This window comes from Thalassophryne amazonica, chromosome 3, assembly GCF_902500255.1.
Source record: "Thalassophryne amazonica chromosome 3, fThaAma1.1, whole genome shotgun sequence".
NCBI classification, from domain to species: domain Eukaryota; kingdom Metazoa; phylum Chordata; class Actinopteri; order Batrachoidiformes; family Batrachoididae; genus Thalassophryne; species Thalassophryne amazonica.
In genome coordinates this window covers 94,173,952-94,246,040 of record NC_047105.1, presented here as the reverse complement: position 1 = coordinate 94,246,040, position 72,089 = coordinate 94,173,952, and the positions used below count along the sequence as shown (strand labels likewise).

Sequence of the window (72,089 nt, the reverse complement as noted above, 5' to 3'; positions counted from 1 at the left end):
ACCCGCAGTTTGCATCTGGAACTTTCGCTGTTCTGCACCTGCCAGTGAAGTGTTTGATCTTAAACTCAGCCTGGAAGTATTTGCTGTGTAAATCTGACTGTGAACACTCTTAAAATAACGGTCTGCGTTATAAATTGTTTGGACTCACCTCAACCTCTCCTCCTCCTCAGAAACTCAGCTCCGTTGCGGCCACCTGGTGCCGGCTCCCCTCCTGGTCCAGTTCTCGCTGTGGCTTCCAGCTGTTCTACCGCCTGGAGCGGGCATGTCCTCCACTCTACAGACCGCTTTATTTATAATTTGTTCTGTTTAAATTGTGTGTAATTAAATATCAGTTATTCATTCCCTCCTTCTCTGCTCTTGCGTTTGGGTCCGGTTCAAACTCTGAGTCTGGCTTCAATCCCGCACCCAATCTGTAACAGGAGGTTGTCTATCTAAATTTTACATTACACAATTAAAAATGATAAAAATTACCGACCTCTCTCATCTTTCTAAGTAGGAGAACTTGCACAATCAGGGACTGACATAAATATTTTTTACCCCACTGTATAGGGCCACAAGTAGCCAGGAACCCGGAACCTTCTGGTTTGGAGTACTTACACCATTGTGCTGCTATCACAAATGTTTTTTTTTTTCCTTTCAGTCATTCATTTTTTCACGGGTCCAGGTCATGGGTTGGGTTGTGGTGGCAGCAGCTTATCCCACACTTCCCTATACTCGGACAGGCCCAGGCCTTTAACTCCCGCTGAGGAATCAAGAGGCGTCTCCAAGTCAGCTGGGAGATAGAGGTCTGTCAAAGTATAGGTCCTTTTATTTTTTTCAAAAACTATATGGATTTAATTCATATGTTTTTACATCAGAACATGCTTGAACCCTCGTGCGCATGCGTGAGTTTTTCCACGCCTGTCGGTGATGTCATTCGCCTGTGAGCACTCCTTGTGGGAGGAGTCGTCCAGCCCCTCGTCGAAATTCCTTTGTCTGAGAAGTTGCTGAGAGATTGGTGCTTTGTTTGATCAAAATTTTTTCTAAACCTGTGAGGCACATCGAAGTGGACACGGTTCGAAAAATTAAGCTGGTTTTCAGTGAAAATTTTAACGGCTGATGAGAGATTTTGAGGTGATACTGTCGCTTTAAGGACTTCCCACGCAGTGGGACGTCGCGCAGCGCTCCCAGGCGCCGTTGTCAGCCTGTTTCAAGCTGAAAACCTTCACATTTCAGGCTCTATTGATCCAGGACGTCGTGAGAGAACAGAGAAGTTTCAGAAGAAGTCGGTTTCAGCATTTATTATCCGGATATTCCACTGTTAAAGGAGATTTTTTTTAATGAAAGACGTGCGGACGGATTGCAGCGTGGGCTCGCAGCCGCCGCGACGCTCCGCCACAGGAAAAACACCTCTGTTGGAAGCCTTAAGGACAAGTTGGAACATGCCCAACTGTTAAACAATTTCTCAGGTACTCACTCCACTGAAAGCCATCAAAAGCCGCCTGGATTTTACAAATGGTTATCAACACGGAGGTGTTTTTCCTGTGCCGCCGCACCGCGCCGGCTGTGTCCTGACGCGTGGACCCGTCCCGGTTGGTAAGGTTAGTCCTTACTGGCGTAAAGTGCCTTGATTCGACTTTCTTATGATCTGGTACTATATAAATATAATTATAAGTGAATAGTATATTGATGTGTATGTCTGTGTGTCGACATGTAGTAGTGAATTTATATTTATGTAAATATGACTGATTAGAATTGTTGGACTTGTACTAGCAGGGGTGGCGCTATAAGCTTTGCTTCAGCCCACACCCTTTCGGACTCACTAGTTTTGTCTGTGTTTGTTTGTGGAATTGTTCAATTTTTTTTCTATTTGAATATTTTGTGTGCCAAATTAAAAACTTTGTCACTTTGAATATCCAGATAAAATGCTGAAACCGACTTCTTCTGAAACTTCTCTGTTCTCTCACGACGTCCTGGATCAATAGAGCCTGAAATGTGGAGGTTTTCAGCTTGAAACAGGCTGACGACAGCGCCTGGGAGCGCTGCGCGACATCCCACTGCGTGGGAAGTCCTGAAAGTGACAGTATCACCTCAAAATCTCTCATCAGCCGTTAAAATTTTCACCAAAAACCAGCTTAATTTTCGAACTGTGTCCACTTTGATGTGCCTCACAGGTTTAGAAAAGATTTTGATCAAACAAAGCGCCAGTCTCTCAGCAACTTCTCAGACAAAGGAATTCCGACGAGGGGCTGGACGACTCCTCCCACAAGGAGTGCTCACAGGCGGATGACGTCACCGACAGGCGTGGAAAAACTCATGCATGCGCACGAGGGTTCAAGCATGTCTGACGTAAAAACATATGAATGAAATCCATATAGTTTTTGAAAAAAATAAAAAGGACCTATACTTTATTGACAGCCCTTGTAGTCTCCCCAGCATGTCCTGGGTGGTCCCTGGGCCTCCTCCCAGTTGACTGTGCCTGATAGTAATTTCTTCCTAGATATTCAAACTTCTCAACCTATCCCTGACCATAAGCTTGGAGACCCTATGGAGGAACTTAATTTCTGCTGCAGCTATCTGTGATTTAAAAAAAAACATTGTTTTAATGTAAAAAAAATACAATAATCGAACTATATTCAGTAAAGTGAATGGTCAGTTGATATATATATTTAAGAAAATGCACACAATTAGCACATTACATGTGGAGTTTCGTCAGGAAGGGCATTCGTCATAAAACTTGTGCCAATTCAACATGCAGATCCACCTCAGATTTGCTCTGGCGACCCAGAGTGCAAACAAGGGAGCAGCCGAAGGGACTGACTTAGTACAAAACATTACATACAAAACATACAGCAGCTCAACAGACCTACAAAATTGGGACAGTGCAAAGTATTTTAGATTAGGAAAGGAAGCATAATCGGCCTCCAGTTGCTTAACAATACATCTAAATGCCCTGAGTGAGGTCAGCTCTTGGACTTGTGATGTACTCTGCAAGAGTTTCCAAGCAGCAGGGGGCAAAAAACTTAAAAACTAGTTTACTAAGTTTGATGCGATCATTTGGAACAGACACTCATACAAAGTCTTTTACAGTTTTTTTCAATTGCTAACAAGCATTTGTTGAAACTGAAATCACATGTTCAAAGTTCTTAGTTTGCAAAACAGAAGTCCATGTGGACCAAACTGTGAATCACTTTTCACTGCTTTCACACAAAATGCATTCAGTGACCACAGTCACCAAATTTTATGAACTCTTTTCTCAGTTACAAGTTCACCACCTGCAAACGCTGTCCTTTGAAAGCACGTTTTTCAAATGCTAACACACTTTGTTCAAAACAGTTAAAACACAATCAAAACAGAATTCTAATCCAAATACATTTTTTTCCCTGAAATCTGATTGGGTAATCATGTGAGATTGGACTGCGGTGACAAATCTGACTGGTGGCAAAATATTAAAAGCATTTCACATTTAATGTGTTACCCCGCGCACTGTCCACACGTGTTGCTATGCAGATGACTTCAGTTTTGACAATGCTTGTTGGCAAAAAACTAAGTGCAAGCTATAACTAACATCTGCAAAGTGAAACATACTGTACTTGTAGATGTAAAAGGGGAGAAGGCCAAGGATGGACTTATAATTGGACCAATGTGTGAGTACGTTTAATGAGAGAAGGTCACTGAACTCTGGCGTACAGCATATAACAATGAGTCAAAGCTTTGCATCGAGTAATAAACCTCAGAGCGCCGTGGTACACAGTGTCGAGTTGGTGCAAACATTGCGCAGATCACTGTAATCAAGAAGTGTGAGGAATGTTGTCTCAAACATTTTTTTCAAGAGTCGTTGTTAAAACAAGACATGTTTCTAAAATTAAAACCTAGCTCAAGTCTCAACTTATAAGGTTCTCAATATGAGGGGTAAAAGATAAGCACTCATCAATCAAAATGCCCAAATACTTGTACTCTGACACAATTTCAGTCTGTTTGCCTTGTAGAGTATTGATGTTTGGGACTGGTGTGTTTTCTTTATATTACAAAATAACAATAGTTTAGTTTTGTTAGGATTCAGGACAATTTTCACCTTGAACAATTGAAATTGTAGAACGTCAAAGCCAGACTGCAAACTTTCAAGAGACTGAGCAAGAGTTGCACAGCAACAACAAATGACAGTGTCATTAACATAAAACATGATAGTGTGTAAGTTAATATAAATACAGTAGTAATAAAATTGGACCCAAGATGGAACCCTGAGGGACCCCTGATGTAACACGTAATTCACAAGAAAGCTGCCGTCAATTTTAACGTGTTGAGTTCTCTCAGAGAGATAGTTTCCAAACCAGTCAACAGCTTGCTTGGACAACCCAACTTTAGCCAACTGTTACTTCCAAATGTGGTGGTAAGTAGTATTAAAGACTTTTGAAAGATCGGTGAACAGCTGCACAGGTGTTTGACAAACTCTCACTTATAGCATTGACAACCTTTATACCATGCCACAGAAGAGCATGAACTGCATGAATGCTCCATGAATTGACATTCAACCGACATTCATGGAATTCGTGCTGCATTCACACTGCACTGTCTCTGTGATGCGTTGACGTACACTGCGGCTGTGTGGACGGGGTCTAACAGCTGTGATAATATGATAATTCAAATGAATCCTCTGACACAGGTGGACTGACAGTGGATGTGTGACTACATGCTCAATCAAGACATATACCATGATCACAGGCGCAGCAAGTAAGTGCGTCTCAGAGCTGTGCCACACCATGCATGGCTGTATGAGCTGTTACAGCTGTATTACACATCATACAACTGTTACAACATCTGACCCATATGGAGGACTGACATCACAACTGTATTATGAAGCCATCACAGTATGAATACGATAAATAATCTCCTTTGGAACGGCGCCGGATGGAATCACTCGGCATACGCCAGCCAACCTGCAACCAGGCTGGTGAGCAAACACTCAGTCATCTGAATACCTATATTTAATCCCCCTTTTCACAGATATGTGTTAGAAATCATTACATATAGATCAGTCACGTAATACAACAACGGAGTTAGCACCATGGCCCCATCCATGCTCCAGTGGGGGCCACCAGCACTTTGTTACAGGCAACCGATCACATGGACTCCTGCTCCTGTCACTCCGGCCAGGATAACAGCTGATTGCAACACTGTGCATGTATGTCCCTACTTCATCCACACATCTCACCTGTTCGCCTCATGGTACGTGCATGAGCCCACCTGGCCAGCACGGCAGCTGCCATACACAGCTGATCCGGCGGGGAGAGAGACAGAGAAAAAGTGCAAGACAGAGAAAAGGAGCAAGGTGTTGTTCTGGTGTCACAGGTCAGTCACTGCATGCTCACCTGTCACACAAGACTGTGTTTAAACTACAACCCCAATTCCAATGAAGCTGAGACATTGTGTAAATGTAAATAAAACAGAACACGATGATTTGCAAATCCTCTTCAACCTGTATTCAATTGACCACACCACAAAGACAAGATATTTAATGTTCAAACTGATAAACTTTATTGTTTTTGTGCAAATATTGTTCATTTTGAAATGGATGCCCGCAACACATTTCAAAAAGTGGGACAGTCGTATGTTTACCACTGTGTTAACAACACTCAATTGTGTGGGCCACTGAAGAGGAGGTACTGCTGGCCCACCACCACAAGATGGCGCCCTGCTTGAAGTGCGGGCTTCAAGCACGAGAGGGCGTCGGAGCGACCAGGAGTGACAGCTGTCACTCATCATCCTTACCAGCTGTCACTCATCCACTACTCATCACCACCACCATAAAGGCCGGACTGCAACTCCACCTCCCCGCCGAGAAATCAGCTACCATTCAGGTAATATTCTCTGCTGTACTTAACACTGACTAATAGTCTCAACTTTTTTGCAGGGTTAGGGTTAGGGTTAGGGTTAGGCACCTGGGGCGCAGGGCTTGGCGGCTCCGGTGTTCTTCAGCTCCGTTGGTGGTGGAAGCTGTGTGGGATCCGGCTCTTCTCTCGCCAGGCGTCTTCTATCGTCGAGCCTGCCCACACGTCACCTGGTGTATAATTGACAGTCCACTATATTGTTATTGTCTGTACGTCGTTGTGCGATTCACAACATTAAATTGTTACTTTTGGCTTATCCATTGTCTGTTCATTAATGCCCCCTGTTGTGGGTCCGTGTCACAACACTTTCACAACAGGATTTCTCGGCCAGCGTCATGGATCCCGAGGGGCGTCAACCATTGCTTGAACAGCCAATGGAAGAGCGAGGTGCACAGGCGCCAGCAGGAGGCGTGTTGGGTGAGCTGCAGCACATCCTAACCGCCTTTACCGCTCGGTGGACTTAGTTACCGAGCAGAGCAGTGTTCTCAATCGTAGGATGGAGGCTCTCACCGCCCAGGTGGAAGCGCATGCTCAGGGCACTGCTGCGGCACCTCCTCCTGCTGACCGTGTGCCAGAAACAGACATTCCGTTGGTCATTCAACGAACCCCCCCCACCTTCTCCTGAAACATACATAAGCCCTCCGGAGCCGTACGGAGGCTGTGTGGAGACTGTGCGCGGACCTCTTGATGCAGTGCTCGCTCATCTTTTCACAGCGTCCCGTCATGTATGCGTCAGACGCTAGCCGGGTGGCTTACGTTATAAATTTGCTTCGAGGAGAGGCACGCACCTGCACTACGGTGCTTTGGGAGCAGAATTCACGGCTCCTAACAGTTTACACTGAGTTTGTGAGGGAGTTCCGACAGGTGTTCGACCACCCTCATAGAGGCGGAGACCGCTTCAAGTGTGCTGCTGTCGATACGGCAGGGGCGTCGGAGCGCAGCGAAGTATGCAGTCGACATCCACATCGCGACAGCGCGAACCGGCTGGAATGCTGTTGCGCTCCGCGCCGCCTTTGTAAACGGACTGTCTCTGGTCCTTAAGGAGCACCTGGTGGCGAAGGACGAGCCGCGGGATTTAGATGGGCTTATCGACCTGATTATACGGTTAGACAACCGATTAACAGAACACCGACGGGAGAGAGACGAAGGGCGTGGTCAGGCACAAGCCGTCCCTCTTCCTCCCGGGTCCGAAAGGGAGCCGACTTCCCCACGCTCCGCTGCCAGGGCTCTCCACGTGACGACAGCTCCCCCTGCTGACGTTGCTAGGGAAACGAGCAGGGCCAAAAAGCGATCAGATCAGAGACAAAGGAGGCTGATCCGTGGAGAGTGTTTTCTCTGCAGCTCAACCGCAGGCACACACAGAGAGAATGCCCCCAAATGGTCAAAACAGCAGCACTCGTCCTTAGAGGACTGGGCTAAGGGTGGGTCACAACACCCACGTGGGAGACCCCGACGATCTGCACGTATCCCAGTCATGATCCTGAGTGGGGATCTAACCCTTCACGCCCCAGCACTGGTGGACACGGGGTCTGGAGGGGAATCTGCTGGATAGCAGATGGGCAAAGGAGGTTGGGCTCCCTCTAGTGGCCTTACCGTCACCATTGTCGGTACGGGCCCTAGATGGCACCCTTCTTCCACTAATCACACACCAGACACAGCCCCATGACTTTGGTTGTATCTGGGAATCACAGGAGGATATTGTGTTTTATGTAACACCTTCTACCTCCCGAGTGAATTTGGGTTTTCATGGGTGTTAAAACACAATCCCCGGATTGATTGGTCGTCTTGGGGTTGTGGTTAGTGGAGCGAAACCTGCCACCGGGAGTGTTTAGGATCCTCGGTTCCACCCGGTGTGACAGCTAAGGAGGAGGTTTTAGTCCCCCCCAATCTGGCGGCGGTGCCAGCCGAGTACCACGACCTTGCTGACGTCTTCAGCAAGGATCTGGCACTCACACTGCCCCCGCACCATCCGTACGATTGTGCAATTGATTTGATACCGGGCGCTGAGTACCTGTCCAGCAGGCTGTACAACCTCTAACGTCCGGAACGCAAATCAATGGAGACCTACATCCGGGACTCGTTAGCTGCCGGGTTGATCCGGAACTCCACCTCCCCGATGGTGCTGGTTTCTTTTTTGTGGGCAAGAAGGACGGCGGACTCCGTCCATGCATTGATTACAGAGGGCTGAACGAGATCACGGTTCGCAACCGATACCCGTTACCTCTGTTGGATTCAGTGTTCACGCCTCTGCATGGAGCCCAAATTTTCACGAAATTGGATCTTAGGAATGCTTATCACCTGGTTCGGATCCGGGAGGGAGACGAGTGGAAGACGGCATTTAACACCCCGTTAGGTCACTTGAGTACCTGGTCATGCCGGTCGGCCTCACCAATGCACCCGCGACGTTCCAAGCATTGGTTAATGACGTCTTGCGGGACTTCCTGCATCGGTTTGTCCTTCGTATATCTAGACGATATACTCATCTTTTCTCCGGATCCTGAGACCCATTCAAGCATGTACCAGGTCCTACAGCGGTTTGTTGGAGAACCGGCTGTTTGTGAAGGGCGAGAAGTATGAGTTCCACCGCACTTCTTTGTCTTTCCTGGGGTTCATAATCTCCTCCAACTCCGTCGCCCCTGATCCGGCCAAGGTTGCGGCGGTGAGAGATTGGCCCAACCAACGAACCGTAGGAAACCACAACCGTTCCTCGGTTTTGCAAATTTCTACTGGAGGTTCATCAAGGGCTACAGTCAGGTAGTTAGCCCCCTGACAGCCCTGACCTCCACAAAAGTCCCCTTCACCTGGTCAGATCGGTGTGAAGCCGCGTTTAGGAAGTTGAAACGCCGGTTCTCGACTGCACCGGTTCTGGTGCAGCCCGATCCCAAGCGCCAGTTCGTAGTTGAAGTGGACGCCTCTGACTCAGGGATAGGAGCCGTGCTATCCCAGAGCGGGGAGTCGACAAGGGTTCTCCATCCATGTGCCTACTTTTCCCGCAGGTTGACCTCAGCCGAACGAAACTATGACGTCGGCAATCGGAACTTCTTGCAGTGAAGGAGGCTCTTGAGGAGTGGAGACACCTGTTGGAGGGAACATCGTACCATTTACGGTTTTCACGGACCATCGGAACCTGGAGTACATCCGGACCACGAAGCGTCTGAACCCCAGGCAAGCCCGCTGGTCGCTGTTCTTCGGGCGTTTTGACTTCCGGATCACCTACCACCCCAGGACAACAAACCAACGATCTGACGCCCTGTCCCGGGTGCATGAAGAGGAGGTCAAGACCGAGCCATCAGACCCCCCTGACACCATCATCCCCGAGTCCACTGTCGTGGCCACCCTTACCTGGGACGTGGAGAAGACCGTCCGGGAGGCCCTGACACGGAGCCCGGACCCGGGGACAGGTCCGAAGGACACGTTGTATGTCCCACCAGAGGCCAGGGCTGCGGTCCTTGACTTCTGTCACGGTTCCAAGCTCTCCTGTCATCCAGGGGTGCGAAGGACCGTGGCAGTGGTCCGGCAGCGCTTCTGGTGGGCGTCTATGGAAGCCGACGTCCGGGAGTATGTCCAGGCCTGCACCACCTGTGCCAGGGGCAAAGCCGACCACCACAAGGCCCAAGGCCTCCTCCAGCCTCTGCCCGTGCCTCGTCACCCCTGGTCTCATATTGGCCTGGACTTTGTCACGGGCCTCCCGCCGTCCCAGGGCAACACCACCATCTTAACGATAGTGGACCGGTTCTCCAAGGCGGCCCACTTCGTGGCCCTCCCAAAGCTCCCGTTGGCCCAGGAGACTGCAGACCTCCTGGTCCACCACGTCGTGCGTCTGCATGGGATTCCATCAGACATTGTCTCGGCTCGTGGTCCTCAGTTCTCCTCCCAGGTCTGGAGGAGTTTCTGCAGGGAACTGGGGGCCACCGTCAGTCTCTCATCTGGGTACCACCCCCAGACGAATGGGCAGGCAGAGCGGACGAACCAGGAACTGGAGGCAGGCCCTCGCTGCGTGACCTCCACGCACCCGACGGCCTGGCGTGACCATCTGGCCTGGATCGAGTATGCTCATAATAGCCAAGTCTCATCCGCCACCGGCCTCTCCCCGTTTGAGGTGTGTTTGGGGTACCCGCCCCTATTGTTTCCGCTAGTGGAGGGAGAGGTCGGGGTGCCCTCGGTCCAGGCCCATCTGAGGAAGTGCCGTCGGGTGTGGCGTACCGCCCGCTCTGCCCTGCTCAGAGCCCGGACGAGGGCTAAGGCCCATGCAGACCGCCGGCGTTCCCCGGCCCCTGCATACCAGCCCGGGCAGGAGGTCTGGCTATCCACTAAGGACATCCCCCTGCAGGTGGAATCCCACAAACTAAAGGACAGGTACATCGGACCATTTCCCATACTCAAAGTCCTCAGTCCAGCCGCAGTGAAGCTGAAGCTGCCAGCTTCACTGCGGATACACCCCGTGTTTCATGTGTCAAGACTCAAGCCCTGCCATACCTCACCACTGTGTGCCCCGGGACCAGCGCCGCCTCCTGCCCGGATCATTGACGGGGAGCCCGCATGGACGGTACGCCGGCTCCTGGACGTTCATCGAAAGGGCCGAGGGTTCCAGTATCTAGTGGACTGGGAGGGTTATGGCCCCGAAGAGCGCTCCTGGGTGAAGAGCTTCATCCTGGACCCGGCCCTCCTGGCCGACTTCTACACCCGTCACCCGGACAAGGAGGCGCCCGTTGAGGGACGGGTCCTGTTGTGTGGGCCGCTGAAGAGGAGGTACTGCTGGCCCACCACCACAAGATGGCGCCCTGCTTGAAGTGCGGGCTTCAAGCACGAGAGGGCGTCGGAGTGACCAGGAGTGACAGCTGTCACTCATCATCCGTGACAGCTGTCACTCATCCACTACTCATCACCACCACCATAAAGGCCATAAAGGACTGCAACTCCACCTCCCCACCGAAAAATCAGCTACCATTCAGGTAATATTCTCTGCTGCACTGACTAATAGTCTGAACTTCTTTGCAGCCGTTTTCCTGTGGGTGTTGCCTTATCTGTGGGATTGGCGTTTGGTGTGATCAGCGACGGCTTCGCTTCACACCCCAACCAGATAAGTGGTTAGACAGGAGCTGCACGAGTGTGTGATTAGAGGTGGAGGTGCTCCCTCCTTACTGAATACAGACTGTGGGATTACTGAGTGTGCAAACTCACACTCATCAGGACTGTCTCTGTTCTCTGCCAGCAGTACCAGGTCTGACTGCTAAAGACAGCGGCCACCTGGGGCGCAGGGCTTGGCGGCTCTGGTGTTCTTCAGCTCCGTTGGTGGTGGAAGCTGTGTGGGATCCGGCTCTTCTCTCGCCAGGCGTCTTCTATCGTCGAGCCTGCCCACACGTCACCTGGTGTATAATTGACAGTCCACCATATTGTTATTGTCTGTACGTCGTTGTGCGATTCACAACATTAAATTGTTACTTTTGGCTTATCCATTGTCCGTTCATTAACGCCCCCTGTTGTGGGTCCGTGTCACGACACTTTCACAACACTCAATAATGTGTTGCTCCAAAACCTGGATGTACCTTTCAGCATTGATGATGCCATCACAGATTTGTAAGTTGCCCATGCCATGGGCACTGACACACCCATCACAGATGCTGGCTTTTGAACTTTGCACTGGTAACAATCTGGAAGATCTTTTTCCTTTTTTGTCCAGAGGACACGATGTCCATGATTTCCAAAAACAATATGAAATGTGGACTCATCAGACCACAGCACACGTTTCCACTTTGCATCTGTCCATTTCAAATGAGTTTGGGCCCAGCGAAGGCGGCAGCGTTTCTAGATGTTGTTGATGTATGGCTTTCGCTTTCCATTGTAGAGTTTTAACTTGCACTTGTAGATGTAGCGACAAACTGTGTTAACTGCCAATGGTTTTCTGAAGTGTTCCTAAGCCCACGCGGTAAGATCCTTTACACAATGATGTTGATTTTTAATGCAGTGCGGCCTGAGGGTTTGAAGATCACGGGCATTCAATCTTGGTTTTCGGCCTTGCCACTTACATGTAGAAAGTTCTCCAAATTCTCTGAATTTTCTGATTATATTATGGACTGTAGATGATGGAATCCCTAAATTCCTTACAATTGAACGTTGTGAAACATTGTTCTTAAACTGTTGGACTATTTTGGTGATCCTCGCCGCATCTTTGCTTGTGAATGGCTGAGACTTTTGGGGATGCTCCTTTTATACCCAATCATGAGTGTCCTCAGTTCCCAGACACTTAATGAGTGTTGTTAGAAGGACAGGTGATGTAACACATTGGTAAACATACCACTGTCCTAGCTTTTTTGAAACATGTTGCAGGCATCCATTTCAAAATGAGCAAATATTTGCACAAAAACAATAAAGTTTATCAGTTGAACATTAACTATCTTGTCTTTGTGGTGTATTTAATTGAATCTAGGTTGTAGAGGATTTGCAAATGATTATATTTGCAAATCCTCATCTCATCTCATCTCATCTCTAGGGATTGGTATCGAGAACCGGTTCCTTTCGGGTATCGTTAAGAAATGATTCGATCCACCGACATCAATAAGCTTTGTGCTTAACGATTCTGTTATCGGTCCTTCAGAGTGGCCGTTGTTTTGGCGGGTGTTTGTCAGGAAAATGATCATTTCTCTACACTGATTACATACCCTGCAGCGGGTCCTTAATCAACTTTTCTGCAGCGTGGCTTTGCTTTGAACCTTGAACCAATCGAAGCGTGGTTCGCAGATTGAAGCAATGCTTCGGTCGATTGCTTCGTTATTTCAATTTTTCAATTTAATTTATTAATTTATATAGCACCAAATCACGACAAAGTCGCACCAAGGCGCTTCACATAATTCACAACAACACAAATTAATCTAAATTCAAAAATTAAAAGCAAGAAAAGCACAGTTAAAAGATAAAACACAGTAGAATAAAAAGAAATTACAGAGCAAACACAAACAGATTAAAAAATTAATGATAAGACAGTCTAAAAAAGTGGGTCTTCAGTCTTGATTTAAAAATCTCCACCGTGTCAGACTGCCGAATAACAGCAGGTAGATCATTCCAAAGAGCCGGACCACGGTAGGAGAAGGCTCTATACCCCACCGACTTTTTGTTCATCCTTTGGAACACACAGAAGCCCTGCGCCCTGCGCCCTGCGAACGCAAAGGCCTCGCAGGTTCGTAGGGCTTAACCAAGTCCGCCAAGTAGGAAGGCGCCAGTCCATGAACAATTTTATAAACCAACAATAAAACTTTTAAATCCAATCTGGCAGAAACCGGTAGCCAATGAAGGGATGCCAGAATGGGAGTAATGTGGTCAAACCTACTTTGTGTCAAAATTCTGGCAGCAGCATTCTGCACCAACTGAAGTCCTCGAATGCTAGACTGCGGCAGACCAGAAAATAAAGCATTACAATAATCCAATCTAGAAGAGACAAATGCGTGAATCAGAGTCTCAGCATCAGCCATAGACAGGATGGGGCGAATCTTTGCTATATTTCTCAGATGAAAGAAAGCAGTCCTCGTAATGTCCCTAATGTGGAGGTCAAAGGACAACGTAGTATCAAAGATTACCCCAAGGTTCCTCACTTTGTCAGTATGATGTATAACACATGAACCTAGGCTAAGCGCCAGCTGATCAAATTGGTGCCGATGTCTTGCTGGGCCAAGAACCATCATTTCAGTCTTATCAGAGTTCAAAAGTAGAAAGTTGCTAGACATCCAACTTCTCACTGCTGCAAGACAGTCCTGTAAAGATTTTATGTGGACAGGATTTCCAGCAGCTATCGGCATATACAACTGAGTATCATCAGCATAACAATGAAAAGCAACCCAGAAACGCCGCAAAATGTTCCCAAGGGGTGCCATATACAGGGAAAAAAGCAAGGGACCCAGAACGGATCCCTGCGGAACCCCGAACTTCATGCCCTTAAAGTCAGAGGTAGTGTCACTGCACAAAACACAATGGGAACGACCAGACAGATAAGACGTCAGCCACACAAGAGCAGTTCCAGTAATCCCGAAACAGTTTTCTAGCCTATCAAGTAGAATATGATGATCAACTGTGTCAAACGCAGCACTGAGATCCAACAACACCAATGCTGTAGTAGTATCCGAGTCCATTGCTCGCAGAAGATCATTAACTACTTTAATAAGTGCTGTTTCTGTGGAGTGATGTCTTCTAAAAGCAGACTGCAGTGGCTCAAAAAGGTCATTCTCAGTAAGATAGTCCACAAGCTGCCGTGAAACCACCTTTTCCAGAATTTTAGAGCAGAATGACAGATTTGATATCGACCTATAATTTTTCAATTCACCAGGATCAAGATTAGATTTCTTGAGTAGTGGTTTAACCACTGCAGATTTAAAACAATTTGGAACAGATCCAGAGTTTAAAGAAAGGTTAACAATTTCCAGCACAATCAGCCCAAGAATGGGCCAAAGATCCTTAAACAATTTTGTTGATATAGGATCAAATAAACAAGTTGTGCTTCTAGTAGACATCACGAGTTTCATCAGCACACCTTGTGAGATACTGTTAAATTCCGTGAATCTAGGTAGCACCTCAGTAGTAGTCCCCAGCTCAGTAGCTGGATACAATGATTCAACCAAAGTATGCTGAGATGTGCTCAACCTAATATCTTCTATTTTCTTTTCGAAATAGTCCAGAAAGTCCTGTGCTGAAAAAGGAGAACGACCAACAGGTGGCTGTCCATGAATAAGAAATGCCACCGTATCAAACAAGAACTTTGAGTTATGCTTGTTTTTGTTGATCAATTCAGAATAATACGCCTGCTTCGTAGCCAATAAAGCATGCTTATAATCTAAAATAGCTTCACGCCACGCAAGGTGAAACACCTCTAGTTTGGAACTACGCCATTTCCGTTCCAACCCTCTAGCCTTCTTCCTAAGGTCATGCAAATAACTATTGAACCAGGGTGTCTGTGCTTTGGGAAGGCGTGGCTTTAATAGAGGAGGTGCAATCTTATCAAGTGTGGTTTTTAGCACTAAATTCAGGCTATCTGCAAGACTGTCTACTGACTGAAATTTCATCAAGCTTGAAGTTAGGATTTCAGGTAGTCTTGCTTCGAGTTCAGTCAAAGTTGAAGGTTTAATTTGTCGCCGCAATGATAGGCAAGGTTGTTGCTCCACTAAACGCGGCAGCGTAATTGTAAACCTAATAAGCGAGTGGTCAGAGGCCACTGATGCAAGAAGCAGGATGTCGATATTTGTGACAGCAAGGCCACGTGCAAGAACCAAATCCAGAGTATTACCACTGATATGCGTTGAACCATGAACGAACTGCTGAAATCCTAATGCATCCATGATTTCCATAAATGATTTACCGAGGGGATCAGAGGGCTTATTTATATGAATGTTAAAGTCACCAATAATCAAAATGTTGTCAACACTAGTTGAAAGACTAGAGATGAACGCCAAATTCATCTAAAAAATCAGAATATGGGCCAGGAGGCCTGTAGACAGTGACAATATAACATAGCTGATTTCCAGTTTTATGACCCTGACAGTACTTAGCATCATGGGCATAACGAGAATCAGATGCTCAAATGAATTATATTTCTGACCCCCAACAGTTACTAAAGTAAACCTATTTCTTTCTTTCGCTTAATTTTCCCCTGCTAAAACCCTAAAGAGCATACGTCTGTGAGTATTATTTACCTTTTCTATGTTAAACCGACCTGTTATGGTCTTCTGAAACAGTTGATAGATGTATTTTATAACTTAAAAACGGGAGCGATGCTAACACGTTAGCATGTCTATGGCATTTTCAATGTTAAAAGTTAGCATATAGCAATTGCAGCCGTCATCACGTTCGGGTGCATTTATTTTCTAATTGTAATATTCCTTAAATTCATTTTTGCTTATATATTAATAATCTAATGATTATTATATACAATTTTAGAGAAAGAGACAAAAATAACATGAATAGAAACACAACAGAAAATATATAATAGCAACTAACATAAATAAATAAATACATACAGAAATAAATGTTTCCTGTGAACACCTAGTGACTCTTACACTTCCATTTCATCCCTGTTTTATTTAAGTTTAATGACAGTTTGTTTCCGTCAAACCATATTTTCAGTTTGTTAATTTCTTCAGTGATTTCCTCCAGAACTATCTGCCAAACTAGAAACTGCTGCATCCTAGTAAGAGCAGAATACTACTGGAATGAATCCGAATAAGGAAAGTTGTATTTTTTTTTTCTCACCTAAATGGATTCAGCACTCACTCCAGTTTATTGTCTGGAATAGTCCCAGATTGCATTTCAGAGCTTCTAGAATTCAAAGATTTTCGTGCACGTGGTGTTGTGGGGTAATTTTGGGTTTCAGCTTTTTTTGTTTTTCACCACTTTTATCCCTGAATATGAGTTGTGATTCACTTTTGTGCAGATTAAAGTTACTAACTGGGACTCCTGTCTCGTTGCGAGAAAGAAACGAGAATCGTCCTCCGTTCTGTTCACACAGCTCCAAATGTTGCGCGGCTCTCTGATAAGTCAAGATAGAACGATAGAATTCAGTCTGAATTAATCATTTCAAAGCGAAACACAATTTTGTTTATTTTTATTTATGTCCAGAGATCAAGGATACAGTGACTAATTTCATATTTATTTACTTTAAGACTCAAGGAAATACATAGAAAACCTAGCCTACTTTTAGTACAAAATTCACGAAGAATCGATAAGGAATCGGATCTATAAGCAGAATCGATAATGGCATCGATATCGATAAAACCTTATCAATACCCATCCCTACTCATCTCATCCTCATCATTTGCAAATCCACAAAACATCTTGTAACTTTGGGAGAATTTAAAACAATCATAAAGGACAGAGAGTTAAGGACAGTTGGACTGTGTAATTGCGTTTTGTAACTATGTATTGCATTTCTGTTTTTCGAATGTGTGTGTTTTGTGTTTGATGGAACTACTTTGCTTTCGTGTTGCCATCTTGGCCAGGTCACTCTTGAAAAAGAGGTTTTAATCTCAATGAGTTTTTTACCTGGGTAAATGAAGGTAGAAAAAAATATTCTGTTTTTATCTGCATTTTACACAAAGTCCCAACTTCAATGGAATTGAGGTTGTAAATGTAAACATCCAAATAGTTGTGCTATTCCTGACCAGTGCGTCAAAAGACATATAGGCCAGGTAATCGAAACAATCAACCACATGAATCGCGTTATTAATGGTCTAAATGACGCGTTTCCCCCCCTCGAGACGGGAGGAGACACAGAAATGCAGCTCTTTTATACATGCATAATTCTCAATGTTTTGTGGGTGTGGGCGGGACTGGACAGGCCCATTGTGGGACCAGATGGGAGTGTAACACACGTTGCGGGTGTGGGCGGTAATGGTCCGACATTCAGTGGGACTGGGAAGGAGATATTAGTCCCGCACAGAGCTCTGGTGCTGCAGCGCTCGGTCTGCCGACCACCCCCCGATGAACAGCTGATTTCCAGAGAGGGAGAGAGAGTGCAGGACAGTGAGATATATATATATATATATATATATATATATATATATATATAATACAAATAATTAATGTCTATGAGTTCAATGGTACGAATATTTTATGAGGTGAAAGCTGGAACATACCATTCAATGAGGCAAAGCCAAGTTGAATAGTATGTTCCAGCTTTCACCGAATTAAATATTTGTTCCATTGAAAGAATGTAAAAGCATTCATTATTTATTTTATAGAAATGGCTAAAATAGATCATTGTCATTAGATATTTTATTAATTTATAAACAACAGAAAAGGGACTTACATTTTGGTGTTCCACTGCTGCTTAACTAACAACCTCTTAACACAAAAGCACCTTCGTGTTGGTCTCTCTTGCACCATTTGGAAGATTCAAATCAAATCAAATCAATTTTATTTATATAGTGCCAAATCATAACAAACAGTTGCCCCAAGGCGCGTTATATTGTAAGGCAAAAGCCATACAATAATTACAGAAAAACCCCAACGGTCAAAACGACCCCGTATGAGCAAGCACTTGGCGACAGTGGGAAGGAAAAACTCCCTTTTAACAGGAAGAAACCTCCAGCAGAACCAGGCTCAGGGAGGGGCAGTCTTCTGCTGGGACTGGTTGGGGCTGAGGGGAGAGAATCAGGAAAAAGACATGCTGTGGAAGAGAGCAGAGATCAATCACTAATGATTAAAAGCAGAGTGGTGCATACAGAGCAAAAAGAGGTGAATAAAAAGAAACACTCAGTGCATCATGGGAACCCCCCAGCAGTCTAAGTCTATAGCAGCATAACTAAGGGATGGTTCAGGGTCACCTGATCCAACCCTAACTATAAGCTTTAGCAAAAAGGAAAGTTTTAAGCATAATCTTAAAAGTAGAGAGGGTGTCTGTCTCCCTGATCTGAATTGGGAGCTGGTTCCACAGGAGAGGAGCCTGAAAGCTGAAGGCTCTGTCTCCCATTCTACTCTTACAAACCCTAGGAACTACAAGTAAGCCTGCAGTCTGAGAGCGAAGCGCTCTATTGGGGTGATATGGTACTATGAGGTCCCTAAGATAAGATGGGACCTGATTATTCAAAACCTTATAAGTAAGAAGAAGAATTTTAAATTCTATTCTGGAATTAACAGGGAGCCAATGAAGAGAAGCCAATATGGGTGAAATATGATCTCTCCTTCTAGTCCCCGTCAGTACTCTAGTTGCAGCATTTTGAATTAACTGAAGGCTTTTCAGGGAACTTTTAGGACAACCTGATAATAATGAATTACAACAGTCCAGCCTAGAAGAAATAAATGCATGAATTAGCTTTTCAGCATCACTCTGAGACAAGACCTTTCTAATTTTAGAGATATTGCGCAAATGCAAAAAAGCAGTCCTACATATTTGCTTAATATGCGCATTGAAGGACATATCCTGATCAAAAATGACTCCAAGATTTCTCACAGTATTACTGGAGATCAGGGTAATGCCATCCAGAGTAAGGATCTGGTTAGACACCATGTTTCTAAGATTTGTGGGGCCAAGTACAATAACTTCAGTTTTATCTGAATTTAAAAGCAGGAAATCAGAAGTCATCCATGTCTTTATGTCTGAAAGACATTCCTGCAGTTTAATTAATTTGTGTGTGTCCTCTGGCTTCATGGATAGATAAAGCTGGGTATCATCTGCGTAACAATGAAAATTTAAGCAATGCTTTCTAATAATACTGCCTAAGGGAAGCATGTATAAAGTGAATAAAATCGGTCCTAGCACAGAACCTTGTGGAACTCCATGATTAACCTTAGTCTGTGAAGAAGACTCCCCATTTACATGAACAAATTGTAATCTATTAGATAAATATGATTCAAACCACTGCAGCGCACTGCCTTTAATACCTATGGCATGCTCTAATCTCTGTAATAAAATTTTATGGTCAACAGTATCAAAAGCTGCACTGAGGTCTAACAGGACGAGGCCTGTTAGACCACTGTCACTGGCCACTTCTTATGGCCACTGTCTGAGGCCATAAGAAGATCATTTGTAACCTTCACTAATGCTGTTTCTGTACTATGATGAATTCTGAAACCTGACTGAAACTCTTCAAATAGACCATTCCTCTGCAGATGATCAGTTAACTGTTTTACAACTACCCTTTCAAGAATTTTGGAGAGAAAAGGAAGGTTGGAGATTGGCCTATAATTAGCTAAGATAGCTGGGTCAAGTGATGGCTTTTTAAGTAATGGTTTAATTACTGCCACCTTAAAAGCCTGTGGTACATAGCCAACTAATAAAGATAGATTGATCATATTTAATCCCTTAACGCCTATCGTCGCATATATGCTACAATATTTGACTCAAATATGCAACATACCAAACTGACCAGTATGCCTGTTGTCGCAAATTTGCAACATACCATTATTATTATTATAACATTATAACATAAAGTCATTACCAAAATACCAAAATTACTATTTATTTTTTGTGCAAAAGTGAAATTAATAATATCAACATTATTTACCATCTACTTAAAGGCAAAAACACACACAAAACATTTTTTTATATACAGCTGTATAAATTCAGGCGTTAAGGGGTTAAGATTGAAGCATTAATTAATGGTAGGGCTTCCTTGAGCAGCCTGGTAGGAATGGGTCTAATAGACATGTTGATGGTTTGGAGGAAGTGACTAATGAAAGTAACTCAGACAGAACAATTGGAGAGAAAGAGTCTTACCAAATACCAGCATTACTGAAAGCAGCTGAACATAAAGATATGTCTTTGGGATGATTATGAATAATTTAATTCTAAAAGTTAAAATTTTATTTGCAAAGAAAGTCATGTAGTCATTACTAGTTAAAGTTAAAGGAATACTCGGCTCAATAGAGCTCTGACTCTTTGTCAACCTGGCTACAGTGTTGAAAAGAAACCTGGGGTTGTTCTTATTTTCTTCAATTAGTGATGAATAGTAAGATATCCTAGCTTTACGGAGGGCTTTTTTATAGAGCAACACACTCTTTTTCCAGGCTAAATGAAGATCTTCTAAATTAGTGAGATGCCATTTCCTCTCCAGCTTACGGGTTATCTGCTTCAAGCTGCGGGTTTGTGGGTTATACCACGGAGTCAGGCACTCGGCACATTGAGACAGACGTGCGGAGGAATTCATGCGTTGGGACGGAGCCGCATGGTGCAGAACAAAAAGCAACGCCGTGATGAAGCCTCACAGGACATGTTGTGGTATGTCCAGCTCGTCCACAATTTCTCAGATAGTCACACGACTGAAAAGCCACCAAAAGCCGTCTGAATCTTCCGAATGGTGCAAGAGCTGGGCATGTTACAACATGTCCTGTGAGACCAACACGGAGGTGCTTTTGTCCCGCACCATTAGCGGCTCCGTGGCGAATTCCTCCGCTCCTCTTTCCATGACAAAAACTCCTGTAACAGTGGAATGTGCCAAAAAAGTGCTGTGTCCACCTCTTCTGCTATTTCTCTGGTAGTCAGATGATGTCCCGGATCAACACAGCGTTCACTTTGGAAATGATCTGGTCACTTCAGCCTGTCAATCGCCGCTCGGAGCGCAGTGCGCCCTCAGCCATTGTGCGCTGTCTTTAAACTGGATGTAACACTCCTTAATCTGTGTGATCCCCATAGAATCGTCCCTGAAAGCCGTCTGAATCTTCCGAATGGTTTCCACCTGGCTGTCTCTCACAGTTTCTGGAAAAATTTGATGCAGCAAAGCTCCAGATCGTTCAGACATTTTCCTCGCAATGAAAATCCGACGAGGGGGGAGGACCAGTATTCACTCAAAGCCTGCTCACAGGCGAATGACGCAACTGACAGGCGTGAAAAAAACTCACGCATGCGCACGAAGGTTCAAGCTTGGCTGTTGCAAGTACACATTATTCAAATCCATATGGTTTTTGAAAAAATAAAAAGGTCGGATACTTTTCTCACAGACCTCGTATATATATATATATATATATATATATATATATATATATATATATATATATATATATATATATATATATATATATATATGTATACATACGAGGTCTGTCAATAAAGTAACGGTCCTTTTTATTTTTTTCAAAAACTATATGGATTTCATTCATATGTTTTTACGTCAGACATGCTTGAACCCTCGTGCGCATGCGTGAGTTTTTCCACGCCTGTCGGTGACGTCATTCGCCTGTGAGCACGCCTTGGGAAGGAGTGGTCCCGCCCCCTCGTCGGATTTTCATTGTCTGGAAATGGGGGAATGAAAAGGACTTTTTTTCCATCAGAATTTTTTCAGAAGCTGTTAGAGACTGGCACCTGGAAACCATTCGAAAAATTTATCTGGCTTTCCCTGAAAATTTTACGGGCTTCACAGAGAACAAGGACTGTAACTACAGCTTTAAGGACCCCTTTAAGGACGCTCGGCGCGCCGCACTCTGAGCTGCGATGACGCGGCACAAGCCACCGGACCATTTCTAAACGGATGGCTCTGTGGATACGAGACCGTCGTGTGCTGTTTCTCTGGTTATCACAAGAGCTGGACATCAGCCATTTTCCGGCAGATTTCACTTTTAACAAGAGATTTTGTCATGGAAAGCCGCGCGGAGGCTTCGCGCGTAAAGACCGATTTGCTTTGGAAGCGAGACAAAGGAACACCTCCGTTTCGGCGTGTCAGAGGACAAGTTTGGACATGTCCAGCTCTCCACAATTTCACTGATACTTACTGGATTGGTAAGCATTGAAAGCCGAGATAGACATGTCCAAACTTGTCCTCTGACACGCCGAAACAGAGGTGTTCCTTTGTCTTGCTTCCAAAGCGAATCGGTCTTTACGCGCGAAGCCTCCGCGCGGCTTTCCATGACAAAATCTCTTGTTAAAAGTGAAATCTGCCGGAAAATGGCTGATGTCCAGCTCTTGTGATAACCAGAGAAAGAGCACACGACGGTCTCGTATCCACAGAGCCATCCGTTTAGAAATGGTCCGGTGGCTTGTGCCGCGTCATCGCAGCTCGGAGCGCTGCGCGCCGAGCGTCCTTAAAGGTGTCCTTAAAGCTGTAGTTACAGTCCTTATTCTCTGTGAAGCCCGTAAAATTTTCACCGAAAGCCAGATAAATTTTTCGAATGGTTTCCAGGTGCCAGTCTCTAACAGCTTCTGAAAAAGTTCTGATGGAAAAAAAGTCCTTTTCATTCCGCCATTTCCAGACAATGAAAATCCGACGAGGGGGCGGGACCACTCCTTCCCAAGGCGTGCTCACAGGCGAATGACGTCACCGACAGGCGTGGAAAAACTCACGCATGCGCACGAGGGTTCAAGCATGTCTGACGTAAAAACATATGAATGAAATCCATATAGTTTTTGAAAAAAATAAAAAGGACCGTTACGTTATTGACAGACCTCGTATATATATATATACAGATTTCTCAAGTCTCACTCATTTGGAGTGAGACTCATGCTTTAAATGGTCCTGTCAGTATGTTGTCACACTCTCATGCTACACCAAAATGACCTGCAAGACAAAATTTGGTGGAAAATAATTCCTTGAGTGTATCTCAACTTGAGCTCTGTATATAGTTCCAGATTATCTGGATCTGCAGATTTTTAGGGGTTGAAAGAAGAGCTCTGCCTACCTCTTCAACAAGGAAAGGCAGAAAGTGAAAAGACCCAGCATTACAAGTTTACATCTATGGAATTTAGTCAATATGAGGTTTTTAAAGGTGGGGACTGGTTAAACAGGGAGGCAATTAAATACTCACTGAAACAATCCAGCATTGTGGGCTTCTCAGAGATAACCACAGAGTCCCTAAGAATGCAAGAAGGCAGTTCATTGTGATTATCAGAAGCTGAAAATGATATAATAACATTACAAAATTCCTTGGGATTATTCAGATTGTCAGTTGTTGTTGACAAATAAAATTCAGACTCTGCCCGTCTTACAGTAGATGTGAAACAGTTGTGTAACTGTCTAAAATTATGCCATGCAGCCTCTGTCCCAGCTTTCCTAGCCCTCACCCAAGACAGATTTCTTTTATGAAGTAGCTTAAGCTAGTATGTCACTGGGCTGCTACAGCTAGCCTTCCAACAGCATCTGTGAGGAAATTTGTGCAGCTCGGTGCAGGGTTCACAGCTGTACACCGTCCCCTTGCCTCAGTCATGGGGTGGCACCCATGTGCTGCTTGATTTTTGAACAAACCAAAAAATTTGCCGTGATGAACTCCAATGCCAAATCATCAGGCGGGCACCTCGTACCCCTCACCACGTCATCTCTGTAACTCAGAACGTGTGCAACATGTGAAACAACTTGTGAGGGGTTGACACACACTTTTCCTTTTATATGATTGGACAAGAAAAAAAGTAGAGGTAGAGGTAGAGGAAATGTGACCTGGACCGGAAGAAGCCCGGGGCCCTCATCTGGAGCCAGGCCTGGATGAAGGGGCCGTCAGCGAGCGCCTGGTGGCTGGGCTTGCCGCAGAGCCCAGTCAGGCACAGCCCGAAAAGGCAATGTGGACCTTCCAACTGCACCCTGTTGGCTCACCACCTGCAGGAGGAACCGCTGGTGTCGGGTGCACTGTCCCTTGGGTGGCAGTGAAAGTCAAGGGCCTTGACGAACCAGACCTGGGTGGCAGGGGCTAGCTCTGGGGGTGTGGAACGTCACCTCGCTGTGGGGGAAGGAGCCGAAGCTTGTGCGGGAGGTGGAGCAATACCAGTTAGATCTGGTGGGCCTCGCCTCCATGCACAGCCTCGGCTCCGGGACCACTCTCCTTAATTGGGGTTGGACCTTATTCTTCTCTTGAGTTGCCCAGGGGGTGAGGCGCTGGGCAGGTCTGGGATACTCACGAGTCCCCAGCTGAGCGCTGCTACGTTGGAGTTTACTCCAGTAGATGAGAGGGTTGCCTCCCTGCGTCTTCGGGTGGCAGGGAGGAAAACTCTGACTGTTGTTTGTGCGTATGCACTGAACAGCATTTTGGAGTATTCGGCCTTCTTGGAGTCCCTGAATGGAGTCCTGTATGGGGCTCTGGTGGGGGACTCCATTGTTCTGCTGGGGGACTTCAACGCACACGTGGGCAAAGACAGAGACACATGGAGAGGTGTGACTGGGAGGAACGGCCTCCCTGATCTAAACCTGAATGGCCTTTTGTTATTGGACTTCTGTGCTAGTCACGGACTGTCCATAACGAACACCATGTTTTAACATAAGGATGCTCATAAGTGTACATGGTACCAAAGCACGTTAGGCTGAAGATTGATTATCGATTTTGTGATCGTATCATCTTATTTTAGGCTGCATGTTCTGGACACTTGGGTGAAGAGAGGGGCAGAGCTGTCAACTGATCACCATCTGGTGGTGAGTAGGCTCAGAGGGTGGGGGAGGACTTTGGACAGACCTGGTAAGCCCAAACAGATAGTGCAGGTAAACTGGGAATGTCTGGAGGAGCCCACTGTCCAACAGATCTTCATCTCACACCTCTGGCAGAGCTTCTCTAGCATCCCTGTGGAGGTTGGGGGCATTGAACCCGAATGGGCAATGTTCTAAGCTTCCATTGCTGAAGCTGCAGTGGGAGCTGTGGCCTGAAGGTCTTATGTGCCTCAAGTGGTGGCAACCCTCGAACACCATGGTGGACACCGGTGGAAAGGGAAGCCATCCGACTGAAGAAGGAGTTCCTCCGGGATATGTTATCTCGGAGGACTCCAGAGGCAATTGCAAGGTACCGATAGGCCTGAAGGGCAGCAGCCTCCACTGTGGGGGAGGCAAAGCAGCGGGTGTGGGAGGAGTTCGTAGCAACCATGGAGAAGGACCTTCGGTTGGCGCCAAGGCGGACCGTGAGGCACCTCAGGAGGGAAAAATGGGGAACCATCCAAGCTCTCTACAGTAAGGATGGGACTCTGTTGACCTCAACTGAGGATGTAATCCGGCGCTGGAAGGAACACTTTGAGGACCTCCTGCATCAGACCGGAGCGCCGTCTATAGTAGGGGCCGAGCTAGAAGCTGATGGAGGATTTTCATCAATTTCCCTGGTGGAGGTCACTGAGGTAGTCAAACAACTCCGCAGTGGCAAGACCCCAGGGGTTGATGAGATCCGTCCAGAAATGCTGAAGGCTCTGGGTGTGGAGGAATTGTCTTGGATGAGATGTCTCTTCAACATTGCGCTGAGGTCTGGGACAGTGCCGAAGGAGTGGAAAACTGGGGTGGTGGTCCCCATATTTAAAAAGGGAGACCAGAGAGTGTGTGCCAACTACAGGGGCATCACACTCCCTGGTAAAGTCTACTCCAGGGTGCTGGAAAGGAGAGTTCGGCCGATCGCCGAACCTCTGATTGAAGAGGAGCAATGTAGGTTCTGTCCTGGTCGTGGAACAACCAACCAGCTCTTTACTCTCACAAGGATCCTGGAGGGTGCCTGGGGGTATGCCCACCCAGTCTACATGTGTTTTGTAGACTTGGAGAAGGCGTATGATTGGGTACCCCGGGAAATACTGTGGGAGGTGCTGCGGGAGTATGGAGTGAGGGGGTCCCTTCCCAAGGCCATCCAATCTCTGTACTTGCAAAGCGAGAGCTGTGTTCGGGTGCTCAGCAGCAGTAAGTCAGACTCATTTCCAGTGGAGGTTGGCTTCCGCCAGGCTACGCCTTGTCACCAATCCTGTTTGTGATATTCATGGACAGGATATTGAGGCGTATTTGGGGGGGGGGAGGAGGGTTTCCGGTTTGGTGAGCTCAGGGTCTCATCACTGCTTTTTGCAGATGATGTGGTCCTGTTGGCTTCATTGGCCGGTGACCTCCAACAATCACTGGATCGGTTCGCAGCCGAGTGTAAAGCAACTGGGATGAGGATCAACACCTCTAAATCTTAGGCCACGGTTCTCAGCAGGAAACCGATGGATTGCCTGCTCTGGGTAGGGAATACGGCCTTGCTCCAAGTGAAGGAGTTCAAGTACCTCGGGGTCTTGTTCACGAGTGAGGGGATGATGGAGCATGAGATTGGGCGGGACTGCATTCGCTCTGCCGTACTGTTTTGACGAAAAGGGAGTTTAGCCAAAAGGCAAAGCTCTCGATCTACTGGTCAGTCTTCATTCCTACTCTCACCTATGGTCATGAGGGTTGGGTCATGACCAAAAGAACCAGATACAGTACAAGTGGCCGAAATAGGCTTCCTCAAGAGGGTGGCTGGTGTCTCCCTTAGAGATAGCGTAAGAAGTTCGGTCATCCGTGGGGAGCTCGGAGTAGAGTCGCTGCTCCTTCGTGTTGAAAGGAGCAAGCTGAGGTGGTTCGGGCATCTGGTAAGGATGCCTCCTGGGTGCCTCCCTAGGGAGGTGTTCCAGGCACGTCCATCTGGGAGGAAACCCCAGGGGAGACCCAGGACTAGGTGGAGAGATTATATCTCCACACTGATCTGGGAAGGACTTGGGAGCCAGTCAGAGGTGGTCAATGTGGCACAGGAAAAGGAAGTCTGGCGTCCCCTGCTAGAGCTGTTGCCCCTGCAACCCAAACCTGGAAAAGTGGTTGAAGATGAGTGAGTGAGTGAGTGAGTGATCGGAGAAGAACAGCATTTCTGGAAGCGACTGAACACTCCAGCAGCTTCCAGCCACCCCACTCTGCAGCTGGCCAACACCAACCCAACCTGCACGTGTGTGAGCAAGCTGGACACGTCCTGTCCAGCCACAGACGAACTGCACAGACCGTATTCATTGTGTTTACCTCAATGTATTTATTTTTCTGAGGACAGGGTTGGACTAAGTGGTTGAAGATTAGTGTGTGTGTATGAGGATTGCTGATTGGAGTTGTCTGAGTATGTAGGGGATTTTTATATGAAGTTGTTTAGTGTCTATGTCAACTTTGTAAATCTGGGCATTTTAGTGACGTTTTGCCACAGAGTTATAACGTCACTCTGTGTTTTCACCATTTTCAAAATTGCGGACGGGGTTACAGACACAGCTGCATTGTGTGCCTGTGTGCAGTATAGTGAGTACGCCCTCTAGCGTTTCTATAAACTCCAGCCCACTAACTCCCACCCGCCTGTGACGCCGATGAAAAAAGGAATGAAGTGAATATATATTAAAGTTCAAACATGGCCACGAAAATTTAGGCTTAGAGTTTTTTATTCCGCCATTTGTTATTTGTTGTTTTTTCTTTCACAGTAAAGGTTTGACAAGTGGAACTTAGCTATCTGTTCAAAGTGTAAGTCGGATTTGTTTTGTTGACGCACCGGTGAGCCCTGTTAGCTTATTTTGTTAAGTTATTTGTAAATCTGTCTTGTTCGCGCATTTCAAGGTTTTGCCGTGAATATACTGTAAGTACGTATCACATTTCTTTCAGAACCATGCTCGGTAATAACATTTATTCAGGAAAAATGTTGTATTCATTCTGCTGTAATTTTCGTTTGTGTGTTACAATGTGTTTAATGTGTTTTTGCTGAATCAACGGCAAACCTGTAGAACCTAAAATAAAGTTCTGGGTGTTTTTAATGTTATTTTTTTCTCGCATGGAACAAGATATCAATTTTACAAAAATAAATAAAAACCTCTCCTCCACACTCAAAATTCAAATTCTGATCAATATTAACTCACCATGAAATCTTCTTGCATAAGTTTAAAACCTATTCCATAACATATTACCAGCTTACACTGATGTTTATTCATTTTATTTATGTATTTCAACTTTAACATAGACCTGTTAGGCCTGGATTTACTGTAACATGTTTACACTACCAGCACATCTTGATTGATTCAGTTTATCTCCACTGGGGTGGTGTATAGAGCCAAAATGACTAAAACTGTATAATTGTACAACTACTTACGGACCTGACCATAGATTTAGTTTACTTTGTTGTGTGAAAATTCTTCTTTGCTCAGCTGTGCCTTGAAGCTGTGATTGGTGGTGCAACAGACATAAGTTGGTCTCTGCACAAATAACTTCTGCACAACACAAATGACCAGGTTTACCTTAAGCAAAATGAGTTCTGATGTTGAATCATTTGAGTGAAATGTTGAGGTTGCCTCTGATTGTTTGAGTTGGACTAGCTTATGTTTTGTGTAAAGGAAACAAAACCTAATGCAAACTATATGTTTGTGTAGGTCCTTTAACAGGGAGATGGCGCTGCGTGCTTGTGGCTTCATTGTGTTTCGGCGTATAGCCAACCGTGTGCCTCCATCAGACAACATTGAGTATCTCCTGTTGCAGACATCTTACGGACAACACCACTGGACACCACCAAAAGGTGTCTACAGGTTTAAAAATACAGTAGTGTTCAGAATAATAGTAGTGGTATGGGACTAAAAAGATTAATCCAGGTTTTGAGTATATTTCTTATTGTTACATGGGAAACAAGGTACCAGTAGTTTCAGTAGATTCTCACAAATCCAGCAAGACCAAGCATTCATGATATGCACACTCTTAAGGCTATGAAATTGGACCATTAGTAAAAAAAAAAAGTAGAAAAGGGGGTGTTCACAATAATAGTAGCATCTGCTGCTGACGCTACAAACTCAAAACTATTATGTTCAAACTGCTTTTTTAGCAATCCTGTGAATCACTAAAGTAGTATTTAGTTGTATAACCACAGTTTTTCATGATTTCTTCACATCTGCGAGGCATGGAGTCAACCAACTTGTGGCTCCTTTCAGCTGTTATTCCACTCCAAGATTCTTTAACAACATTCCACAGTTCATTCACATTTCTTGGTTTTGCTTCAGAAACAGCTTTTTTGATGTCACCCCACAAGTTCTCCATTGGATTTAGGTCTGGGGATTGGGCAGGCCACTCCAAAACATTAATTTTGTTGGTTTGGAACCAAGATTTTGCTCGTTTACTAGTGTGCTTGGGGTCATTGTCTTGTTGAAACACCCATTTCAAGGGCATTTCCTCTTCAGCATAAGGCAACATGACCTCTTCAAGTATTTTGACATATCCAAACTGATCCATGATACCTGGTATGCAATATATAGGCCCAACACCATAGTAGGAGAAACATGCCCATATCATGATGCTTGCACCACCATGCTTCACTGTCTTCACTGTGAACTGTGGCTTGAATTCAGAGTTTGGGGGTCGTCTCACAAACTGTCTGCGGCCCTTGGACCCAAAAAGAACAGTTTACTCTCATCAGTCCACAAAATATTCCTCCATTTCTCTTTAGGCCAGTTGATGTGTTCTTTGGCAAATTGTAACCTCTTCTGCACGTCTTTTATTTAACAGAGGGACTTTGCGGGGGATTCTTGCAAATAAATTAGCTTCACACAGGCGTCTTCTAACTGTCACAGAACTTACAGGTAACTCCAGACTGTCTTTGATCATCCTGGAGCTGATCAGTGGGTGAGCCTTTGCCATTCTGGTTATTCATCTATCCATTTTGATGGTTGTTTTCCATTTTCTTCCACGCGTCTCTGTTTTTTTTTTTTTTTTGGTCCATTTTAAAGCATTGGAGATCATTGTAGATGAACAGCCTATAATTTTTTGCACCTGCGTATGTTTTCCCCTCTCCAATCAACTTTTTAATCAAACTACGCTGTTCTTCTGAACAATGTCAAATGTCAATGTCAAAGAGAAAAGCATGTTCAACAGGTGCTGGCTTCATCCTTACATAGGGGACACCTGATTCACACCTGTTTGTTCCACAAAATTGACAAACTTACTGACTGAATGCCACACTACTATTATTGTGAACACCCCCTTTTTTACTAATAGCCCAATTTCATAGCCTTAAGAGTGTGCATATCATGAATGCTTGGTCTTGTTGGATTTGTGAGAATCTACTGAATCTACTGGTACCTTGTTTCCCATGTAACAATAAGAAATATACTCAAAACCTGGATTACTCTTTTTAGTCACATAGCACTACTATTATTCTGAACACTACTGTACATTGATCATTAAAGTTGGACTCCTGAACTATGATGACATATACTCAGCGGAGATGATTTCTATTCATGTATAAGTGTTCTTTGAACCACCCATCACTAACCATATCATCATCAGGTCATGTGGACCCAGGAGAGGATGACCTGACCACTGCCTTGAGAGAGACAAAGGAGGAGGCAGGGCTGGGGACGGAGCAATTGCAGGTGATTGATGGCTTTGTGCAGGCGCTGCACTATGAGGTTCGAGGCAGACCTAAGGAGGTCCTGTACTGGCTGGCTGAGCTCAGAGATCCAAGGACAGCCGTGACTTTATCCAATGAGCACCAGGACTACCGCTGGGCCTGCCTGGAAGAAGCCTGCACATTAGCCCAATATAAAGACCTGCAGGAGACCCTGAGAGCAGCACAAAGACACTTGGAGGCTCAATCAGACAAACAGTGATGTGCAGAAATGTTCAGTGTGCTGCAAGTATGTTAAAAAAAAACAAAAAAAAAACACCAGCACCACACATTCAGAATCTCAGCACCCTCAGAGCTAAATGTGAGTAATTCATCTGACGTTCACAAGTAGAAAATATTGATTTGCGTGTATGTTTTTGAAGCCATGTGGAACAACAAACAAGGTGAAACTTTCTCAGCAGAGTCCCAAAAACATCAGCCAGTTGGTGATTTGTTTTATGTAGTGCTTAAAATGTTTTACTGTAGATTGAATCCAGTTTGAAATTACAGGTTTTTCCATACTTCTTCATTTTCTTCCATTCTGAGAGCATTTGTAACTTGTTAAAAATATAATGAAGATGTGTACGCAGTACTTCCATTCACAAACAGAAGAATAACCAGTCTGATCTGAGTCTGTTTAATATTGATTCTTTCATTTTCTGTACTTGCTTATTCCAGGTAAGGGTCAGGGGTGAGCTGGAGCATATCCTAGCAGACATTGGGCCAGAGGTGGGGTGCAACCTGGACAGGCTGCCAGTCTATAGTAGTAGGGCTGTGTAAAGCCTCAGTCCCACCAAATAATAAGCTATGAATAATGAGCCACACATGGGTGTGTCAGCGATTATTTGAAGCATGGTCCATGTTTTAAGCCGTCACGTATCCACTACTAAAGCGCCTCTATGTGCCTCTCTGTACCTCACATGTGCCAGGTATCAGCCTCTAGTGAGCCACGACTGACCGACCTGTCATTTGAGCCCTGTCCAGCTTTGAGTGGCTCGTGTCGCCGCATAGGATCCACGTCAAGCCACATATAATCCATGTAGCGCCATGTTAACGTGACGTTGGTGCATGTTTAGGCATGGGTTTGGTCCAAACCTCCAGCCCTCCCACACTTGGTCCCCTTAAAGTGTGGGTTTTCAGTTTACAGCATCCATTCAAGATGTCATATTTTTTTAAACACAGTCCAAAAAAGATGCTGCACTGAGTGAGTGCACGCTCCCGCGCCAGGAGATACAAATTCTGACAGGATAACTACTTTGGCACAACAGTGGCTGGTGTGCTCCGTGCACCAGGCTGCTGTTCACCTATGTTCCAGAGTCAAATCCAGCAGATCTGCACGTTCACCCAGCTGGCTGACAAAAAAATGACACCATAATGAGGTGGCTGCTTTAATTGTATACACCCGGTGCCACAACTGTGTGGATCATTTCCCAAAAAAAGTTTTTTCTTTATTTCTTCCGCGGCTTACAGTCACCATGATCCAACTTTTAACTTTGTGTTATGTCTGCAGAATCGCTCTTTTGCATGCCCTCGTTCTGTGTTCCTGGATAGCGCTGCGCTCCTTCTCACTGACTTCCTTTCTATCCGCGGCTTTTCTTCCGTGGCCACTTTGACACCGTGATCCAACTTTTAACTTTGTGTTTGTCCGTTATATCGGCAAAATCACTCTTTTGCTCATGTGCGTTTTGCATTCTTGGACAGTCCCATCTGCACTCCTTCTCACTAACTTCATTTCTTCCGCGGCTTTAAACACACGTTTGACACCCATGATCCAAATTTTAACTTTGTGTTCCTCCGTTATTGACTGCAAAATCACTCTTTTGCAAGCTGGCGTTTTGCGTAAGTGCTCTTCTTGAGCATGAGTCATTGCGTCAGTGCGCACAGAGTGCACCTCATCTGATCCATTAACAAGATGTTACATCTATCATAAACATACTTTTACAGCTGGGCATGAACATACAACTGTTTTACCAAGCTATTAAAACATTACAAAGAGTACCTTTAAGCTGTTCCAAAATACGTTTCTCATGGAGCAAGAGAGAGGGGGGGGAAAAAAAGGGTTCAGATGAAACAGTCCTCTGTGATTCCAGAAGTGATTATAGGTGTATTCAGCATCCAAGCTCTAACAGAAAATGATTAATCTGCTACAAAATAATGATTTTATATACAGTGTCCGGCGCACAAAGCAGGTGGAATTGTGCGCAAGAGGGCTGAGCCGCTCCAAAACGGTCTTTGTAGCTGCCAGGCACTCAAATAATGGGATTTTAGCAGCCTCATCCTCACCACACACATGCCTCTATAATCCTTGTTAGTCCTCGTAGTAACTCGTAGACAAACTGCCCCACACTGTTGTTGCAAAATTTTGAACATTTTGAAATTAGAGGCGCACACGGAGATGAGCCTCGTTAACCGAATATTCTGCCTCGAAGAGCCTCTCAGAGCCACTATTCTCCCACGATAGTTGAATATCTCCTCTCATAGCAAAAAAAAAAACAAACAAACATGTTGCGTGGCTCATTATTCATCCTTCATTATTTGGTGGGCTTAATGGGCCTCATTTATCAACATTGCATAAAAACAGGCGCAGATCTGAGCGCATAATTGGTCTTACGACAAGACACGTGTGATTTATGAAACAGTTGTATCTGACCAATCCCAGCGTATGAATGATCGGCTCTTGATAAATGCGGCGGCTGAATTTAATCGTCATTAGCATGTTACGCCCTTAAATGTTCATGGTTCGGAAGCCTCACCCACTGAGCTCAACATGGAGAGAAGCAGCACTGGGAAGAAGAAAAACTTTTCAGAGATGGAAATCGGCATCCTAACATCGGAGATGGAGAAAAACAAACTTGTACTTTTTGGCAGTCTGAAAAGTGGAGTCAAAGGCGCTCATAAAAATGCCGTGTGGAAGAGTGTAACGGAGGCGGTCAACAGCGTTGCCGCAGAGGAACGGACTCTGGCTGAGGTTTGAAGAATTCTTTGACTTAACCTGTGCCTAATGATTTTGAATCAATCTTTTATGCACCCACAGTTAAAAGCTTATGCCTGCTAATTGATTAAGAATTCTTTGCAGTTAGGTCAAGGAAAAGTGGTCCGATTTAAAGCTGGCCACCAAAAAACGTGTTGTGGCACTTAAGCGCAGCATTAGGCATTTTAATGTGCAATGATTAGTTGTCATGTTTAGGCTATTTAGCATATGTATTTTTTTATTTTACAAAGGAAGCAGTATCATTTAAAACGTGGGCTTTTTTAAAATAAATTTTGTTTAATCCGTTTTGATCTGTTCTGAATATGTGGCTGCTTATGCTTGGATGACAGCTGAGGTTTGTTTCATAATTATTTTCAGACTCAGACAGATTTTGTAGTGCTGCACCGCAAATCCACAGACTCAGATTTGCGTACATGAGCTCAGACCAGACGTGACCTCTGTCGTGAGATTCATCTTAGCCTCCGCTCATGTCCAAATTGATAAATACAGAAGTTTGCGTAAAAATGGTCGAACGCACGTTTTCTGCCGTATGTTCGTTTGATAAATGAGGCCCAATATGTTTGAGGTTTTTTAAACTGCACACTAGAGGCTATCACAGGATGGCACCAGAAACAAGTAGGTTGAAGAAAACTGCAAGATTTATCAGAATTACTTAAATTGTTAAACATATTCCAGAGAAACTAGGTTTGTAATTAAAATATACGTACATGTGAAACTTCATTTTCTGTTCAAACAAACGGATATATTTTTTGAATTTTAGAAAGTATACACATAAATGCTGTTATTAGAATTCACTTTTTTCTGAACATATTCTGTGTCTTAAATGTCAAATAATCAACATGTTTGAAATATGACCTTTCACTATAAAAATGTGCCTTTCCAAACAACACGCCTTACTATTAATGAATCAGATGGGGGAAATTTTATTTTAACCAGGTGAAATTTGCATGTCTGAAATAGTGGCCATTTACGGTCATGGTCATCTTTAGTTTCACCCGTGAATTTAAAATACAGAATTTAAAAGCTCTCCAGAAATAAATGCTAATGAACCAATTTTGCAGAATTAGAATCCTTAATAAAAAGGGTTAGGCCCAAAGTTTTTTGAAGGATAGTCTTTCCAGTTAAAAAGGCATTAAATTTCAGTTGCAGTTTTCCAGACACCATGTGGTATACCTGAGCTGTGAGGGTGTTTTTTTTTTAATCTTGGGAAGGAAGGGAAAAAAAACAGCCTTTTGTTCCACTCCACCTTGAAGCTGTACCACTGGTGATGCAACTGGCATAAGTTGCACTATGCACCGTTTCTCCATTCACAGCCATGGAAGTCTATAAATCATTCTAAGTTGTTATGGGTGTGCTGGCGGCTTCTCTCACAATTTTCCTTCTTGCATGGGCATTCAGTTTATTGAGGACTGCCTACTTGACACAGATTTACCAAACAGTACCGTACCACACTGTATATATTTCTTAATGATTGATGTAAGACAAAATCAATGACTTGGAAATGTTCATGTATCCATCCCCTGGCTTGTCTAAACAAAACTGACAGTAAAAGTGATGATTTAATGTCAAAATCTGTCCTTCACTGTTATAGTAGTTGTTCACTGACTTTAGACATTTTATTAACTACATAATAATAGAAAAAATGGTTCATTTGGATTTAGTTCTGGAGGTATTTTAATTTCTGTACTTCAAATCTCTTCCATGAAAAAGCAGTTGTACAACATAGATGAGAAACAACATGGTGCTAAGATTCCTGTCATATTGAGACAACCAAGCAGTTGGTGGTTGTGTTTTGTTTTTTACGTGTAGGATGAATTCTTTTAATTGCATGGAAAAAAAAATCCTAATCCTCAAATAGTACAGAAGGCTCAAGTAAATGTGAAAACACTATTGTAAAAGTACAGTTCTGTAGCTTTTATGGAGTTTTAAGTGCCTGATGGGCATTCCTGCTAAATTATTTGTGCACGTGTGGTTTATTCTCATGTATGCCAGAGGTGCAGTAGTCTGTGCTGAAAGCATACATGTCACCTGTTACCCGTGCCCTCCCCCAACCCCCACTGACGTTTTCTTTTGCATATTTCCTCACAGGATAACATAATTATGGAAGCATCCCAGTGTGTACTGCATTTGTTGATTCAGTTCCACTCTCCTGAAACACTGGGTGATTCTAGATTTTACAACAGTTACAGCAGATTTTTCATTGGCAGCATTTTTTTGTGGTTATATACTGTGATAGTTTCCCAAGTAAATCATTGGCTTTTACTGTCCATCATGCTGTAGAACTACATCTTATACTCGCTGTGGAAGGAATAATGAGTGATGAAGGAAACAAAATCCACTCCTAAAGCGGCGTGAGACATCTCATCTATTAACTACCATTTTCTTCTGGGTCTGTTAAGAAAATGAAAACAGCTGTGACATGAGGAAAAAAACAGCACATGTGACACAAGTGGAGGTTGGTGTAAGTCTTCCGAATGACCTGTATCACTAAACTTTGTATGTGACAAACACCCGAACATTCATCAAAAGCTGGATTGCGAGTACCTTAAACATCTGGCTGTGATTAAAACTATGAATTCCTTGGACACAATCCAAAGGTCTATACCAATAATAAAATGCATCAAAGTTAAAAGGTAGCTAGGTGTGTGTGTATATATGTGAGTATTAAACTTTAACACACTTGACCACCAAACAGCTAAGTGCCTAATTATCCACTTACTTTAGATCCTTTAACAATGGTGAACAATAACCCAACAGCTGCTCTGACACCTTAAGACAATTACCATCAAATTAAAGCTGGCAGTCTGCAGTTTTGCTGTAATAGGTAAAATAATGTCATTGTCCAAACAGACAAATTGAAAAAAAAAAGCACTTTGGTTCATACACTCAACAAAAATATAAACACAACACTTGGTTTTGCTCCCATTTTGTATGAGATGAACTCAAAGATCTAAAACTTTTTCCACATACACAGTATCACCATTTCCCTCAAATATTGTACACAAACCAGTCTAAATATGTGATAGTGAGCACTTCTCCTTTGCTGAGATAATCCATCCCACCTCACAGGTGTGCCATACCAAGATGCTGATTAGACACCATGATTAGTGCACAGGTGTGCCTTAGACTGCCCACAATAAAAGGCCACTCTGAAAGGTGCAGTTTTACCACACAGCACAATGCCACAGATGTCGCAAGATTTGAGGGAGCGTGCAATTGGCATGCTGACAGCAGGAATGTCAACCAGAGCTGTTGCTCGTGTATTGAATGTTCATTTCTCTACCATAGGCCATCTCCAAAGGGGTTTCAGAGAATTTGGCAGTACATCCAACCAGCCTCACAACCGCAGACCACGTGTAACCACACCAGCCCAGGACCTCCACATCCAGCATGTTCACCTCCAAGATCGTCTGAGACCAGCCACTCTGACAGCTGCTGAAACAATCGGTTTGCATAACCAAAGAATTTCTGCACAAACTGTCAGAAACCGTCTCAGGGAAGCTCATCTGCATGCTCGTCGTCCTCACAGGGGTCTCGACCTGACTCCAGTTCGTCGTCGTAACCGACTTGAGTGGGCAAATGCTCACATTCGCTGGTGTTTGGCACGTTGGAGAGGTGTTCTCTTCACGGACGAATCCCAGTTCACACTGTTCAGGGCAGATGGCAGACAGTGTGTGTGGCATTGTGTGGGTGAGTGGCTTTCTGATGTCAATGTTGTGGATCGAGTGGCCCATGGTGGCGGTGGGGTTATGGTATGGGCAGGCGTCTGTTATGGACGAAGAACACAGGTGCATTTTATTGATGGCATTTTGAATGCACAGATACCGTTACGAGATCCTGAGGCCCATTGTTGTACCATACATCCAAGAACATCACCTCATGTTGCAGCAGGATAATGCACGGCCCCATGTTGCAAGGATCTGTACACAATTCTTGGAAGCTGAAAATGTCCCAGTTCTTGCATGGCCGGCATACTAACCGGACATGTCACCCATTGAGCATGTTTGGGGTGCTCTGGACCGGCGTATACGACAGCGTGTACCAGTTCCTGCCAATATCCAGCAACTTTGCACAGCCATTGAAGAGGAGTGGACCAACATTCCACAGGCCACAATTGACAACCTGATCAACTCTATGCGAAGGAGATGTGTTGCACTGCATGAGGCAAATGGTGGTCACACCAGATACTGACTGGTATCCCCCCCAATAAAACAAAACTGCACCTTTCAGAGTGGCCTTTTATTGTGGACAGTCTAAGGCACACCTGTGCACTAATCATGGTGTCTAATCAGCAACTTGATATGGCACACCTGTGAGGTGGGATGGATTATCTCAGCAAAGGAGAAGAGCTCACTATCACAGATTTAGACTGGTTTGTGAACAATATTTGAGGGAAATGGTGATATTGTGTATGTGGAAAAAGTTTTAGATCTTTGAGTTCATCTCATACAAAATGGGAGCAAAAACAAAAGTGTTGCGTTTATATTTTTGTTGAGTGTACGTCAACAGTTACACTCAGATAGACAAGCGTCTGTGTCAGAGGTGTGGAATGTAGATCAGCTCAGGTCTGGGAGCATGCGCTGGTTCTGAGAGTCACCACCACGGTATGGAACTGCAATGAGTCCTGGATGACAATCATGGAGGCAGACATCTGATCCATTCCCACATCTTGAAAGTAGCCAAGGTACTTGTAACTGTCCTGTATGTCTGCAGTGCTGTCTTAAGGTAGCTTCACTCCCTGTTTTAACTACCTTCCTCAGCTCTTATCTCACACACACGCACAGTATATACACTCTAAGGAACTGCCTTGGGTCCTGGCTGGCAATCAACCAGGCAGACAACTGGTTCCACTCCACCTCTGGAAAGTAACCACTTATCTGCCACAGCCAGGTGAAACATGGGTGTTTCCTTGTCCTTTTCCACTTGCTAGGGTCCTCAACGTTGAGGCAGCTGCATGTTGGATCATGCCCAGAGAACGGCCCCACATGGCATAACTGATCTCTCATGATACAGTGCCTTGCAAAAGTATTCAGCCCCTTGGTATTTCACACATTTTAATTTGTTAATGCCATTTCAAATACAAAAAGTAAATCAGGCTTCTCAATTTAAAAAAAATCTAAAATTATCTTCATTAAACTCAAACTCAAAGCAATTCCCTACAACGTGATATAAATTAATTAAAACTATAAAAGCCAAGATGATGGGTCGCATAAGTAATGGGACACTTTGGTATAGTACCTGTAAATAATATATTTACTGAGAAAAAAAGTGTGACGTGTTCAATACTTATGTTACCCGCTGTATATGTGTGGTTTTGAAGTTACATGTAGATTGAAATGAGTCTATCAGTTTTTCATTTCCAAAATCCTAGGCCTGGTGGCCACCAACGCCACCTCCGCTTGTCTACTACATTACTGCATATGTTAAGAAATCAGAATATACTCAAGTTTTTATAATTTTACCTCAGTGACCTGTAGTCACAAAGGAGTGACTTTTAGTACAATATAAATCCATTGTTAGAACAACCTAAAAAAAAAAAAACTTCCTGCAGACTTCAATGTCAGTTTTATTTTGAAAGGCTTTTCAACATAACCACACTTACATTAACTGCCTCAGTTTGCATATCACTCGTTATGTTGCCATAAACCACTTACTGTTTGCTTTCCACCACACGTGGGCATCGCAACACATATCGAAGCTATAATCCAAACAATTCCCATCACGTACATTTTCTCTGACAGTAAAATGTTGAGTGACATTTGCATGACGAGTAAAGAAAAATGAATCACAGAAGGACGGTGTTTGTCCACTTAGTGTGGAACCACGAGGCAGCACCTCAGTGTCAGGCACACTTTAAACAAAAACAATACACGCGTGCACACACATGCTCACAGATTAAGTAAATTCATTCGGTCCTTTGTGTAGAACAGCGTGTATCAAACAAGATGACCGATTATTTCTTCAGTTTGGAAAATTTCTGTTGGTGGCTTCTCAGCTTTTCTCCGTTTGCTCTGAGTACAAAAAACAAGGCAAACATTTAAGTAAAAACTGTGAAATCTTAAGACTGAAGAGCTCTAGACTACTCACTGAGTTGCTACACCTAGACATCACGTGGGACAAAAACAATGCGGATTCAGATTCCGAAACGTCTGACAGGAAACAAAAACTTGCTGTTTAAGACTTGCAGTTTGAAACAGTAACATTTCCATTACTCGCTGTCTTTTTCATGTCTTGTCTATATGGTGAGGGACGGGAAAAACTGGGGACCACATCGAGAAATGTCACACTCTCAGGCATCTTTTCCACTTGTTGTGGTATGACAACGCCAAAGAATAATTCACGGCCACAGTCTCTCCCTGTCCTCAACAGAGTCCGCTCTGAGTCTCCAAGGCAAAGGGGGCAGGGAGAAAAGCCTCCTCTCCTTTGGCTTCACATTAAAATCCATGTGGTATCTATGAGAAGAGTTTATTCAAACAGTGTGAAAATCCTCCACATGCATCCAAGGCTCTGCAGTCTTTAAAATGGACAGTTTTTGGGTGCTGTTGTGTTTCCTTGGCGTAAACTCCGTCTGAGTAACATTATGCCCAGCGCTGTCTAGTACTCAACTGGCAAGTTCACACAGAAAACCACAACGTCCTGCGATGCACAGGTCAAATCAACAAAGCAGTGATGTACTCACCATACAAACATTCATCACATTTAAAAGTGTAATACTCGCAGGTTTTTGTTTTGTTTCATCTAATGCTTTGCCAATTCTGTCTTGTTAAAAATCACAGTGCAAACATTTTCCCCAGCTGAGCCAAATCCTCCCTTATGTGAGTCACATAAAGAAGAAAGCTCCAATGCTGTCTTCAATAGGTATTAAATACACACACACATATCAGGCCATCAGTGTCATATTCATTCAAATGTGTTGAATTTCGTCCCTGTGGACAAGCACACTCTTGAAGTGGGACTGCACAGCAACAATGTCCAGATAAGTCTGAGTCATTGTGTAAAACATAACAGTTGTACAGCTATCACAAAGTAATGTGAGAATTTTTGGCTCTAGTCTGAAAGGGCCCTTAATCAGCAACTCTCAGCCAAGTGTAAACACGCTGGAGGTTGGATTTCTGACTTTCAGTTCAAGCTCTGGCTTCTAATAACATCCCACAAAAGCAGAACTAAAGAAAAGGAGGCAGAGGTGGGGAGTTGTTCTTTTCTCTTTTTTTTTTCTTCTCTCTCAGTGAGTATTTTGAGGCCCTGAGGTTTAAGAGGCAGAGAGAGGTGCAACAGGCCACACCAGGAAACTTCATGTTCACCCCAAACTAAAGAGGTCTACTCTGAGTGACTGTCAAGTCTGGGTGCGATGGGCGCAGTACATGGCGAAGCCAGTCTCTGAAAAGTTCAATAAATTGCATCAAAATCAGACCACCATGAGTACCAGATACTCGCTGTGATGGAAACTGATGAGATGAACTAGCCCGCTCGCTAGGTGCCAAAACAAGGGCAAATGTCAAACAGATAAATGGAAGACGCGCAAAAGACGATGCACAATGAAACACACAGTCTTAACTTAAAAACACACAATCTGATATAGACAAAGTGGCAAAGAGCTGTTTAGCGACAGCGGGGTTCAAGAGACCACCACGAGGACTCTTCTCATTTATCAAAAACTACGTTTAAAATAGTGTGTATCATAAACCAGCTTATTTCACTGCTTAAGTTGCTTCCCAAATGACTAATGGGTGATTCTTTAACTACGGGCACTATTGGCCTTGTAAATGTAATTTCCACCACACCATTGCCTTACAATATAAAGCGCCTTGGGGCAACTGTTTGTTGTGATTTGGCGCTATATACATGTGCTCTGATGTCACTGTTTATCTCCATAGAAACTACCCAAACAATCTTTCATACAAACTGTTTAAAGGGACATTACAGTGTTGTGGTGGAAATTACAGCAATAGTGTGGGACAACTACATTTTATTTAAACAAATCACAACAGTTGTATGACATTAAATACCCCAATTATGTTTTGAATATATTACTGATATTTTATTCAGAGATATTTTAAAACATTAGAAAAAATGTTTCTTTATCATTCATTTTTATCATTGAAGATCAAAAGTCTGGGTGTGGGACAAGCACAAAACGGCAATATTTGCATATAATGATGCTGAAAAAAGGTGAAAGTCATCATAGACTACTAGAACAAACTTCTTAACACACTTTCATTGTAAAGATAACTATAAAGGTGTGAAATTTCCCCTTTTTTCTGTTTTTCATACAGTATGATCAAAGGACATAAGTGCCCATAGTTTTAAGAATCACCCTAATACATTACTTAAAATGATAAAGATTCTGTCTTTCAGGACATTTCAAGTAAAACAAAAGCTGGAAATGGTTTTGTCTTGTAAACTATAATTTACTATATAACACAAACTATTACCATTAAAATGACTGAACCTCAACAGTTTCTATCCAGAACTGGACTGGATTTAACGGGGGTTAACTTTTGAGCCCTGTCAGAAATGCTACTTGGCCTTTCGGAATGGCCTTATGTTATTGTATCTGTTTGACAGCTAATGCCAGCAGATTAAATTGGAAGCAGGCTTGTCCACACAAGTGACTTCTAGCATACAAGCTAAAGATGAAGAGTCGACTGTTAGCAGATAAACTACCACACATTTGGCATTTGCTCTTAATATGTTCATTTCATGTTCAAAGTCATTTCAAATGGCAACGTTCTGGCTTTAAGAAACACTATAAGAAATCAGGAAAAAAAAATTGTGGCAGTCAGTAACGGTTACTTTTTTAGACCAAGCAGAGGGAAAAAAAATATGGACTCACTCATTTCTGAGGAAACAATTATGGAATCACCCTGTAAATTTTCATCCCCAAAACTAACACCTGCATCAAATCAGATCTGCTTGTTAGTCGGCATCTAAAAAGGAGTGATCACACCTTGGAGAGCTGTTGCACCAAGTGGACTGACATGAATCATGGCTCCAACACAAGAGATGTCAATTGAAACAAAAGAGAGGATTATCAAACTCTTAAAAGAGGGTAAATCATCATGCAATGTTGCAAAAGATGTTGGTTGTTCACAGTCAGCTGTGTCTAAACTCTGGACCAAATACAAACAACATGGGAAGGTTGTTAAAGGCAAACATACTGGTAGACCAAGGAAGACATCAAAGCGTCAAAACAGAAAACTTAAAGCAATATGTCTCAAAAATCGAGAATGCACAACAAAACAAATGAACGAATGGGAGGAAACTGGAGTCAACGTCTGTGACCGAACTGTAAGAAACCGCCTAAAGGAAATGGGATTTACATACAGAAAAGCTAAACGAAAGCCATCATTAACACCTAAACAGAAAAAAACAAGGTTACAATGGGCTAAGGAAAAGCAATCGTGGACTGTGGATGACTGGATGAAAGTCATACTCAGTGATGAATCTCGAATCTGCATTGGGCAAGGTGATGATGCTGGAACTTTTGTTTGGTGCCGTTCCAATGAGATTTATAAAGATGACTGCCTGAAAAGAACATGTAAATTTCCACAGTCATTGATGATATGGGGCTGCATGTCAGGTAAAAGCACTGGGGAGATGGCTGTCATAACATCATCAATAAATGCACAAGTTTACGTTGATATTTTGGACACTTATCCCATCAATTGAAAGGATGATTGGGGATGATATCATTTTTCAAGATGATAATGCATCTTGCCATAGAGCAAAAACTGTGAAAACATTCCTTGCAAAAAGACATAGGGTCAATGTCATGACCTGCAAATAGTCCGGATCTTAATCCATTTGAAAATCTTTGGCGGAAGTTGAAGAAAATGGTCCATGACAAGGATCCAGCCTGCAAAGCTGATCTGGCAACAGCAATCAGAGAAAGTTGGAGCCAGATTGATGAAGAGTACTGTTTGTCACTCATTAAGTCCATGCCTCAGAGACTGCAAGCTGTTATAAAAGCCAGAGGTGGTGCAACAAAATACTAGTGATGTGTTGGAGCGTTCTTTTGTTTTTCATGATTCCATAATTTTTTCCTCAGAATTGAATGATTCCATATTTTTTCCCTCTGCTTGGTCTAAAAAAGTAACCGTTACTGACTGCCACAAATTTTTTTTCTTGATTTCTTATAGTGTTTCTTAAAGCCATAAAGTTGCCATTTGAAATGACTTTAGTTTTGTGTCATGTCTGTGATCTGCTTTTTTTCTACAAAATTAAACAACTGAATGAACATCCTCCGAGGCCGGTGATTCCATAATTTTTGCCAGGGGTTGTATTCTAATTGAATTGACAGCATAGGACTAACAGAACTGAACTTTTTTTTTAAAATCCATTTTTAAGTGACCAAAAGTAATTTTAGAAGTGTCTAAAGGTTTGTTTCATATTTTAGGATTCGAGCTGAATTCAAGTGTACGTTTGGACTACTGCAGGTCAATGAGAAATAATGATGAAGCAATTCATTATTGGGCTTAAAAATGCAACAAACCCATCAGAAGAGATAAAACATTTGGTGTAAGAACATGCTGGTGAGCTCAGGAACTCCAAAAGGACCCAAAGATTGCAGATGAAAAATGTGGTGAATGACAGAATTCTTTCCCCAGTGAAGAGAAAAAATGAAAAAATCTTCACGACAGTTGACCAGAGCAAGAACACCCTCCAGGAGGAAGGAATAACTCTAAATAATCAAGATATCACCAAAGCAGACATTTCACAAGATGTAGAACATTAGCAAGCCTCAAAAACTGTCAGAAAAAAAACACCACATGCAGTTCTGATCACATAGTAGAGCTTGTGGTATGGTGCCAGCATATATGGCTGCCATTAGTAACACGATCCAAAGTATTTATTACCTTTGCCATGGAGGTAATGTTTTAAGACTACTTTGACTGGATCAAGTTAGGTGCTATTAGGATATCTCAAAAACCATGAAATTTAAATGATGCTTGGTGGAGAGGTACGCCTTGAATCAAGGAATAGTTGATTAGATTCAGAACCATCCATGGGTTACCTTTTTTTTTTTCCTTTGGGACTAAATGACCTGCTTGCATACGGTCACATTCTTCAAAACACATCATCAGTGCCGATGGTCAATGATCCCAAACATAAATGAGAAAGCACCAAAAGATATGGAATGGTCTCCCAGTGGTCAAGTTCATTTCCACCTTCTGAAACCAAAATGCCTCAAAAACAAAGAGGAAGTGAAGACACATCTAAAAAAAAAGTCCCAGTGTCGGCAGATGTCTATGGGTTCCAGACTTCAGGCAACTATAATGAATTTGCAACTATGTATAGAAACTGATAATTCATTTGTCCCAATAAGAACAGGGACTAAAAATAAAAATTGTTGAACCCAATCAGATTCATTTATCATTTGCTTCAAATTGCCTATGGTGTGGTAGATACGTAGTTAATATGACATCTCTGCCAAATGTTCAAATATTTATAGACCTGTTTTTAACCTGTTACATTTTTAGTGGATATAAAATTTATATCTTGACATTTATAATATAAATGTCAAGATAATTAGCTAGCCTGCTAACTCAGGAGTGTACACTGCTCGTGTCGCTCATTCATTCAGCCAATGTGCAATACAAGACGACGACGCGAGCTCGTAATTCAGCACTGAACATCTAATCATACTCTGTGATATGTATAAACAAAGCCACAAGAACTCAACCCAGCCGAACAACTGTGTGACATTTTGGACCAACGTGTCTGGCAACCATTATCGTCAAAACACCAAATGTGGGAACAGCTAACTGTGTTCCATCCCTCCATCAGCATTCTAAAAAATTAAAGCTGTTCTGGAGCCACATGGTGACACAACACCTCACTAAAACACTCAGTTTTTTCTTTAACATGCCACGCATCTGTAGATTAGCTGCAAGTAAAAGCATAAATTATTTTCTCTACTTTGTGTACTGGATTGTTCCATCGGAGACCAAATATAGTACCATTTAGACATCAAAACTATATGACGTAGTCTGGAAAAAAATATCACTAATTACTTTCAGTTGCAATTGAAATACTCAAATGTTTAGAAATCATCCAAGCGTGTACGTTGTAATTAAGGCAAATGGTAGAAACACTACACCTTGAGAAATTCTGACTTTAAGTGACAACAGTACCAACAAGGATTTGATCAAAAATTTTGTACTATTGTTATGTTTTTAACAAACAATGAAAGTTTTTGGCAGTAGACTTTTGGACCCCACTGTATATGCTCACACACACGTTTTCAAAATTGTACAAAGACAAATAAAAGAAGGGGCGCGGGGAAGGGGTGGCAGCGAGGATTTGTCAATCAGATCATCATGACTCCTCGTTGCCAGAGTCATCCTGGTTGTCGTAACATCTGGTGGATGTCCCACCGTCTTCCATGCTGCAGGACCCCCCAGCTTCACCTACAGACTCCATCTCGCTCTCATCTTCTTCCTCGTCCTCTTCCTCCATGTCATCATCATAGAGGTCATCATACAGGAGGTCTGAGCTGCTGTCCTGGGAGGGAACCCTGGTCTGGACGCAGTATTCCGCCAACGTTGTCGGGACCTTGACGCCATCACGCTCTGCCTCCGCTGCCGTCGACAGCACCTGTTTCCTGTGACCAAATAAGAGTCGTCAGTGCATGAGGTCGGATGCTGGCATTGCAGCAGTCACAGTTCTTTGACACAAGCAAGAAACTCTTCAAGCAACTGAATTAGCATTAAAAGTGTATTCTCCTCAAGAGGTCCACCTTCATCCCCAATTTTTATGATACACACACATACACTCAGGGTTTTTACAGCAGAAAAGACAAACGCAGTGTTCTGTCTCATTGTACTGTGTGTACGATTTACAGAAAATATAATCTCATTGGTTACTACCTGATAATCTCTGCATACTCCTTGTCTTTGCCTTTGCTGTCCCTCCATTTGCGAAACATGACAGAGGCGTCCACATTAGCAGGTGAGAAGGTGTTGGGCTCATTAAGCAGTGAGATTACACTGAGCAAGATGGTCCTGGCAAGAAAGAAACAAACAGAAAAAAATGGTAACATTCTGACTCCAAAAGCAGATAAGAACTCTGTAAATACAGGAAAGAGCTATATATCTGATGATGAGTAGCGTGCACCCACAACAGCAGTCAAAACTGAAGCGCTACCTCACTACTTTTTCCCCCTACATGGTACGTTCAATTCATTCAGTTTTTCAAACACAAGCTCAGCACTTTGCCTGATGTCCCAGAGAACAAAATGCATTCTGCTGGAAGGCAGAGCTTAGAAGAAACTCTGAACGCTACTCTGCCGTATCCTGTTGTTCTTGTGATGTCACATAAACACTGACATAAACTAATGTTTCTGAAGGGTGAAGTTGGTACGTCTCAGCTTTGCTTGTATGATGGCATGGCACCAAACGAGCAACCTGTCAGGTGTTACCCCTCTATAAAAACCAGAACATTTGGATAGTTTTTAAAGTAGAGACAGTACATTCAATAAGGACTGCAACAATCCTTTATTCTGATAAGGGTATTTTACTGACAGGCCTTATGCCCAGTAAATCTATGCTCTTCACAGCATTCTGTATGATAACTACATTCTCCTGTTCTAGTTAACGTGAATAACATTAGCACAGAATTAGAAAAAGAACATCCTATCACAGTTGGCGTTAGCCCATGTGGTCCTTCCTGTTGTATGGCTGGGGGGCCTGGCTGCCTTTTTGTTTCTGTCTTTTGTTTTTCCTTCCAGGTGGCTTGCATTTGGGACTGAGTGGCTGTGTTGCTGAGGTTATCAGGACCTCACCCTGATCACCTGCGGCTCGTCAGGACTCACAGCTGAGGTGCATCTATATGGATTGGAACATGGTGGCATTTAAGACTGGAGTATGCAGTGTGTATTTGCCAGAGACTCGACCTTGTGACCAGACGGGTGAGATCGTCGTCTCGGGAGCCATCTCATCATCAGTGGATGCAGAGAACGTCCAGGGTTTGATGCACGGTCTGTGAAAGAGGAGGGGGTGAGGTCTCACGCTCGTCAGCACACTTCCTGAGGTACGTTTGATTTTGTGACTAACGTTTATACAGTCAGTAAATGTGGTGTCCCTCACACCTTTTTATATTGAGCTGTATGTTAGTCATGTATCGGCTTCCACTGCAGTGGAGTTTTGTGAACTGGATGTTCCATGCCTGCAGGTTGGGAAGCTGATTAGTAATCAAGCCAGGAAGTGTTTGCTGTTTGTACACCTTTAAGTGTTCTCTCTGTGTGTAGAGTGTGGACTCACATAATGGTTCCTTCTTTCACAGACTCGGTTTGTTGCGGCCACCTGGGGGGTGTCGGCGGGGTCCTTGGGTCCGAACAGCTTCTGGCTCCGGACCGTTAGCGCTGCTGGGAGCGCACCACGCCAGACCGCACTTTCTTTTGTATTTTTTGTATCACTGTTATGTATTAAATTCAGTTAGCCTTTGTACCGTGCTCTGCTTATTTCATACTGGGTCCTTTAAACGCTGGTCGGTTCTCCGAGCTGCGTCCGACACATAACAGTAGTCTCTGGCCAAACATCACGGACCCAGCGGTAGCAGAGACGGTAACGCGCCGGGAAGGCGGCAGCAGACGTTCAGTAGTTATCCGGATCAGTTGCGGGTGCTCTCCGCCCGGATGGTGCGTGTTTGAGACCCATTGCTGAATACTGATTTGTGCTCTCTTGCAGCCGTGTTCCTGTGTTTGTGCCTTATCCGTGGGTCGTGGTGGAGTGTGACTGGCGACGGCTTCGCGTCACGCTCCGACCGGATAAGAGGTTTAAACGGGAGCTGCAAGAGTGTGTCTGTAATGGGTGCACGCGCACGGCGGAGCTCTGTGGCACGGGTCGCTGAGCTTCCTGTGTTACAGTCGTAGCCCCGTTTCCCCGGATAAAGATAACTACTGCGTCTGTTGTATCAGCTCCGGCGTTATTTAGTTGAGCACATTTTGGTTGTGTGTTGCACACAGCTGCGCACGGAGATGCAGCTCGTTTGTTTTCTGTCACCAAAGGGTTTTTTTTCATTTTTAGCACTTTGGCTCCCTCTTTTGGTGACTTAGTCACATTACCGTTAAGCTCTTAAGTTAGAACAGGTGTGTTCGATTTGTTTGAGCTTAACGGTATACATCACTTATTTGTTTTGTGTTAGTTCATTTTGTGTGGGTGTTTTTTGAGTTGGTTTTTGTGTGGGATTTTATTTTTTGTTTTTCACTATTTAATGTCTGGGGTCGTGACCCTGCAGTTCTGCCAAAAAAAAAAGGACCCGAGCAACCTTATGTCAGTCTGTTAGTCTTTCTTTTTATTTTATTTTTTTTCAGTTTCACCTCCCAGGGTTTGATGGGACGGTCCCCTGGGGGGTCATGGGGGGGGTATTTGGGTTGTTGTTTTTTCTTTCTTTTTTTTGTTTTGTTTTTTGTTATGCCCTCTCTTCTCCTCTGACTCCAGCCGTGTGAGCCGTAGTGTCGGCGTTGCTGGAGTGGTGCAGTTAGGTTGTGCTGGGCGTTTCCCAGGTAACCTCTGCACCCGGGAGGGGAGGGGGGGGTTTGGGGTATTTTCTTTTTGTTCCCTCTCTTCTCCTCTGGCTCCAGCCGTGTGAGCCGTAGTGTCGGCGTTGCTGGAGTGGTGCAGTGTGGTTATGCTGGGCGTTTCCCAGGTGACCTCTGCACCTGGGGGGGGGGGTTGTTTTCCCCCCAGTTTCCGCCCTCAGGGTTTGACTGTGGTGTCCTCTGGGGGGGGAAGGGCTGTGGGTCCATCTAGCCATAGACGGCCGGGGCTGGGTCCGTTGGTCGTGAGGGGAGGCGTCTCCTGGGGTTGACGAGTGGTCCTCTGGGAGGCGCTGGGAGTCCCCGTGGGTGACGTTGGATCCCAGAGGGACCTCAGCTGTGGTTATTACTCCTGGAGCTGGCGGGAAGTCCTCTGGGGGGTGTTGGTCCCTACATGTCGTTTGGGGGGGGGGGGGGGGGGTGTTTTAGCGCTTTTATTTGTAGGCTTAAGTTTGGGGTTTTTCTTTTCTCCTCATCCCGGGGTTTGATAGGACGGTCCCCTGGGGAGGGGGGGGGGGTGGTTTGGTTGTCTGTTTGTTTTTTTTTGTTTTATGACTAATGACCGCACATGGTTGGATAAAGGCTGACCGCACAGGTTTAAGAACTCCTGGCCACACCTGTGCTAAGTGACTGACTGAAACAAAGGCAAGGATGCAGCCAGAGGAGAGGACATCAACCATTCTGTTGGAAGACGAATGCAGATGCGGTTTCCAGCCATGGTCCCTGGAGGGGGGTGTTTCTCCTGGGCCAGGTTTGTGTGGTCGCCGGGAGGCTTCCCGTGAGGGTGGGGTACTGTTGTATGGCTGGGGGGCCTGGCTGCCTTTTTGTTTCTGTCTTTTGTTTTTCCTTCCAGGTGGCTTGCATTTGGGACTGAGTGGCTGTGTTGCTGAGGTTATCAGGACCTCACCCTGATCACCTGCGGCTCGTCAGGACTCACAGCTGAGGTGCATCTATATGGATTGGAACATGGTGGCATTTAAGACTGGAGTATGCAGTGTGTATTTGCCAGAGACTCGACCTTGTGACCAGACGGGTGAGATCGTCGTCTCGGGAGCCATCTCATCATCAGTGGATGCAGAGAACGTCCAGGGTTTGATGCACGGTCTGTGAAAGAGGAGGGGGTGAGGTCTCACGCTCGTCAGCACACTTCCTGAGGTACGTTAGATTTTGTGACTAACGTTTATACAGTCAGTAAATGTGGTGTCCCTCACACCTTTTTATATTGAGCTGTATGTTAGTCATGTATCGGCTTCCACTGCAGAGGAGTTTTGTGAACTGGATGTTCCATGCCTGCAGGTTGGGAAGCTGATTAGTAATCAAGCCAGGAAGTGTTTGCTGTTTGTACACCTTTAAGTGTTCTCTCTGTGTGTAGAGTGTGGACTCACATAATGGTTCCTTCTTTCACAGACTCGGTTTGTTGCGGCCACCTGGGGGGTGTCGGCGGGGTCCTTGGGTCCGAACAGCTTCTGGCTCCGGACCGTTAGTGCTGCTGGGAGCGCACCACGCCAGACCGCACTTTCTTTTGTATTTTTTGTATCACTGTTATGTATTAAATTCAGTTAGCCTTTGTACCGTGCTCTGCTTATTTCATACTGGGTCCTTTAAACGCTGGTCGGTTCTCCGAGCTGCGTCCGACACATAACACTTCCTTCACCAATGAGAGCCTAATGGCTTTCAAATTCATTTCAGCTTGAGAAGATGAAACATTAGACTTGACATGAAAAGTAATACTGGTGAAACTCAAACAAGTGTCAGACAAACATACTAATAAAGACCTAATAACCGCTAATACATGGATTCAATCCCTGATTGTGGCAAAGTATGGAAGCATCCTTAAATAACACACTGAACCCCAAAACTGCTCAGCTCTGGTGCACATTGCCCCCACCAAACACATTTAGCCCACATGTGGGAAAATGATTGGTGGTGGTGGGGGGGATAAGAAGACTGATGGAGACTGGCTGTGGAAATATAAAGTTCTGTGAAATAGAAGATTAAAGCAGCTTTTATACTTGGCCAAGTTCAGAACAGAGCAGTTCCTCTGCAGTGCCAGTGAGTGCATGCATCAGCATAAATTGGGAAAGGCCGGATAAACTCATGCCAGTTTTGAACAGGAGCCCATCTGAGCTACCAGAAATTAACATTTGCCAGAAGGTACATCTGAGATGCAAGCCTCGATTTGATGTTTTGGTGAAAGGAAATCCTCTATAACACTTCATCATGAAGCTGTGTAACTGGGGATACAAAATGCAAAACATGCATGATGCACAATTTCTCCAATCACAGCCAGAGAAGCCTATAGCTTCTTCTGGGTTGTCTTGGTGACTTTCCTCACTCCTCGCACCTTCTTGCACAGTCACTCAGTTTTTGAGAACTGTCTACTCCACACAGATTTACCATGGAGTGCCATACTGTTTTCATGATTGATGTAAATAAAGTTCAAGAGTTATTCAGTGACTTGGAAATGTTCATGTATCCATCCCCTGACTTGTATGAAGAAAACTGGCAATAAAACTGATTATTTACAGGTATTACACCAAAGGGGCCCATTACTTATGCAACCCTTCATCTTTGCTATTATATTTTTAATTAATTTATATCAAGTTGTAGACATTTGCTTTCAGTTTGGGTCTATGGAAGATCATTTTAGAAATTTTTATACTGAGAAGCCCGATTTACTTTTTGTATGTGAAATGGCAGAAACAAATTAAAATCAAGGGGCTGAATACTTTTGCAAGCCAGGTGAAGCTTGGGTGTCTCCGCCCCTTCTCCAGCCGCTGCGGTCCTCAACAGTCAGACACATACGTTTGTACTAGATCATGCACTGAGAAATGCGCGGCATGGCCAATATGTCAAAGCGCACACACCCTGAAAATGCAAGTGATACTCATCATAATCTCCCTAAGTAACTACTCATTTGAAACAAAGTCAATCCAGTGATACCCAAGGATCCTGTAAAGGAATCTAGTACCAAAGACATCCAGTTGTCACCTTAGGTCAGCGGTGAGCACCCAAGTCTCACAACCAGGCAGTAAGACCGGAAGCAACAAGACCCTAAAGACTTGGACTTTTATCCTCCTGCAAAGATATCTGCAAAAATATTGCACTTCATACATATACGTAAATCTGCCTCTTTCATTCTGATTGGAGAGTTTGAGACATTTTCATTCAGATTCTCAATCTGAATCAAATGCAGCTACTGTGTAGCAGAGATTACCTGACGTTCTGGGTGGGGTTCCATCTTTCAGAGGGCAGCTCCCCGCTCTGAGGGTCATCAACAGGTGGGTGTAGAATGGAAATGCACACATCTCCATTCTGAAAAGAAAGACCATTATTGCAGCTCAAGATCTTTTATACACCCTGACTTGGCACATGGCCCTGTGGTGATTAACATGCATATAAAGCAAAGTGGATCAACAGTAACACTTTCACATGCGCAAGTGCATGAACAAACACACCACAATCAGCACAGTTAACATTTGCCAGGGTGTAGTTGATGAAGGCACTTTGTGTATCCTGTATATTAGGGTGCCACTCAATATTATGGCCAAAAAAAACAAAAACAAAAAAACACCTTCAACTTTTTCCAAGTCCCACCCCCTAATTTTTTCCTTTTATGAAGCATACTAACTGGTACAAGTTTCATTCAGATGTATGGATATTTACTGGTAGCTCGTTGAACTGAAGTGTTATGATGATGTAATATAATTGGGGCTCAATTGACCAGTCTGGCTGTGAAATCGGACTAGATGTAGAGTTCATAGCGTCAGCTGTTAATCCAGTTAAGGGTGATATCATTCACTTCATTCGGCAACAACTAACAGCGGTTCATCCCAGAGATGATTATCGTGAGCTGCTGCACTTGTCACTATTGTTTCTAGGAGCTGATTGCAATAGTGATGTACACATTCAGGCTCCTGAGGCATTTCATCAAGCTAAATGATGGAAAAGCTCATATGCAGTCTGAAGATATATACAGCTTTCATTCCCTGTTCCAACTGACTGCATGTGAACTCTCATTTCTTGGCCATTTAAACACATTTATGATAAAGGTGTACCTCAAGGCTTGGTTCACATGCATGTGTGCGTCATCTGCTCCACAAAATGATTTGCAGCTACTGCGTGAGCTGAACAGCCACAAGAGGACAATTGAAGCTATTCCTGAAGCTGCAGTGCATTGTGACATTTTCAGTCATTTTTTGTGTTAATCTGTTTTTGTTCAAAAATCACTAAGTTCTGAAGTAACTGCTAGCAGCTGCTAGTCTTCATTGTTCCAAAGTCTTAAATTTTTTCCAAAAATTACAAAACCTTGATGCTGTTGAGCTACCAGTAAATATTATCATAATGCATCCAAATTTTGTCAAAGCCATAAAAAAGACTATTTGGCACCACTATAATTTTCTTCCTCATTAATCAAATATAGAGTTTATAATTTTATATTGCCAATGTGATCAATGTTTACCTTTTACAGAAATAATTTAGGATTTTGACCCACTTGGGTTAAAATACAGTGATGAGATATATCCCAGCACGCAATCTGAGGGTGAAAACTCAAAAGGAACTACATCTTTTAACAAATAAAACAGAAATCATATTTACTCGGAGATAACATAAAACAAAAATGTAATCATTCAAATGTAAATAATGTGTTGACCAATTAGCATCAGAGTGGCTTCATTTAACAAATGCAAAAAAGAGTCACCTCATAAATGTTAGGGTGCCACATCTTGGTGAGAAAGCGAAAGGTAGGTGGGGAGTATGGGTAATCCACAGGAAACTTGATGTGAGCCTGGGATAAAAAAAAAAAAGGGAAAATAAACAGCATATTTTCTAAAGCCCTTTCAGTCAGTGAGTGTTATGATGGCAGAGAGCTCCCAGTAAGAGGTCAAATAATGTTTTAGGAACAAGTCTTGAAATGTATGAAATGAAAAAGCAGGGGGGAAAAGGGTATTTACAGTGCCTTGCAAAATAGATAGATAGATAGATAAACTTTATTGATCTCAGAGGAGAAATTCACGTTACATCAGCCACACTGTTACGTACGCCAGACAGTTTTTATTGCTTCATAATTGATGTAAATAAAGTTCAAGACATATTCAGTGACTTGGAAATGTTCATGTATCCATCCCCTGACTTGTCTGAAGAAAACTGGCAATTAAACTGATTATTTACCATTATTATACCAAAGGGGATCATTACGTATGCAACCCATCATCTTGGCTTTTATATTTTTAATTAATTTATATCAAGTTTTAGAGATTTACTTTCAGTTTGGGTCTAAGGAAGATAATTTTAGAATTTTTTATATTGAGAAGCCTGATTTACTTTTTGTATGTGAAATGCCATAAACAAATTAAAATGTGTGAAATACCAAGGGGCTGAATACTTTTGCAAGGCACTGTACATTTCCACATAAAACACAATCTGAGTAATAAATAGTAAAGAAAAAATGAATTAAACCAACCAATTTTTCTAGCAAAGGGACCTGACTGGGGTCAGAGATCAAAATAGGAATTTCTAGTTATTGGGGGGAGCTGTTTACCTGGATCAAAAGGCACTTTGGAGTTGCAGAGTAATTTAAGGCCAAGTCTAAAGGGTTTCTTGAGATACATTCATGGATGATTTCATGGGGACGAAAACAAAAACAGGGTCACAATTTCAGGAAAAATGTTTAACTGGAGCAAATAGGAATGCAGAATCCCAATTTAAGCATACAAACAGCAATTCCTGAATTATGGGGCAGTGTCCACAGAAGCAGATGTATCGATGGATTGAAGTGGAAAGTACTGCACAACAAACAATTTGGGGGGAGGGGTTGTTGGTGCATAAGTTGTGTAAAAGCTGCCATTTGTAGCCCATCCCTTGGCTGACATCCTGGCCTCCACCACCAAGTTTACTACAGTAAAACTCACATATAATGGATTCAGGTGGACAAGTGAATTTTGTCCGCTATAATCAAAATCCATTATGTATAAAATGGACAAAATCCGCTATATGTATGTAACAGATTAGTTACATTCAGGAGGTGCCGAACGATCTGTGTGGAAACAGCACCAATTAGGCTTATTTCCTTAATTAAACCCCTGACCTTGACTAGAGACCTGACTCATTTAATGACAGGGTCAAAAATTCATCTGAAAAAAAATTAACACCTGCCTTAAATAAGCGTCGGACATTATGTGCATTAAAAAGATTACATTTGGTCGAGTCACTCTTTTGTCCAAGTCCGCTGGGGAGTGGTACCTTACAACTCTAAAGCCTGATTTATACTTCTGCTACTCTGTAACCTTGTTGACATGCAATGACGTTGACGTGCACGTGACCCTTTTAAAGTTCTTCATCGTGTCTTTATGCAATTTACCACAGGAACAGCAGCTGTTTCTGGATTACTTTGTCCCTCAACAAGCTCCACTTCTTTATACAATCATCAACCTCCAAACCAACGATAAGGTAGGTACAATTTCCCTCTATCAAATACAGGTCATTTGAGTGTCTTTTTCTGACTCCATGTTGTAAAGTTGGTCACATTTCTGGACTGACCACGTATCTGATCCATGATCAAAATGTAATTGGCGAGCACACTGCAAAAATTATTAAAATATGACAGGAAAGGAAGAAGTGAAACCGGATCACAGCCCTTTGCGGTCTCGGTCATTTAGCAGGTGCACAAGTTCACAGTCACGCACCTGAGGGCTCTGATCTAAAGTGCTTTGGTTTGTCACACCCCGGGATATGTGTGAAACTTAACACCGTAATACAGTGCCAGTGGCATGCAGCATTTTGTTAATAATCGCCGGCCTTGAACTACATTCTGCCTCTTTTAGGTACCAGGTCTGAGCACGGTTTGGAAAAAATTAATGCTCTGCTTTTAATCAAGGAAATAAGATACCCATTTTCTTAAAATCTGCAAGTGTCAACACTGAACTTCATTTTGTACCTCTGTTATTGGGCACGTACAGACTGCTCTGTCCAGTACATGCAAGGGGTTTTTAATGAAAATGCATTGCGATCGGACAGGACGTTTTGTCTGACATAAGTGAAAATCCGTTATACAAAATCTGTTATATACGGTGTTTATTACATGGAAAACCATACAAATGCATTGGGACTTTTGCTTTTGTCCACTGAGTGTGAATATCCGGTTTATATGATGACGATTTAGATGAGTTTTACTGTATTAACGTTCCCCAAAGACAAACTGGCTCTTTTCACTTGAAAACAATGTTAACAGATACCGTAGACACAGAGTGAATTTAATCCACTGCAAAGAAACACTTGAAGCAAGAGGATAAACTTAAAGTGCTTCTGGTCATACAAATTCAAACATTTTTAGAGAGACAGCAGTCAGGGGAAGGAAGGGCGGTCTGATGTTCACTAACCCAGCACTGCCTGAACTGCTTCCACTCTGATAGGACTATCACAACTCCACAGCTGACTGCTCCACTGCTGCAGCTTTGGAACATCTACTACATATCACCATACAACTGGATCACAATGTTCAGTGTCATCATCCACATTAATAGAATGGATGATAACTGTGTTATTTTGTCTTCTTGTGACATAAATGACAAATAAGTGAGAAGTACCAAAAGTTCTTGTGAGAGTACACGGTGAATAAAGCATGCAAGACAGATATGACAGAGTTCAGCAGCAGAAAGAAAGAAAGCCAATACACTCCAGTGTTAAGACTCATTAATGCTCCATTTACATATGTAAATACATATGTGCACTTCAAATGATGTAACAGTCACTGCTCACATACTTCCATATGTCCTTCACACTGGCATGGATGTTAAGCAACACATACACAACATGGCGACATAATCTATATGCTATAAAACTGTAGGTATTGGTACAGATGGAGCAGGTCGACCATTAAATGACACATTATATACAAAAGTTGAGCACAACAAATGAGATTTTACTTTGTAGCAGAGCCAGGTCAGCTCAGTGAGCATGTGCTGGTTTCATGCATTAATGCATCGGCTTAACTATGGACCCACCCTGAATCCTGGTTAACAAAAACCCAGGAAGATAACCAATACATCCCCACCTCCTGAAAGCTACCATGTGTCTGTCGCAGCCAGGTGACACATCCATCTCCTTGGCCTTTTCTAGTTAGTCCTCAAAACTGTGCTAAATAGATCATGTTCAGAGTAGTGCATCATATGGCCATAGTGTCACATCTGATGTTCCCTCACAATTTAAGTAGCACAGCCCTCATCTGAGTATTACTGAGTAACTGTTTGTTTGGCAACACGTGGCTTAGTGGTTAGCACTGTTGCCTCCCAGCGAGAAGGTCATGGGATCAATTCCCACTCGTGGCCTTTCTGTGTAGAGTTTGCGTGTTCTCCACGTGTTTGTGTGGGTTCCCTCCAGGTACTCCGGCTTCCTCCCACATCCAAAGACATGCAGGTTAGGTGGACTGAAAACTTTAAATTGTCTGTAGGTGTGCGTGCGGGTGTGAATGTGTTTGTTTGTCTATATGTGGCCCTGAAACAGACTGGTGTCCTTTCCAGGATGTACCCCACCTCATGTCCTGTGACTCCTGGGATAGTCTCAAGCCACCATGACTCAATCTTGGATAAGCGGTTGAAGAGAAGTGAGTGTATTTGTTTGACACAAAGTCATTCCAGCAGCATTCAAGTATTCTCTACAGTGACCTCGTACCAAAGATGTCCAGTTGTCACCTTGGTCACCGGTTGGCATCCAGGTCTCACAATCATACAGCAACACAGAAAACATGAGGACCCTAAACATTTCATCTTCAGTTTTCTGAAAAGCACGGCAGACAACCCAGTCCAGTGGCATTATGACTCCATCAGCTCTTCCCATACTTCCAAAGATCAAGCACCGTGACACAAGAATGTTGCTACTGATATCTGCATGAATCTCTCAGCAAATTCAACACTTTCACTCTGAACAGATACATTTCTGATTGCCGAGTCCAGGAAGTCACTCTGAATCCTGGATCTTAGGCTGTGTCCCATTTTAGTGGCTGCAATCTTTTAAGGCTGCAATCATCAGCAGTTTATGTTGTAAGTGTCATGACTAGGCAACCCATGTCATCAATCAATAAATCAACTTTTTTCTTATATAGCGCCAAATCACAACAAACAGTTGCCCCAAGGCGCTCAAAACACTAGAAACATTGATATATTCCATATGAAAGCATCACAGTAACATATTACATACCTTTAACCAGCAGCTGACTATGAAGCCCAGCTTCTGCACAAACTGGGTTTGGAGCCAAGTTTGGACCTGTATAGTCAACGCAGTAAACATCTAGCACACAATCTGCTGCTATTATTTCTAAATTACCAAAATAAACTGTACACACCTGAAAAGTAGTGATCTAATATTCTAAAAGTGGCAAAGATATGACATTCCAATTATTGCACTGATGTCGATTGTCACGGTTAGATTTTCAATGTTTGGTGACCTTGAGCCACCTCTAAATAATTTCTGATTGGCAAACAATTTTACATGTGAGAATGACTCACCAAATGGAAACTTTTTGGTGGGTGAGACTCGAAATTTTTTAAAGTTGCCATTTTTTGGGACACCCTAATCTGCATGTTGAATTGGCACAGGTTTTACGCCGGATGCCCTTCCTGACGCAACTCCACATTACATGGAGAAATGTGGGAGGTGGGATTTTATGTACCGTTGTAAATAAGTAATATAATGTGTCAATAAGTACTTAAAAAAAAAAAAAGACAAAACTACACGTTACGCCCACTATGCTAGCTTGGCACGTGCAGCTGTCAAGGTCGCCACTTGACAGCAACATGCTCGATGGGCCTGACAGTCTCATTTCAGAACAGTTTTTTTTTCTGGGCCTTCACTGTGTCTGAAGTGCTGAAACCTGAAGAGTTCCATGGGACACAGCCCTTAGAAGGGTGCAGATAACGAATTGAGACACAGTCACAGTCTTGATCCAGGATAATCAGAAATACAGACAGTCCAATTCCTCACTCAGCTTCTCAAGTGCTGCAATCAGGACATCCATTTTCATCCACAAAGATCAATCAATCAATCAATTTTTTTATATAGCGCCAAATCACAACAAACAGTTGCCCCAAGGCGCTCTACATTGTAAGGCAAGGCCATACAATAATTATGTAAAACCCCAACGGTCAAAACGACCCCCTGTGAGCAAGCACTTGGCTACAGTGGGAAGGAAAAACTCCCTTTTAACAGGAAGAAACCTCCAGCAGAACCAGGCTCAGGGAGGGGCAGTCTTCTGCTGGGACTGGTTGGGGCTGAGGGAGAGAACCAGGAAAAAGACATGCTGTGGAGGGGAGCAGAGATCGATCACTAATGATTAAATGCAGAGTGGTGCATACAGAGCAAAAAGAGAAAGAAACGGTGCATCATGGGAACCCCCCAGCAGTCTACGTCTATAGCAGCATAACTAAGGGATGGTTCAGGGTCACCTGATCCAGCCCTAACTATAAGCTTTAGCAAAAAGGAAAGTTTTAAGCCTAATCTTAAAAGTAGAGAGGGTGTCTGTCTCCCTGATCTGAATTGGGAGCTGGTTCCACAGGAGAGGAGCCTGAAAGCTGAAGGCTCTGCCTCCCATTCTACTCTTACAAACCCTAGGAACTACAAGTAAGCCTGCAGTCTGAGAGCGAAGCGCTCTATTGGGGTGATATGGTACTACGAGGTCCCTAAGATAAGATGGGACCTGATTATTCAAAACCTTATAAGTAAGAAGAAGAATTTTAAATTCTATTCTAGAATTAACAGGAAGCCAATGAAGAGAGGCCAATATGGGTGAGATATGCTCTCTCCTTCCAGTCCCCGTCAGTACTCTAGCTGCAGCATTTTGAATTAACTGAAGGCTTTTTAGGGAACTTTTAGGACAACCTGATAATAATGAATTACAATAGTCCAGCCTAGAGGAAATAAATGCATGAATTAGTTTTTCAGCATCACTCTGAGACAAGACCTTTCTAATTTTAGAGATATTGCATAAATGCAAAAAAGCAGTCCTACAGATCCTAAAGATCCCAACATCATTCACAAAGTCAAGGTCGGTGAACTTCTCACTGACAAAGACACCTACGTAGCGAGTTTCCACAACCTTACCCTGTCCATACAAGCAATGAACAGATTCAGAGTCAGAACTATCCCTGGCGATGATATCCACCACGAGAGTTGTGCGATTTCCTATCACAACGCGTATCATATATTCTGATACTGACAAATATGGGTAATGTACATATATGCAGTAAGCTCTCCACTGTAATACATCACATCAGGCAAAGCTCATCACATGTACATACATAGCATTAAAAAAGGGTTCAAAATTTATTTGAATCCAGCATTTTGTTACATTTCCACAAAATCTGCTATTTCAACAAAATTCAGTTAAATGTATCAGTTAACTCTGACAGTGAATGCTGATTGTTATTTGAGGAATCCTGCCTGCACCTTTATCGGTATTGCCCCAACATGAATACAACCTGTTACTGCACACTATTTTCTAGAACAAGTTTCACTTGATAACTAAGGAGGAGAAGGAGGGGCGGGGGGAGCAAGACTACGAGTCTCATCATGTCATTCTCTCTTACTCCTTCACGATACTGCAAAGCCACTTACACGGATTCAAAGCTAAATCATGTGAAGTATATACATACACATTATATATATATATATATATATATATATACACACACACACACAGTGAGGAAAATAAGTATTTGAACACCCTGTGATTTTGCAAGTTCTCAATTTCAATTTTCAATTTATTTTCATTTATATAGCGCCAAATCACAACAGAGTTGCCTCAAAGCGCTTCACACAGGTAAGGTCTAACCTTACCAACCCCCAGAGCAACAGTGGTAAGGAAAAACTCCCTCTGAGGAAGAAACCTCAAGCAGACCAGACTCAAAGGGGTGACCCTCTGCTTGGGCCATGCTACAAAACAAAAATTACAGAACAATTCACGGACGAATATACAAGAAATGCTATTGGCGCACAGGACAGAAGGATCGCCAACACGAACACAACTCCCATCTCTGGATGGAGCTGCACCTTAAACAGAGAGAAAAAACAGAATCAGGCATCAGAAAGACAAGAAATACTGTATAATTTGTCCGCATTAAACAACAAGAAAAACAGAGAAATACTAAGGTGATCGCCGGCCACTAGCCCTAAACTTCACTAAAAGACCCAGAATTTAGGTAAAGTTGAGGCCGCGGCCTGCTCCAATTACTAATAAATGAATTAAAAGAGTAAAAAGCGTAAAACAAAACTGTACCAGTATGCTAGCCATATGACAGGGAAAATAAGTGTGTCTTAAGTCTGGACTTGAAAGTCTCCACAGAATCTGACTGTTTTATTGACGCAGGGAGATCATTCCACAGAACAGGGGCATGATAAGAGAAAGCTCTGTGACCCGCAGACTTCTTATTCACCTTAGGGACACAAAGTAGTCCTGCACCCTGAGAACGTAAAGCCCAGGCCGGTACGTAAGGTTTAATTGGGTCAGCTAGGTAGGAGGGTGCCGCCAGTCCATGAATAATTTTACAGGTTAGTAGCAGAACCTTAAAATCTGATCTCACTGGGACAGGAAGCCAGTGAAGGGATGCCAAAATGGGTGTAATGTGGTCGAACTTTCTGCTTCATGTCAAAAGTCTGGCTGCAGCATTTTGAACCAATTGGAGACCCCTAATGCTAGACTGCGGTAAACCAGAAAATAGAACACTGCAGTAGTCCAATCTAGAGGAGATAAATGCATGGATCTGGGTCTCAGCATCAGCCATAGACAGGATGGGACGAATCTTCGCTATATTTCGCAGGTGGAAGAAAGCAGTCCTACAACCCCTGGCAAAAATTATGGAATCACTGGCCTCGGAGGATGTTCATTCAATTGTTTAATTTTGTAGAAAAAAAGCAGATCACAGACATGACACAAAACTAAAGTCATTTCAAATGGCAACTTTCTGGCTTTAAGAAACACTATAAGAAATCAGGAAAAAAAAAATTGTGGCAGTCAGTAACGGTTACTTTTTTAGACCAAGCAGAGGGGGAAAATATGGAATCACTCAATTCTGAGGAAAAAATTATGGAATCATGAAAAACAAAAGAACGCTCCAACACATTACTAGTATTTTGTTGCACCACCTCTGGCTTTTATAACAGCTTGCAGTCTCTGAGGCATGGACTTAATGAGTGACAAACAGTACTCTTCATCAATCTGGCTCCAACTTTCTCTGATTGCTGTTGCCAGATCAGCTTTGCAGCTTGGAGCCTTGTCATGGACCATTTTCTTCAACTTCCACCAAAGATTTTCAATTGGATTAAGATCCAGACTATTTGCAGGCCATGACATTGACCCTATCTGTCTTTTTGCAAGGAATGTTTTCACAGTTTTTGCTCTATGGCAATGATTTCATCATCCCCAAACATCCTTTCAATTGATGGGATAAGAAAAGTGTCCAAAATATCAAAGTAAACTTGTGCATTTATTGATGATGTAATGACAGCCATCTCCCCAGTGCCTTTATCTGACATGCAGCCCCATATCATCAATGACTGTGGAAATTTACATGTTCTCTTCAGGCAGTCATCTTTATAAATCTCATTGGAACGGCACCAAACAAAAGTTCCAGCATCATCACCTTGCCCAATGCAGATTCGAGATTCATCACTGAATATGACTTTGATCCTGTCATCCACAGTCCATGATTGCATTTCCTTAGCCCATTGTAACCTTGTTTTTTTCTGTTTAGGTGTTAATGATGGCTTTCGTTTAGCTTTTCTGTATGTAAATCCCATTTCCTTTAGGCGGTTTCTTACAGTTCGGTCACAGACGTTGACTCCAGTTTCCTCCCATTCGTTCCTCATTTGTTTTGTTGTGCATTTTCAATTTTTGAGACATATTGCTTCAAGTTTTCTGTCTTGACGCTTTGATGTCTTCCTTGGTCTACCAGTATGTTTGCCTTTAGCAACCTTCCCATGTTGTTTGTATTTGGTCCAGAGTTTAGACACAGCTAACTGTGAACAACCAACATCTTTTGCAACATTGCATGATGATTTACCCTCTTTTAAGAGTTTGATAATCCTCTCCTTTGTTTCAACTGATCTCTCTTGTGTTGGAGCCATGATTCATGTCAGTCCACTTGGTGCAACAGCTCTCCAAGGTGTGGTCACTCCTTTTTAGATGCAGACTAGCGAGCAGATCTGATTTGATGCAGGTGTTAGTGTTGGGGATGAAAATTTACAGAGGTGATTCCATAATTTATTCCTCAGAATTGAGTGAGTCCATATTTTTTTCCCTCTGCTTGGTCTAAAAAAGTAACCGTTACTGACTGCCACAATTTTTTTTCTTGATTTCTTATAGTGTTTCTTAAAGCCAGAAAGTTGCCATTTGAAATGACTTCAGTTTTGTGTCATGTCTGTGATCTGCTTTTTTTCTACAAAATTAAACAACTGAATGAACATCCTCCGAGGCCGGTGATTCCATAATTATTGCCAGGGGTTGTAGTAATATTTCTAATGTGGAGGCCAAAGGACAACGAAGGATCAAAAATTACCCCAAGGTTCCTCACTTTGTCAGTGTGATGTATGACACACGAGCCGAGGCTGAGCGTTAACTGGTCAAATTGATGCCGATGTCTCACTGGACCAAGAACCATCATTTCAGTCTTATCAGAGTTTAAAAGTAGGAAGTTTCTAGACATCCAACTTCTCACTGCTGCAAGGCAATCTTCTAAGGATTTTATGTGAACAAGATTACCAGTAGTTATTGGCATGTACAACTGAGTATCATCTGCATAGCAGTGAAAGGTAATCCCAAAACGCCGTAATATGTGCCCAAGGGGTGCTATATAAAGGGAGAAAAGCAGGGGGCCTAAGACAGACCCCTGTGGAACCCCAAATTTCATGTCACTAAGGTTAGAGGTAGTGTTACTGTACAAAACACAGTGAGAACGACTGGTCAAGTATGACATCAGCCATGCAAGGGCACTCCCAGTAATCCCAAAATGATTTTCCAGCCTATCAAGCAGAATATGATGATCCACTGTATCAAATGCAGCACTGAGATCTAACAGCAACAGAACCGTAGTGGTGTCCGAATCCATTGTAAGCAGAAGATCATTCACCACTTTAGTGAGAGCCGTCTCTGTGGAATGACATTTTCTAAAAGCAGACTGCAGTGGCTCAAAGAGATTATTCTCAGTAAGATAGTCTACGAGCTGCCGTGACACCACTTTTTCCAGAATTTTAGAGAAAAATGATAGATTTGATATCGGCCAATAGTTTGCCAATACACTGGGGTCAAGATTAGGTTTCTTAAGTAATGGTTTAATCACTGCAGATTTGAAACATTTAGGAACAGATCCAGAAGTTAAAGAAAGATTAATAATTTCCAGCACAGTCGGCCCAAGAGTGGGCCACAGGTCCTTAAAGGAGACCTGCATTGAAATAAATGTGGTCAGATCTCAGAAAGAAATAGCTGATATGTATTACATAAGACCCGTGTGAATGCAGTAAAGTAAATCTGTAAGCCCAAATTTGTAATTCAGCGGAGAAATATTTGTTTAAAAATGACACAAAAGGCTCATTAAAAGTCTGCTAACGAGTCTTTCATTGGATTCAGGTGTGTTGGAGCAGGGAGACAACTAAGAGTGTCAGGAAGGTGGCTCTCGAGGACCGAACTTGACCACCCCTAATTTATTTGTATGTTACTACTGCAAATAAGTATTTGAACACCTACCAACCAGCAAGAATTCTGTCTCTCACAGACCTGTTCATTTTTCTTTAAGAAGCCCTCTTATTCTGCACTCTTTACCTGTATTAATTGCACCTGTTTGAACTTGTTACCTGTATAAAAGACACCTGTTCACACACTCAATCAATCACACTCCAACCTGTCCACCATAGCCCAGACCAAAGACCTGTCTAAGGACACCAGGGACAAAACTGTAGACCTGCACAAGGCTGGGATGGACTACAGGACAACAGGCAAGCAGCTTGGTAGAAGACAACAACTGTTATGATTATTTATTAGAAAGTGGAAGAAACACAAGATGACTGTCAATCTCCCTCGGTCTGGGATTCCAAGCAAGATCTCACTTTGTCGGGTAAGGATGATTCTGAGAGAAAGCGCAGAACTACACAGAAGGACCTGGTCAATGACTTGAAGAGAGCTGGGACCACAGTCACAAAGCTTACATTAGTAACACATGATGCTGTCATGGTTTAAAATCCTGCAGGGCAGCGAGGTCCCCCTGCTCAAGCCAGCACATGTCCAGGCCCATTTGAAGTTCACCAGTGACCATCTGGATGATCCAGAGGAGGCATGGGAGAAGGTCATGTGGTCAGATGAGACCAGAATAGAGCTTTTCGGAATCAACTCCACTTACCATGTTTAGAGGATGAGAACAAGCCCAAGAAAACCATCCCAACCGTGAAGCATGGGGGTGGAAACATCATACTCTGGGGGTGCTCTTCTGCAAAGGGGACAGGATGACTGCACCGTATTGAAGGGAGGATGGATGGGGTCACGTATTGCGAAATTTTGGCAAACAACCTCCTTCCCTCAGTAAGAGCATTGAAGATGGGTTATGGCTGGGTCTTCGAGCATGACAATGACCCCAAACACACAGCCAGGGCAACTAAGGAGGGGCTCCGTAAGAAGCATTTCAAGGTCCTGGAGTGGCCTGGCCAGTCTCCAGACCTGAACTCAATAGAAAATCTTTGGAGGGAGCTGAAACTCTAAACCTGAACGATCTAGAGAAGATCTGTATGGAGGAGTGGACCAAAATCCCTGCTACAGTGTGTGCAAACCTGATGAAAAACTACAGGAAACATTTGACCTCTGTAATTGCAAACAAAGGCTACTGTACCAAATATTAACATTGATTTTCACAGGTGTTGAAATACATATTTGCAGCAGTAACATACAAATAAATTATTTTTAAAAAATCATACATTGTGATTTCTGGATTTTTTTTTTTTTTAGATTATGTCTCTCACAATGGACATGCACCTAAGATGAAAATTTCAGACCCCTCCATGATTTCTAAGTGGAAGAACTTGCAAAATCGCAGGGTGTTCAAATACTTATTTTCCTCACTGTACACACACACACACACACACACACACACACACACACACACACACACACACACACACACACACACACACACACACACACACACACACACACACACACACACAGCGTGTTGTGCAAATGTTTAATGTGGCACATTTAATGAGTCTGAAGCATTACAAATGATGAAAACATGATAAATATTCATAAATAAATTAAATGTGTGATGAATTTAAACTTTAATTATAACAAATATGAAAATTGAGTTCTATTTATGTGGATTTTTCCATATGAGCAATTGTGTTTTCCAATTATTTTTATATTGCATGATCATTTCCAACTGTGTGTGCATTATTCTACTGGTCAGAAATTATTATTATAGAATAAAATCATCTTCTTCTTTCAGCCACTCCCATTAGGAGTCGCCACAGCAGATCAATTGTTTCCATCTCACTCTGTCCTCTGTAACTTCCTCTGTCACACCAACCACCTTCATGTCCTCCCTCAGCACATCCATAAACCTCCTCTTTGGCCTCCCTCTTCTCCTCCTGCCTGGTGGCTCCATCCTCAGCATCCTTCATCCTATATACCCTAGGTCCCTCCTCTGCACATGTCCAAACCATCTCAATCTCACCTCTCTGACTTTGTCTCCAAATTGCCCCACCTGAGCTGTCCCTCTGATATGTTCATTCCTTATCCTGTACATTGTCGTCACTCCCAAAGAGAACTGCAACATCTTCAGCTCTGCCTTCTGTCTTTTTGTTAGTGTCACCGTCTCTAAGCCGTACAACATAGCTAGTCTCACTACTGTCTTTTGGAAAGTTTCCCCTTCACGCTTGCAGATATTCTTTGATCACAAGTCACTCCTGCCACCTTGCTCCACCCTGTTTGCACTCTCTTCTTCACCTTTCTACCACACTCTCCATTACTTTGGACAACTGACCCCAAATATTTAAACTCATCTACTTTCACCACTTCTACTCATTGTAACTGCACTATTCCACTGAGCTCCCTCTCATTCACATGCATGTACTTAGTTTTGTTCCTACTGTTTCATTCCCATGCTCTCCAGAGCGTATCTCCACATTTCCACGCTAGACTCAACCTGCTCTCTACTCTCACTACAGATCACAATGTCATCTGCAACCATCATCGTCCATGGAGACGACTGTCTGATCTCATCCGTCAACTTGTTTATCACCACTGCAAACAAGAAAGGACTCAGAGTTGATCCTTGGTGTAATCCCACCTCCACTTTGTCATTCCTACTGTGCATCTCACCACTTCACACTATCTTTGTACATGTCCTGCACTACCCTCACATACTTCTCTGCCACTCCAGACTTCCTCATACAATACCACAACTATTCTCTTGGTACCCTGTCATAAGCTTTCTCTAAATACACAAATACACAAAGTAACTCATTCTGGCCTTCTCCATACTTCTCCAACAGTATTCTCAGAGCAAACATTGCATCGTAGTGCTCTTTCTCTGCATGAAACCATATTGCTGCTCACAGATCTTCACCCGTTTTCTAAACCTAGCTTCTACTACTCTTTCCCATAACTTGGGAAAGAGTAGTAGAATTAAAATGAATTAAGTTGTATAAAGTTAATTTAATTGAATTAACTTCATGCTGTGGCTGATCAACTTTATGCCTCCGTAGTTACTGCAGCTCTGAACATCGCCCTTGTTCTTAAAAATAGGAATGCTTCACTCAGGCATCCACTCACTATCCAAGATTTTATTAAACAATCTGGTTAGAAACTCCACTGCCATCTCGCCTAAACATTTCCATGCCTCCACTGGAATGTCATCTGAACCAACTGCCTTTCCACTCTTTACCCTCTTCATAGCTGCCCTCACTTCATCCTTTCTAATCTCTTGCACTTCCTGCTTGACTCTCTCTACATCAGGGGTGCTCAAGTTCAGTCCTCGAGAGCTACCTTCCTGATACTCATAGTTGTCTCCCTGCTCCAACACACTTGAATCCAATGAAAGGCTCATTAAAAGCCTGCTAATGAGTCTTTCATTGGATTCAGGTCTGTTGGAGCAGGGAGACAACTAAGAGTATCAGGAAGGTAGCTCTCGAGGACCGAACTTGAGCACCCCTGCTCTACATCATCCAGCCTTTTCTTTCTAATTTTCTTCATTTATCAGCTCCTCAAACAAAAAAAAGTTCCCACCACCTTCTCAACACACTCTTCTCACTTGTCAGCACGTTTCCATCTGCATCTTTTACCACTCTGACCTGCTCCACATCCTTTCCAGTTCTGTCCCTTTGTCTGGCCAATTGGTACAAGTACTTTTCTCCTTCCTTACTATTTAACTTCTTATACAGCTCACTATATGCCTTTCCCTTAGCTTTTGCCACTTCTCTTGTTGCCTTACACCACATCTCCTTGTACTCCTGTCAACTTTCTTCATATCTCTGAGCATCCCAATTCTTTTTCACCAACCTCTTTCTCCTAATACTTTTCTGGCATCATTGTTCCACCACCAAGTCTCGTCTTCCTTCCACTGTCCAGATGTCACACCCAGTACCTTCCTAGCGGTCTCACTTACCACATCTGCAGTACTTTTTGAGTTGCCCAAAACTGTTTCCCCTCCATCCAGTACCTGTCTCACTTGCTCACTGAATTTCACACAACAGTCTTAATCCTTCAGCTTCCACTATCTGGTCCTTTGTTGAGCTCTCACTCTCTTCTTCACCTCTAAAGTCATCCTACAAACCACCATCCTATGCAGTCTAGCTATGCTCTCTCCTGCCACCACCTTATAGTCTCCAATTTCTTTTAGCTTGCCTCTCCTACAAAGACTGTAGTCCACGTGTGCGCACCTTCCTCTACTCTTATGTCACACTTTGGTCCTCCCTTTTCTTAAAGTAGATGTTCACCACAGACATTTCCATCCTTTTTACAAAATCAACTACCATCTCCCCTTCCACCTTCCTGTCCCTGATACCATATCTATCCATTACTCCCTCATCACATGTGTTGCATGCAAACATGCCCATTGAAGTCCACTCCTAGTACCACTCTTTCATGCTTGGGCACACTCTCCACCACCTCATCTAACTCACTCCAGAAATCTTCTTTTCCTTCATCTCACAACCTACCTGTGGGGCATATGCACTGCTGATATTCATCATCACCCCTTCAATTTCCAACTTCACACTTATCACCCTGTCAGACACTTGCTTAACCTCCAACACACTCTTAACATACTCTTCCTTTAATATGACCCCAACACCATTTATCTTCCTATCCACAGCATGATACAACAACCTGAACCCACCGCCTATGCTCCTGGATACTTCCCTTCCACTTGGTCTCTTGCACACACAATATGTCTACCTTTCTCCTCTTCATCATATCAGCCAGCTCTCTCTCTTTACCGGTTATACTGCCAACGTCCAAAGTCCAGACTCTCACTTCCACCCTTTTAGTTTTCCTCTTCTTCCACTGTCTGTGGACAGGTTCTCTTCCTCTTCCGTCTTCTTCGACCAGCAGCAGCCTAATTTCCGCTGGCAGGCTGTTGGGCAACAGCACCGGTGGCAGTTGCTGTTAATTCGGGCTTCAACTGATCCGGTATGGAAATTCGATTTGTACTCTGCATGGGGTTTTTTTCTTTTTAGGCTTGTTTTACACTGGACGCCCTTCCTGATATAACCCTACTCATTTATCCTGGCTTGAGACCAGCACTCAGAATGTACTGGCTGCACACCCCATGTGGCTGACTTATAGAATAAAAAATATAGCTGATATTCATGTTTATTAGGATTTTGTGTTGACATGCTAAAAAAGGAGGTGGGGCATCAAACGCTACTTTTATTAAAACTCTGGGATGCCTAAAACTTTTGCACAATACTGTATATATATTGTTGTTGGTTAAAAAATAACAAAAAAAAAAAAAAAACCTGAAGTACTGCTTGAAAATATTGTAATTTAGAAAAAAAATCTCATTTGCCCAAAAGAGCAAAGGCTGACGTATTTTCCAAATAGCGAAGTACAACAACCAAGACATCTATATGATGTTGTTGATGAAAAAATAAATAAAAAAAACCAACATAAAAAAAAAAAAACATAAAACTTGCTTGAACATATTGCATTCTAGGGGGAAAATACTCCCATTTGTGTGGAGCAAAACAAAAGCCTAGGTATTTTCCAAACAGCCCATCAATCAAGACAGGTTACACTGACATTAGCAGCTAAAGTGATCTGAATTTGGTACCACCCCCCCATACAATTTAGTTATGTGCATGGTTCACATCATCTTTGTATGTTACCTGTGACTTCTGCGAAGTCAAGATCAGTAAACCAGTGAAGCCCCCCAAAAAAAGACACCTAAGCCACATACACTACTTTGTAAAGATGAGGCTCTTTTTTCCTAATAACCAACCTGAAGAGTCAAGAACATTTTCTAGAAGTATTTTTATGTATGTCTTTCTTTTCTTTTAACAAAAAGCAGCTGCAAAATGTCAGGACACGTGGACAATGTGTTAATTACTTCTGAGGTCTGGTAAATACCTGAACATTTAGCTGAAGGAACAAACACAATCAAGGAATCACAGTTTTTAGTTCCTCCTGTAGTTTTTGGAGCTCTTTAAGCTGTTCCTCAGGTGGTGATGTAATTCATCCAACAAAACCCGGTGTGTTATTACAATAGAGTCCCTCTTTGAGTATTTGGAATCAAACATTATCTGGTTCCATGTCCAATTTGCAACACTACAGTGTGTTGTATTTGTGTGATTAAAGAGTGTTCCTAAAGAACCCTCAATTAGCTGACATCGTTAGCTGCCCTTTGAGCACAGTCCCACCTTAAAGTAGCCGCCTTCGTACAGGGTGTTTGGGGGGCCAAAGATGGCCACCTCCCAGTTGTAGAGGTCAGACTCGTCCACCAGAGTGATGCGAAAGCCCTCCACAGGCTGCTCCTGCAGAGACTTCAGCTCCATCATCAGGGCCTTCTGGGAACTCGGGGTTGCCTGGTGGGCCATGTTAATCCCACTTCTGACACCACTGGCCACAGATCAATGAAAGACAGAGGGGGAAAAATGCAAACAAACACTTAAAAAATTAGAAAGGATTATATTTAATGGCTTAAAACATTCTGAAGCAACAAATGCATACATTGTGTTGACTTTGTTTGCACAGACATCAGTTACTTTCTCCAACACGGGGCAAGAAAATAAACAGAACGTGACATACGGACATTAAACAGAAAAGGTTTCTTTGACCTGACACTTTGTATCAGTTAGAGTTAAAATGACGAGTTGTCCTTGTACTGGAGTGTGTGCAGGTGTGGTGGCTGGTTGTCTAACCTGACTCGGGATCAGTCTGCTAATGTCCTCGTGCTGTTTGCCAAATTCTTTGTGTTCCACTGTTGACAGTTAACATGGAGCTCGAATCAGTGCGAGTCACGGTGTCCTGTGGACCATCGTCGGCATCAAACCAGGACACTCGCTCTCCCTGACATCTCTGCGGGTTGCCGGTTCGGTTCGAAGGCGCACTCGGCCGATCTCTGCTTGTTTATGTTTGTTTATCTGCTCTCTGGATGTCTCAACTTCTCCACACGTCAGCTAAACCCCTGCCGAGCAACTTGGTCCAAACGGAGCAGCTCCTCTGCTCTGTAGCGTCCCCTCCAGCACGCTGCCGGCCTTAAAACCCGACACGTCCCAACCTACGTTCTCTAAAACGGCCAAAAGTAAGAGGTTTACCCTCGAAAATTACACTGAAATTAATCGATATTTATTTTCCTCCCATCGATGCTTCCGGCTATCGTTGCGCGTGCCTGCGGAACGTAAAGCACGTACAACGTTAACGTGACGTGCACGCTCTCGACAAATTGGGGGGGGGGGGGGTAGATGAAACGATGAAATGTTGCGTCCTCGTGATGAAATAATTGTTTTTTTTAACAGTATATTTGTTAGTTGCCTTTATTTTTTATTACATATCGATGGCTTAACTTTTTATTATATAAGTTTAGACACTTAAGTGCATTTAATTGAATATTGAGGACCACAGTGGGGAAAAAAGCATACTTCCTTTTTTGTAAGCTTTATTGTGTTTATAGATTCCGTGTATATTTTATACTGAATTTTA

At 43.4% G+C, this 72,089-nt stretch overlaps 2 protein-coding genes across 4 annotated transcripts; one reads left to right on the top strand and one right to left on the bottom strand.

Moving 5' to 3' along the window:
* Positions 1-26,775: 26,775 nt before the first annotated feature.
* nudt2 (nudix (nucleoside diphosphate linked moiety X)-type motif 2) lies at positions 26,776-30,938 on the top strand. 2 transcript variants are annotated; one of them, XM_034167109.1, is made up of 3 exons: positions 26,776-26,828; positions 28,391-28,532; positions 30,290-30,938. In XM_034167109.1, the coding sequence occupies exons 2-3, from the start codon at positions 28,406-28,408 to the stop codon at positions 30,610-30,612; spliced, it is 450 nt and encodes a 149-aa protein (XP_034023000.1). In that variant the 5' UTR covers positions 26,776-26,828; positions 28,391-28,405; the 3' UTR covers positions 30,613-30,938. The 2 variants fall into 2 exon arrangements, with proteins under 2 accessions (XP_034023000.1, XP_034022999.1); XM_034167108.1 differs by lacking the exon at positions 26,776-26,828 and adding an exon at positions 27,474-27,605 and having other exon boundaries at positions 28,390-28,532.
* A 13,470-nt stretch (positions 30,939-44,408) lies between these two features.
* Positions 44,409-71,786, bottom strand: ube2r2 (ubiquitin-conjugating enzyme E2R 2). 2 transcript variants are annotated; one of them, XM_034167106.1, is made up of 6 exons: positions 71,309-71,786; positions 70,808-71,006; positions 53,622-53,708; positions 52,137-52,234; positions 46,251-46,385; positions 44,409-45,985 (listed from the first exon to the last, which is right to left on the bottom strand). In XM_034167106.1, exons 2-6 carry the CDS (start codon positions 70,982-70,984, stop codon positions 45,700-45,702), a joined length of 783 nt encoding a protein of 260 aa, XP_034022997.1. In that variant the 5' UTR covers positions 70,985-71,006; positions 71,309-71,786; the 3' UTR covers positions 44,409-45,699. The 2 variants fall into 2 exon arrangements, with proteins under 2 accessions (XP_034022997.1, XP_034022998.1); XM_034167107.1 differs by having other exon boundaries at positions 70,808-70,997.
* Between the last annotated feature and the right edge of the window lie 303 nt (positions 71,787-72,089).

Coding starts and splice junctions, on each gene's coding strand:
- ube2r2 (XM_034167106.1), bottom strand. CDS start 70,984: ATGGCCCACCAGGCAACCCCGAGTTCCCAGAAGGCCCTGATGATGGAG. Junction 52,235..53,621: donor GGCACCCTAACATTTATGAG/GTGACTCTTTTT, acceptor CTTTCTTTTCAG/AATGGAGATGTGTGCATTTC. Junction 45,986..46,250: donor GAGTATGCAGAGATTATCAG/GTAGTAACCAAT, acceptor ATTTGGTCACAG/GAAACAGGTGCTGTCGACGG.
- nudt2 (XM_034167109.1), top strand. CDS start 28,406: ATGGCGCTGCGTGCTTGTGGCTTCATTGTGTTTCGGCGTATAGCCAAC. Junction 28,533..30,289: donor CCACTGGACACCACCAAAAG/GTGTCTACAGGT, acceptor TATCATCATCAG/GTCATGTGGACCCAGGAGAG.